The sequence below is a fragment of the Mesocricetus auratus genome, unplaced genomic scaffold, assembly GCF_017639785.1.
Source record: "Mesocricetus auratus isolate SY011 unplaced genomic scaffold, BCM_Maur_2.0 Super-Scaffold_100007, whole genome shotgun sequence".
Taxonomy (NCBI): domain Eukaryota; kingdom Metazoa; phylum Chordata; class Mammalia; order Rodentia; family Cricetidae; genus Mesocricetus; species Mesocricetus auratus.
The window spans coordinates 80,326,713-80,387,660 of NW_024429191.1; the positions used below are offsets into that span (position 1 = coordinate 80,326,713).

The 60,948-nt window shown below is 51.2% G+C and overlaps 2 protein-coding genes and 1 non-coding gene across 3 annotated transcripts in view; 1 reads left to right on the forward strand and 2 right to left on the reverse strand.

Annotated features, from left to right (window-relative positions):
* Hrob (homologous recombination factor with OB-fold) overlaps positions 1–4,751 on the reverse strand; it is a 16,096-nt gene extending 11,345 nt beyond the window's left edge. Inside the window, exons 1-2 of the mRNA XM_005070250.4 lie at positions 4,493–4,751; positions 3,208–3,258 (exon numbers count right to left, since the gene is read on the reverse strand). Coding sequence (XP_005070307.1) covers positions 3,208–3,258; positions 4,493–4,696 — 255 coding nt within the window. The 5' untranslated portion in view covers positions 4,697–4,751. The remainder of the gene's footprint in view (positions 1–3,207; positions 3,259–4,492) is intronic.
* Positions 4,752–22,264: 17,513 nt separating this feature from the next.
* Positions 22,265–22,392, reverse strand: LOC121141667. Its single transcript, XR_005878631.1, has one exon. It is a non-coding gene; the product is annotated as a small nucleolar RNA SNORA33 (small nucleolar RNA).
* Positions 22,393–23,267: 875 nt separating this feature from the next.
* On the forward strand, positions 23,268–60,189 carry Hdac5 (histone deacetylase 5). Its single transcript, XM_005070088.3, is given in 28 exon segments — positions 23,268–23,406; positions 29,329–29,539; positions 36,263–36,334; positions 48,261–48,520; positions 48,643–48,787; positions 48,870–48,984; positions 49,476–49,606; positions 49,757–49,903; positions 49,992–50,104; positions 50,437–50,568; positions 50,752–50,974; positions 52,978–53,189; positions 53,435–53,713; positions 54,567–54,732; positions 55,314–55,447; positions 55,767–55,887; positions 56,234–56,283; positions 56,438–56,545; positions 56,921–56,976; positions 57,079–57,166; positions 58,115–58,234; positions 58,471–58,530; positions 58,532–58,569; positions 58,731–58,849; positions 59,205–59,338; positions 59,599–59,683; positions 59,820–59,985; positions 60,068–60,189. Coding segments are annotated over 27 exon segments (3,336 nt in total). The 5' UTR covers positions 23,268–23,406; positions 29,329–29,517; the 3' UTR covers positions 60,108–60,189.
* The last annotated feature ends 759 nt before the right edge of the window (positions 60,190–60,948 follow it).

Sequence of the window (60,948 nt, forward strand, 5' to 3'; positions counted from 1 at the left end):
GGAAGGTGCTATCCACCCCCAGCCCCTCCTGCTGCTCTGGAGTGTCTGGACTAGAAAGAGATTTTTCCTGCTTTAGACATTCATCCAGAATGCTGCACTCTAGCCACACAATGAGCAGAAGGGCAGGATCTGATCATCCTGAGGACTGATGGTCCTCTTTCCTCCCACAGAGTTGACACTTGCTGTAACATCACTTGCCTTGGGAATCGAGAAAGGGACTGGTCTGCCATTTTCAAGGAACAAAAATGTGAGCAGTCTGAACCCTTCGTCCTAATTCCATTACTGCCCAGCAGGTCTACTGTCACCTGCTAAGACCCAAGAGGATCACTTTCACAGCTCCTTTTCAGCCTCTCATGACACATCTCCATAACTGAAAGTTAAAGGCAGGGACAGATTTTGATAAAGCTGGTAGTACTGAGCAAAAACCCACAAAGAAGATGAGTATGATGGCACACTCTTACAATGCCAGCGATGAAGAAGGAGGAAGAAGGACCAGGAGTTCAACGTCATCCTTACATACACCGCAATCTGGGGTCAGTCCAAACTGAGACTGTCTCATTAAAAACAAAACAGAAGCTGGGTGGTGGTGCATGCCTTTAATCCCAGTACTTGGGAGGCAGAGGTAAGCAGACCTCTGAGTTCGTGGCCAGCCTGGTCTACAGAGTGAATTCTAAGATAGCCAGGGCCACACAGTGATATCCCCTTGAAAAGAAAGAAAGCTGGGTGGTGGTGGTGGTGCATGCCTTTAATCTCAGCCCTAGGGAGGCAGAGGCAGGTGGATCTCTGTGAGTTTGAGAACAGCCTGGTCTACAAGAACTAGTTCCAAAACCACAGAGAAACCCTGTCTTGAAAAACCAAAAAAAAAAAAAAAAAAAGGAAAAGAAAGAAAGGAGGGAGGAAGGTAGGGAGAAAAACTAACTGGATAACTTGCAAATATAAAGCTCAATTTACCATGACACAAACAACAAACACTTGTAACTTCATTGGGTAGCAGGTATCTTACTAGAATCCTCAGTGAATTCTCACAATAGCCTATGGATAGGTATTGATAATTCTCATCTTATGGATGCAGAAACTGAGAATTGTTGAGGCTGGAAGATGCTCAGTGGTTAAGAGCACTCATTACTCTTCCAGAGTTCAGATCCCAGCATTCAGGTCCAGTGACTCACAACTATCTGTTACTCCAGCTCCAGGGGATCCAATGCCCTCTTCTGACTTCCATGGGCATCTACATGAACATGTAGTGGGCACACATGTGCGCGCATACACACACACACTACATACATACAATTTAAAAGAAAAAAAGAAAAAAAAAAAGAAGAAGAAGAACCCAAGACTTGGATTGGTCCAGAGCCAGGGCTAGAACCCTCTTGGTTTAGGACAGGAACTGAGAAGCACAAAGGAGCTCCTGCCGCATGCAGCACTGTGAGCTTTAACCCCAGAGTGCAGAAGCAGAGGCAGGAACATCAGTATAGAAACCCACGCCTTAGCTCTAGACAAAACTACATCCATTGGCTCTGAGCATGAAGACAGTTATAGAGACTAGTCTGGTAGTCTCTGATTGTACTTTAAAATACCTCTATAGTCAGGCATAGTGGCACATGCCTGTAATCCCAGCATTCCAGAGGTTGAGGCAAGATGGTTTCAAATTCAAGGCAAGCCTTTACTACACAAAGGGACCCTGTCTCCAAACAAACCACAGACTCAGCGATACCTCTTCAGGAAGGACTAGGGATGTGGCCAGTTTGATCACTAGCACTACCAATGAAAAGGCAAGACTCCTGTTGGAAATGGCCCAGGAAGGTCAGAGAACAAATGGATTTTCCCAGGTTCACATGGCCAGTAAGGGACTTAGTGAAATGCCCCGGCCAGAACTCTCATTTAATTGGCATGGGTAAAGCTTACACAGGAGTCTGATATGCTGACTTTGTATCTCATTTAATTTCTTATCTTTTGAGAAGAAAATGTGAGGCACAGCAATGTCCTTCATAGTAGAGACGAGACAGTAGGAGGCTGGAAAATAATCTGCCATGGTCCACATGCTAGTTGGTGCCTTCAGGTCTGGAGTCATCCAGCTAACTGTTGCCTCCTCCCGATTCTGGCTCCCCATGAACTCTTTCCACCTCAGGAATGCTATTCTAAAAGTGGATGCTATTCTAAAACTGGATGAAATCACCCTTGAGATAGCTCCCAGAAAGGTCCTTATAATTAAAGGCATGACAGTTACAGTTAGGGAGCTAATTTGTTTTTTGCTTTCTTGAGACAGGATCTCATGTGGCCCAGAATAGCTTTGAATTCTCTATGTACTAGAGGTGACCTTCAACTTCTGGTCCTTTTGCCTCACCTCTCAAATGCTGGAATTGTGAGAGCACTGGTTTTCTTCAGAGCATGGGGACTCAGGTCAGGGCTTCAAGATGAACAGGCACTGTACCCACTTGCCAAACCCCAGCCCTTTTGTTTTGTTTTGTTTGTTTGTTGGAGGCAGGGCCCTGCTTGTCCTGCAACTCACTCTGTAGACCAGGCTGACCCAATACAGATCCTCCTGCCTCTGGCTCCCAAGTGCTGGGATTACCATGTGCATTACCGCATCTAGTTTTTTGTTTTTTTCCAAGACAGAGTTTCTCTGTATTGCTTTGGAGGCTGTCGTGGAACTCACTCTGTAGACCAGGCTGGCCTCGAACTCATAGAGATCCACCTGCCTCTGCCTCCCGAGTGCTGGGATTAAAGCTGTGCGCCACCAACGCCTGGCACTTGTTTTGTTTTTAAGATAGTTAAATTTAGCGGGGCCATGGTGTCAGACATCTTTAATGCCAGCACTCGGGAGGCAGAGGCAGGCGCATCTCTGTGAGTTTGAGGCCAGCCTTATCTACAGAGTGAGTTCCAGAATAGCCAGAGCTACACAGAGAAACCCTGTCTTGAGAAAACAAAACAAATTAAATATGCTGTTGTTGTGCAGTCTATTTATATAGTCCAGGCTGGCCTTGGGTTTATTATCTTCTTGCATGAGCCTCCTGAGTACTGAAACTACAAGCATATAGCACCAATTTTGGTGGTTGCTTGTATTTATTTACATCCCCAGGCTCTTATAGATAAAAAAAAAAAAAAGAATAAGACACATATGATGGGACTGCTCCAAATGCTCTGAGCCTGGGTGTTTCCATCCGGGCGGGGCCTCCTTGCAATCTCTGATCATCAACATTTCCCTACCTCATCTTCAAACTCCTCTTCCACAGCAAACAGCTTCTGAAAACTACACATCTGAAAAGAAAAACAAAGCAATTGAGGCTGGAGGAGAAACGCTGTAAGAACACTCTGTGTTCATTATCTTCTCCCTGCTCTAACAAGACTATCAAGTGTACTGTTTTTCTGGGTTCTGTTTGGTTAGTACTGGATAAGGAAAGAAAGAAGAAATCCAATTTAGGTAAAGACTTAAAAATGTTTTTGTGTAAAAGAAAACATAATCATCTATCTGAATTACAGTTAGAGAGAGGGGATGGGAAAAGATCGAGAAATACCAAGGGAAGCAAAGACAGATCTTCAGGGTCAGCACTGTGCACAATCGATTGAGGGTTTTTGTTGTTGAGACAGAGGGTCTCAAGCAGCCCAGGATGGCCTTAAACCCATTATGTTGATGAAGGTAATTTTCAACTCTTGTAAAAAAAAATATATATACATATATTCATTTAGTGGGGTCGGGCATCACTCTGTGGGTGTAGAGCTCAGAAGACAATTTGAGGGAGTCAGTTCCGCTCTTCCCTCCCTGATCCAGAGATGGAGCTCAGGCCATCAGAGGTGATCACCTTTACCTGCTTAGCCGTCTCCCCAGGCCCTGACCTTGAACTTGAGTCTCTTTTCCCAAGGGATGGGATTACATGCCTGTACCACTTCTGGATGTCAGGCCTGAGGATTTTGCAACAACATCCCAAAGGTTTGTCCAACACAAGAAACTACCATAAATTCTGGCATGGAGTCCTGTTTCTGAGAACCAAACCAATGGTTTCTTTCTACAGAAGTTCAAAGCCCAAAGGCTAAATTACCAAGAGGGTGGGATGTCCCGCTCTATGGTTTCTTTCTGGACAATAGGTTCAGAGGAGTGTCAACCCCACAGCCAGGGGAGGGGGTGGGGGCGAGATGTTCAAGGGTCGCGAGGGTTGGGAGGGGGTGATTCCAAAAGGCGGTGGGTGATGTCTGGGGACACAGGGATTGATGACTATTTCTCCTAAGAGAGACGGGAAGTAGAGGGGAAGGAGGTGCGTGCGCGAGTGTGTCTGTAGGTAGGCCTGTCTGTCTGTCTGTCTGTCTGTCTGTCAGTCTGTCGGGGGAGGTCCTTTCGCAAGGTCTCCGGCGCGTGCGTGCCTAGAACCCAGCTCTGCACCCACACCCCATCCCGGCAGATTCACCGAGCGTCCAGCCGAAACCCGGAGTCTGGCATCCCTGCAGCTGTGACCCCCGCCCCCACTCCCACCCGGAGGCGGCGTGGGCGCGGCATTACCATAACGACGGTCGCGCTCGGGCGGGTGGACTGGCCCGGTCGTACCAGACCCAAGGGTCCACCTCCAACTCGACCCAGATGTAAGTGGGGCACTGTGGCCGGCCGTACACCCGAAGCAGGGCCTGAGAGAAGCGTCTCTAAGACCACAGCGGAAGTTGAGAGGAAGTCGCCAAGAGGCTTAAGAGTGTGTGTCCAGGGCGGCATTCGAAGCCGCCGCCATAACCGTGGCTCCGCCCTCTTAAAGGGGAGGCCTCATGTTTTTATCCTGCCGACACAAAGGCCTTCTCCCTCTGGTCTTCCGCCTCAGCCTTAAAGGGGAAACTGTGGGCTCTCGGTCGCCCCCAAGCGGTTTCTTGAGCCCACTCCACTGCAGCGTTGAAGTGAATACGAGGTTGACAAAACCTTGGACAACCAATCTTATTTCCCACTTCTTTTATGCTGAACACACTAATGACTGGTGATTTGAGAGTGACTTCATCCTCACCAGAACCCAGCCGACCGTACACAGGAGCTCAAACTCACTTTGTAGCTAAAAGTAACCATAACTCTTAATTGTCCTTCCTCTACCTCCCAATGGAACCCAGGCCCCCCCCCCCAGCGTTGATGGAACATTTTAGGGAGGGCTAGCAAGTTTCGGTGAGGAGGCTGTGTGTGACTCTAAAGTTGGCAAGGGTCCTTCCTGTCTGTCCTCCAAAGTATCCATATCTAATGTGTTCATTTTCCTAACATTGCCGCCTCAACAGAAAAAACAGGGTCTTCATAGTAAAGAAGCCTACGTCGTCTTCCTTCTTCTAGAAAAGGGGCCTTAGTTGGGCATGAAGATGTATGCATGTGATTCCAGCACTCAGGAGGTTGAGTGAGAAGAGAGTGTTCTAGGCTAGCCTTAGCCGTTAGACCTTTTCAAAGAAGGAAGTGAAGGAGGGAGGGAAGAGAGAGAAACAAGAAGAATGCTAAACTCTTTTTTGTTGTTTTTTATTTTGTTTCTCAGGACAGGGTTTCTCTGTGTAGTCTTGGGTATCCTGGAACTGGCTCTGTAGACAAGCTAGCCCTGAACTCACAGAGATCCGCCTGTCTCTGCCTTCTGAGTGCTGGGATCAAAGGTGTGTACCACCATGCCCAATGCATGTTAAACTCCTTAATAGCTGGGTCTCAGAAGAGTGGAAACTCAGACCAAAAAGGAATTAGTAAGTTTATAAATGGAAAAAGTGGGTGCTGGGGCTTCACCTGGAAGACCAAAACCAAAGACCCTCGATGGAGTGGGGTGAAGAGTTAAGTAGTTGGAAGGGTCTCGGCACTGTTGTAATTTAGAAAAGGAGTGCACAAGAGAGAAAGACACCATTCAGCAGAGCTTGGGAAAGTGAATGGGAAAAGGGGAGAGGGGAGACCAGACTCTGGGGACAGAAGAAGAGAAGGGAAGGGAAGGGAGGGGAGGGGAGGGAAGGGAAGGGGAGGGAAGAGAAGGGAAGGGAAGAGAAGAGGAGAGGCAGAGACAGAGGGGAGGGGACAAGAAGAGACAGACAGGCAGAGAAGGAGAGAGGGAAGGAGGAAGGGAGCGAGAGAACTAGAGACAGAGGGAGAAATGGGAAGTGAGCAGGGCCATTCCTTTTAAAAGGGAAAGTAGTGAATGTGCACAGGTGGTGTTCTTAGTGGCTGCAGCTGAGGGGGTATCCTGTCAGAACCCTAAGGGCAGGCCAGTATAGATACCTGAGTAGTGACAAGCACTCTGATTTAACATGTGTTGATAACAGCCAAAATTCCTGGAAGTCTATGTGTGTTCCAGGTACAGTTTTAGGGTCAAGTGGTCAAGTTCACATAGCTAAGAGGAGGTGGAGTTGAGAGACCAGAACCCAGGCAGGCATACTTCAGCATCTACAACTTAACTGCTATGTCATTTTGCTTCTTAGAATTCCAGGGAACTGAGTTTTTTTAACCCGAGGCTCCAGGGAAGACAATGCCCTATAATTATGTGCAAAACATCATGTGCGTGTGCACATGTGCCTTGTTCCAAGGAAGAATTTGTCTCTTTAGTCATATTTCTGCCTGTCAGGAGGCTATAGTTCTCTGAGGAACAGGACACACCCTCTCTCCCCTGACCTTTGGTCTTCTCTAGATGCCTTATATGCTTAAGCCAGGACTTACCTTACAGTTCCTGAGAGGCTTATTGCGGTAACTCCGGAGCAGTCCCCCTAGTTTCCAAGGTTTTGGTTGTTTTGTTAATCTGGTTTTTTGTTTATCTGCAGTGTATGAATGGATGGAGCCCAGGACCTTGCTCCTGCGTGTACAGTGTACTAACCATTGAACTACACTTGCAGCACTCAGGCCTACCTTTAACATACGCAGGACACCCAGATTCTTCTGCTGTAGAAATTCTTAGGGCTGGGCGTATAGCTCAGTGCTGAGTATTTGCTTAGCAGGTACAAGGCCCAAAATTGTTTTGTTTGGTTTGGTTTGGTTTTTCGAGACAGGGTTTCTCTGTGTAGCTTTGGAGGCTGTCCTGGAACTAGCTCTTGTATATCAGGCTGGTCTCAAACTCACAGAGATCCGCCTGCCTCTGCCTCCGAGTGCTGGGATTAAAGGCGTGTGCCACCAATGCCCGGCGCAGAAGTAATTTTTAACTGCCTGGAGAGACCCATGTTTTCTTGTCCTCAGCTATCTGCATTCAAGACCTACTTCCATTGTAACTGATGCCTCCTTTGTGTCCTGTATTCTCTGTGGGGTCTCCTCCACTCCTTGATGGACTGCGTGCTTCTTTTGGTCAGGTCTTGTCGCTTTCTTTTGGGGGGTTGAAACAGGGTGCCAAAATCTGGCCTAGGCTGGCCTTGCAGCATCCACGTTCCTCCGCCTGAGTGCTGGGACTGTGTGTGCCACCAGGCCTGGCTTTTGCAGCTTCTTCATCTTTTGTGAATGAGTACCTAGTATGCGGAAGACACTGCACACGCATTTGTCGAATGATGTAATGGCCTTTGCCAGAAAAAAGAGTGGATGAGCTGGGCAAGTCCAGGCCCACATCTGTGAATAGCTGCTGTTGGTTGTGAAGGAGTTTTACTTAAGTACAAAGGGAGCTCACACACACACACACACACACACACACACACACACACACACCACACACACACACACACACCACACACACACACCACACACACACACACCACACACACACACACACCACACACACACACACACACACACACACACACACACACACACACACACCACACACACACACACACCACACACACACACACACACACACACACACACACACACACACACACACACGTGCGCCCCCGGTAGGGAGTGGGGTTAAAGACAGTGCTATGGAGTTAGAAGAACATGTTTGAGTTTCCTGCTAATTGGCATGCGATCTCAAGTAAGTTACTTTACCTCTCAGAACCTTTGTTGCTTTGTGCATGAAAACCGAGTTCTGCAGAGTTTCTGTGAGATTAAATGAATTGCATTGAAGTGGCTAACTTCATGCCATGCCTGGCCTGTAGGCGAGGCTTCCGCAAATATGGAATCCCTCCCCCCCTCCTTGAGCTTGCAAACTTATGTGAGGAATAGTTATGGGAACCACATGGTTTGGGTTTGTATCTATTTCAGCATGTTTGCACATGCGCTTCACCCTAATTCATGTTTTTATCATAAGAACAACCGAATGGGAACCAGTTTGATGCATGCGTTTGTGTGCCTTGTAAGGACAGTGGCAGACTGGAGAGTCAGTGTGTATATACAGAGTTTTGTGTTGTGTTTGCGGGTAGGTGTCGCATGTTAAGCGTGTGTGGCATTTGATGTGTTTTGTGGGCCACATATGGGAGTCGGGGGAAGGGCTGCTCTGTTTGTGTGGCTGTGTGAGAAAATGGTGGATTGTTAGTGTGCTCTCCATGTATATAAACCAGCTGTGCAATAGAACTTCTGATGCCAATGGAAATGTACACTGCATAAACGCACTGTCCTTTGGAGTTGCCACTAGCCCCTCGTGGCTATTGAGCACATGAAATGTGGCTAGTTTGACTAAGAAACTAAGGATGCGATGGAAATAGCCTCAGGGATATTAATAGAAATCCCAAACTTGTTCCCTAATGTACCAGGTGATGCAGATTGCCTTCCTATCATCATGGTGGAGTCCTAACCCCGGCATGTAAGAAGCCCTGCTGGAGTCCCACCTGCGTACATATGCGTGTGAGTGCGTACGCGGAAGACGTACAGAGAGGGCTGCAGCCCCCCTCTACAAGTCCCTAGCGGAGCAGTGAATCAGCCTGACAATGTGGTGAGTCATTCATGAACCGCTTGCAGCCGGCCCAGCAGGCGGGAAGCAAACGTCAGCCAGCCTCACAGCGCTACCCCCACTCTGGGATGGGATCACTCAGCCCCACGCACTGCAGATGCTGGGAAGAAATTGACGCGGGCCAATTGAGGCACTGGAGCGCCTCTCCTCCGCCCCCCCCCTTTGACTCGCAATCCATTCATCCCCTAGTCCCTCTTTCCCTTTCCCTTCGGGTGGCATGTGAGTCATCACAGATGCATCTACCTCAATCCTCTGAGCCCCATCCAACACCCACCTCCCCAATCCAAGTTCAGTGGGTCCTCGTAGGCGGGGGCAGGAAGGGAAACTGGATGTTTGGGGTGGTAAGGTTCCCTTTGGCCTTGAAGCCAACCAGTCAGGGGTGTGCAGGTAAGACTAGGCTTGGGGTGGATTGCAGCTGGCTGCTCCCAGGGACTGGTATGTAGCTAGCTTAGGAAGATCATCAAGACAAAGACTGCGGGAAGGAAAGAGGTGCTTGAAGGATGCTGCCTGTAGCATCTGTGGCTGGTGGGGAGTAGGGCATAGGGACAGAACTAGCTATGCTCCTCCATTTTCCTGGGAAGTCCCACATGACGTCTCCCCATTGCCTGACCATCTTCAGGACTTAGTGGCCTCTCTCCTTGGCAAAACAAAACAAACAAACAAACAAAAAACCAAGGAGGGGAGATGGGTGGGGTTGGAGAAGCAGCTTGGTGGTTAAGAGCATCTGCTGCTCTTGGAGAGGACTGGGGTGCAGGGCTCAGCTCCCACGTGGCTCACGGCTATCTGTAATTCCAGTTCTATGGGATCCTCTTTTGACCTGCATGGCACCAGGCTTTCATGTGGTCACATACAAGCAAAGATGCAGACAGAACACACAGATGAAAAATAAAAAACAGAACAAATAATATATGCAATACAATTTTATGTTTAAAAATGAGTAGAGAGCAAGATTAGAAAGGTAACTATTAACAATTTTTCTTTTGAATTATGGGTTTAGGCATGACTATTTCCCTTTATAACTCCTTTTCTTTTTAAAAAAAATTTTTTTTGGTTTTTTTTGAAGACAGGGTTCTCTGTAACAGCTCTGGCTGTCCTGGAACTAGCTCTGTAAACCAGGCTGGCCTTGAACTCACAGAGATTCGCCTACCTCTGCCTCCTGAATGCTGGGATTAAAGGCATGCACCACCACTGCCAGACTCCTTTGTACCTTCTTGGCTCCCCTTCCCCAGGAGTTTTTTTTTTTTTTTTTTTGGTTTTTCGAGACAGGGTTTCTCTGTGGCTTTGGAGGCTGTCCTGGAACTAGCTCTTGTAGACAGGCTGGCCTCGAACTCACAGAGATCCACCTGCCTCTGCCTCCTGAGTGCTGGGGTTAAAGGCGTGCGCCACCAACACCCGGCTCCCCAGGAGTTTTTTTTTTACAGTAGGAGTTCATGACTTTTTATAGAAAAAAAATCAACTTATTAAGCATTTGAGAAGCCATCTGTGGGGGTGGTAATGAGAATTAACTGTAAAGGGACATTTTCTGTGATGATGAAAATGTTCTAAAACTGGATTGTGGTAATGGTTGTGCAATTTGGAGAACTTACTAAAAACTATTAAACTGTATACTTGAAATGGTAAATTTCATGTTATGTATATTATACATGAAGCTTAACTTTATGTTTAACTTTTTCATAAACATCTGAGTGAGACTTTTTTATGTGCATGTATATGTGTCTGTGTGAGGGTATGTACACAGGTTGGCTCCCTTGGAGCTGGAGTCGCAGGCAGTTGTAAGCCACCAAATGTGAGTGCTGGGAACTGGCAGCAACTGGCTGGAAAGCAAAACTTTCCTTTGAAAGGCTCTGCAATATAGATGACGTCTCATGGCAACCCTAGAAGGTAGATAGCATGTACTGCATCTTACAGATATGGAGATGGAGCCTCAGAAAAGTTTAGTGAGGCCGGGCAGTTGTGGTGCACGCCTTTAATCCCAGCACTGGGGAGGCAGAGGCAGGTGGATCTCTGTGAGTTCCAGGCCAGCCTGGTTTGCAGAGCAAGTGCCAGGATAGGTCTAAAGCTACACAGAGAAACCCTGTCTTGAAAAACAAAAAACAAAAAACAAAAAGAAAGAAAGAAAAGAAAAGTTTAGTGATCAGTGACAGTTCAAAGCAGAGCCTGGGCCCACAAAAATCTTCCCTAAGATTGAAGGGGCTCTCTTCAAGAGCCAAGATCACCATATCCTCTTCTTCCAGCAATTCACAACCACCTAGGACTCCCCAAACAAAAATCTTCCCTAAGATTGAAGGGGCTCTCTTCAAGAGCCAAGATCACCATATCCTCTTCTTCCAGCAATTCACAACCGCCTAGGACTCCCCAAACAAAAATCTTCCCTAAGATTGAAGGGGCTCTCTTCAAGAGCCAAGATCACCATATCCTCTTCTTCCAGCAATTCACAACCACCTAGGACTCCCCAAACAAAAATCTTCCCTAAGATTGAAGGGGCTCTCTTCAAGAGCCAAGGTCACCATATCCTCTTCTTCCAGCAATTCACAACCACCTAGGACTCCCCAAACCAAAGTCCTCTGTTCATAGAATCCAGAATATGTTCCTTCATCCTCAAGCAACAGGGCCCTAACACATCTGTGAACATCCGTGTGCCCAGCAACAGAGACAAAGAGCAACAGCTAACATACACTTTGCCTGCACCATTGTGTTTACTCTTTCCAACAGCTCCTCAGGGTGGGCAAAGTTATTGTTATTATTATTATCATTATTATTTTGAGACAGGGTTTCTCTGTGTAACAGTCCTGCCTGTCCTAAAACTCACTCTGTAGACCAGGCTGACCTTGAACTCAGAGATCCACCTGCCTCTGTCTCCCAAGTGCTGGGATCAAAGGCATTCGTCACCATGGCTGGCTTGGGCATAGTTTTGTCATTGCCATTTTTATTTTTGTTTTTTGAGACAGGATCTCAGGCAAGTTGGGGTAGCCTCAAACTGTCAATTTTCTTTCCTCTCCCAGTACTTGGATTAAATCATGTGTTATCATACCTAGTTTCCCACTTTAAAGCCATTTAAAATTTTAAAAAATTTGGAAATTATTTAACTTTTTTAAAAAATGTGCATTGGCAGCAGATCCCTTGGAAGAGGAGTTACAGACAGTTGTGAGCTGCCATGTGGTGGGTGCTGGCAACTGAACACAGGTCCTCTGGAAGAGCAGTCAACACTCTTAACCACTGGGCCATCTCTCCAGTCCCTAAAATTTTAACTTTTATTTTATGCGTTTGAGTGTTTTGCCTGCTTGTATGTATGTGCACTATATGCATGCAGTGCTGATAGAGGCCAGAAGAGGGCACCAACTCCCTAGAACATACTGCTATGTATGGGGATGGAATAAAGACACGGTCCTCTGGAAGAACAGCAAGTGGTGCTCTTAACTGCTGAGCCATCTCTCCAGACCCCCTTCCTCCTGATTTGTTTCGTTTTGTTTTTGAGACAGAGTTTCTCTGTGTAGCTCTGGCTGTCCTGGAACTCATTTTGTAGACCAGACTGGCCTTGAATTCACAGACATCTGCCTGCTTCTGCTTCCCTAGTGCTGGGTATTAAAGCTGTGTGTCACTACTGCCCAGCTCCTCCTCTCCTTCATAAATGATCAAGCCTAGGGTCAAGGCTGTACCACTGAGCTGCACCTTCAGACTCATCCTTCCCTTTAGAATGAATTTAAAGCTACGGAGATTTCAGGAACTTGCCAGAAACCCAAACCTAGGGAGTAAAGATGTAGGGTCTGAATTCTAGTTATTGGAGCTAAAAGCGCAGCTCAAGCACTGGTTTAATTGATGGACTACATTCCCTTTGTGGAAACATCTGAACAAGAAGATAGTGGTCTCAGCACTGGGCGTTCCTGTAATTCCAGCACTTGGAAGGTGGAGGCAGGAGAATTAGACACTGGAGGCCAGCCTCTGATACATAGTGAGTATGAGGTCAGACTGGGTTACACCTGACTCTGAGGTCTGGCACTTTGCAGGTATATTAGACTTTTGTAATGTCTCTTTCCTCTCCAGTGAAAGTAGCCCAGGATACTCTCCTTATTGGCTTAAAGGACCTGTGTAGAGGGATGGCTTTGGATAAGGCCAATGGTAAATCACAGCCTCTTTTCCAGGCTGCTTTTCCAGTTTTAGCCAATATTCACTCCCTGCCACCCTGAAAATGATATTTACCTCCTCAATGTTTGCAGCACTGGGCTCCCCATCCACTCTTCTGCTTTGTAGAATCAACCTGCGAGAGGTTCGGTTCTGAGGGAGTCAGATACTCATCTTCAAGTCTGTTTCCTGTTCCAAGGACCCTGCAGGGGTAAGGATCCTGGCCTGACTGGGTTTACTGAAATTAGCAAGTGATTTTTTTTTTAAGGGCTTATCTCTAGACCTTAGAGTTGTTTCAGGATCCTAGCAGCACATCAGGTTGGAAGACTGATCTAATTAGCAGACAGTCTGGCAAATGATTTTTGTTGTTGTTGGAACTTTTGTTTTAATTTGTAAGACTGGGTCCTACTATGTAGCCTAGGCTGATCTTGAACTTGCAATTCTCTCTGCAATGCTTGGATTGTTTGTCAACATGAAAGTTGACAAATCACTTTTGTTTCATCATCATTACTATTATTATAATTATTATTATTATTATTTCTCCCTGTAGCACTGGCTGTCCTGGAACTCATTCTGTAGACCAGGCTAGGCTCAAACTAAGAGATTCACCTGTCTCTGCCTCTCCAGTGCTGGGATTAAAGGCTTGAGCCGCCACCACCACCAGGCTAATTTTTATTGTATTTTATTTTTGTAATTTAAATAATTCATTTGTGTTTGTGCATGCTTATGCCAGAGTGCACATGTAGAGGTCAGAGGTCAAACTGCAGGGTTAGTGCTGTTCTTTTATCCAGTGGGTCCTGAGGTCATCAGACTTGGTGGGGAGTGCCTTTACCCCAAATGCCATCACACTGGAACTGTTTAAAAACAAGACAGGGTCTCTCTGTGTAACAGCTCTGGCTGTCTTGGAACTCTGGCTGAGTTACACAGAGAAACACTGTCTCAGAGTGACTTTGGGCCATTTTTGTGTGTCAAAAGTCCCTGATTCTCCATAGTCCCAGCATGGTGGGACACACTTTTTTTTTTTTTTTTTGAGACAGGGTTTCTCTGTATTGTTTTGTTTTGGAGGCTGTCCTGGAACTCGCTCTGTAGACCAGGCTGGCCTCGAACTCACAGAGATCCGCTTGCCTCTGCCTCCTGAGTGCCAGGATTAAAGGCATGTGCCACCAACGCCCGGCTGGTGGGACACACTTTTAATCTCAGTACTCAGGAGACAGAGGCAGGAGGATCTCTGTGAGTCTGAGGCCAGCCTGGTCTGCATATCGAGCTCTAGGACAGGCAAGACTGCATATAAAGACCATTTCTCACCCACCCCCACCCTGCCACACACGAAATAGTCCATACATCTCCTATAGGATGTTCAGTCCACTAAGTTTAATTATTCATTGTTTTATGACGTCAAGATTCCAAAATCTCAGGGTCTAACCCTCTAATTATCGAAGAAAAATTGAGGGCAAAAAGAGAGGGAAAATGATTTGTCTGAACTTCTATAGTCAGAGGTGACCTTTGTCATGCAGGGGACATGCCTTCTTGTTTCCACAGAATGTCAAGTCCCTCAAGAGCAGGTGCTTTTACACTCTCTTCCCTCTCCCAACATTCTTGGGGCATGCTCTACCCAGAGAAGATACTGTGTAAGAAACTACAAATGACGTGGGGACACATTTGACAATAGCTGCTACTTATGTTGTTGAATTCATTGGCTTGGACTCCTGAGCAGTTAGGAGGGACCCTAGACACTCCAGGAGTTTCTTGGTCCCAGTTCCAGGTACCAGCAGAGGGATGGAGGAAAGCAGGTTTTCTTCTCAGCCAGCTGGACGTCTGCTCTCCTTGCTGTTGGAGGGGTAAGAAGACCCCCTGTAAGCCATTCCAGATAGCTGGAGAGCACTGGATGCTGAACCCTTATCCCAGGGAACCCTTGCAGCAGGCTTCTGATCCCCCGCTATCCTTTAGCCCCTACCCAGTAGCAGGCAGCTGAGAAAGGGTCTCCATCAATGTGAAGCCCACAGACCAGGGGATTGTCAGCCCTTCTCTGTCCTCTTTCTGGACATACATTAAACATCATTATGTTTTTGAGATGCTATGACAAATGGGTGGCAGCTGTGCCTGGAGTAGTCTTTATTTTTAAACAAATCCCAGCTTCTTATAGGAGTCGTGGTACTGGTTTTCCCTAGGCGTTGTCATTACTGAGTGTAGCAACAGTGACCTGCTCTTCAGTCTCCAGATCAGTAAGGTAAGAGGCAGGAGGCCTGGGGAAGTACACAGGTGTCAAGAGCTAGGTAATGCTGTCAGCAAGGAGTGACTCAGACAGGCACACACCACTAGTCAGTCCTTCCTATGTTGTTGTTGTTTGATTGTTTTCAATTGCAACTCCCAACTAGAGCTAGCTGGAAGAGCCAGAAACATCCTCAGACACCACCAACATCATCTCTGGAACCATCAAGCCCCTCCCTCCTGCTTTATTTCTGAGTCTCACTCTTTAGTCCAGGCTGGCCTCAAAAGCATTATCGCCCTGCCTCAGCTAGGACTATGCCCTTTTATAGACAAAGAGAATGAGGCCCAGCAGGGTGGTAATTTACCCAAGGCTCTGGTCTGTTACTATTCTCCCAACACTGCAGAGTCAAGTGTGACTGTGTGCTGGATGCTAGGCTTCTCTCTGCCTAATATCCAGAGTTAAAGGCCCTAGGGATGAGGAGGAAAGGGAAAGGTCTTGGGTTCCATCTTAGCACCATATAAAGTGGGCAAAATTATGCATTTCTGTAATCCCAGCACTCAGCCAGTGGGGGTCAAAGGATCAGAAGTTCAAGGTCATTCCTGGGATATATGAGCTCTATCTCTAGCAAATGGGAGTAACAGGAGAGTCATCCTGCAGCTCACGGGCTAACTAGCCTGGAATACAGTGCAAAGAGTCAGAAACTCAGAAAAAACAGGGCAAAGAGCAAAAACCAGTTTCCAGAAATTGTCTTCTGATCACTAAACACACATATACCTGCACTTGCGAATACATCCTAGGCACAGCCCCCCCCCACTCTAGTCTAGCTTTTTCATCAAATAGATAGATGGATGGATTGATAGACAAACAGATGGTCTCATTCATATTCCATTGGTGGTGCACACCTTTAGTCCCAGCACTAGGGAAGCAGAGGCAGGCAGATCTCTGTGAGTTCCACTCCAGTTTGGTCTACAGAGTGAGTTCCAGGACAACCAAGGCTACAAGGCTACACAGAGAGACCTTGGGGGGGGGGAGAGAGAGAGAGAGAGAGAGAGAGAGAGAGGTGAGATAAAAAGGGTGGAGCTGGGCGTTGGTGGAATCCCAGCACTTGGGAGGCAGAGGCAGGCGGATCTCTGTGAGTTCGAGGCCAGCCTGGTCTACAGAGCGAGTTCCAGGACGGCCTCCAAAGCCACAGAGAAACCCTGTCTCGAAAAAACAAAACAAAACAAAACAAAACAAAAAAAAAGGGGGAGGGTGAAAGGAAACTTCCTCACTCTTGTATGACAGAACCCACAACTTTCCTGGGAAGATGCAACACATCTATTCATCCCAGATGGGAACCTATCACAGATTAAAGTACAGATATCACCCAAGTCCAACTTGATGAGTCAATGAGTTTTTTGTTCTTTTGGTTTTTCGAGACAGGGTTTCTCTGTATTGTTTTGGAGGCTGTCCTGGAACTCACAGAGTTCCACCTGCCTCTGCCTCCCTAGTGCTGGGATTAAAGGCGTGCGCCACCAACGCCCGGGTGAGTCAATGAGTTTTACTGGGGTGACTTACAGGAATATGGGTGAGGGGTTACTTACAGGAGCAGAAATGGCTCAAAGACAACCCCATCAGCAAAGCCCACCCCAGCATGGGTGACAGCTCCCAAAGCCGGGAAATGAGAGCTCACTGCACAGTTTGTAGGCGACTTAACAGGTTGGCAAATGTCCTTCCCAGGTGCCTCAGTTGCTGTAAACCTCCTCCAGGAAGCTCTTCTCTGAGAGTCTTTGCAGCTGGGCTCTGCTTACTCTGCCAGGGAGGAGCCTTCTGAATCTGGTCAATTTCAGAGAGTTCCCGAAGCTCCTGTGCAGGAGAGAATGTTTTGATCTCGGAGGAAGGAAACTGTTACACAACATTCACCTCCCCAAGAAAGAAACCAAGAGGGAGGTCTAATGGAGAGAGGGCTCAGAGATCTTAAAGGATTTGTGAAGGGCCACACAGTGAGAGAGACCTATGCCAAACCTAGGCTTCCTATTGTACTCTGCAGCTCTTAACCAGGAATAATAACACTGCTTCTATCCTTCCTTCTTAAATCGAGTCTCATATGGGCCAGGCTCCCAAACTCAATATGCAGGCAAGAGAATGACCTTGAATTTCTGCTGCTCCTGCTTCCACCCCTCATGCTGAAGATCAGACTCAGACTTTGTGCGTGTTAGGCAAACACGTCACCAACTGAGCCACATCCTGGCCCCTGACATAAACTTTCGTCTAGCTCCAGAGCTTATTGTAAATAGTCCTGAGGCAAGACTGGCCTTAAGCAACCTGAGATGAAGGTATGCCATAAATTTCAAAGCCTATGACTGTGCTGGATATTGTCATATCTGCCAACATATCTAATTTTGTACTTACTGAGTGTCCAGACTGAAAGAGACCTCAGAACAGAAGCCCAAAGTCCTGTTTCCCAGATAAGGAAGCCCCTGAGGGGACGTTCTAACTTCTTATCCTGATGTGATTCAAAGGCCCTAGGTTCCCTTACCTCCTAGCCTGGCCTGTCAGGAGATCTTCTCTACTGTCCCCATAGTATTTAGCATCATGGTGGCCTTGGGACTTTTCAATATTCTCAATGAAGTCTTGCTGAATGGAATATGTACAAGATACCTTTGTGTGCAAGATGCTTTTGGCAGTTGGTGAAAACTTTGGGTTGTCTTTGATAAATCTCTAATAAGTGACCACTGCTTGGGTTAATCAGCTCAGTTCTTCCTCATTCTTTATTATTTTCTGCCTGAGGCTGTATTCAGCAGAACAATACTGTTTCTACTCAGGATACAGTTACTCTTTGGAGACCCAGGGGACCACTTAAATATGGCCCCACCAAGGACCAGAACCATGGACTAGAACTCTCTACCCTCTGAAATCCTGAGTGTGGATCTAGAGATTTTTTTTTAACCCAAGAAAAATTCTGAGCGAAAGTTTTTTTTTTTTTTTTTATTCTTCGAAACAGGGTTTTTCTGTGGCTTTGGAGGCTGTCCTGGAACTCGCTCTGTAGACCAGGCTGGCCTCGAACTCACAGAGATCCGCCTGCCTCTGCCTCCCGAGTGCTGGGATTAAAGGGGTGTGCCACCAATGCCCGGCTCTGAGCGGAAAGTTTAAAGATGAGGGTACATTGAAGCTGGGTACCGTTTCCAGGTGTTACTAGCCCTACAGGACACAGACCCAGGGCATCTGAGGGGCACAGATAATATGGATGCTGCTAGCTTTCAATTACAAAGGAAGATGGCTTTGCCTCCTGCCCCAAGTCATGGCCAGAACATTTTCTTGATTACCAAGTAGGAGAGTAGCAACTGTAGGGCCCCCAGCAGTGACAGTTAAGGGCTCCCCATTCCTCTCCTAGCCCCCGTCCAAAGTCCAGTTGTGCCACCACCTGTTACCTGTAGGACTCTACAGTAAGTGTGTGGCTCTCCACTGGGGCATATTTTTTTTTCTACCTAGAAGCCAAATCCACCACTGGTTCCCACAATTGATTGGAAGTTCCCCAGTCAGCTGCTGGGTTCCATTTGCAGGCTCCCTCTACCTGGGGAAACTGAGTGAATGGTTAAAGAGATTGCTCACTCTATCCCAGTTTCTATGGTGAACAATCCTGGCAAGAGTTCCTGCCTACCCTAGGGAACTTATAACGGCAGGCAGATCTGTTTTCTGTAAGAGCCAGAAAAGACGCAGTTCTGTTTCCCCAGAAAGGGCATGCGTAGAAGGGATGCTAGGTTATTCAGTATTGACTTACATGAGAAGAAGAGATCTGAAGATTTATCTTCGGTATGGTAAGTTCTCTTTAAAAAACAAACAAACAAAAACATTACTAATGTTGTTGTTATTTTTTCGATGGGCTCTAAGTCACAAAGCTCTACCTACCCTCTGCCTCCTTAGTGCTAGGAATGAAGGTGTGTACAGCCAAACCCATCTTATATTCTTCTAAGACAGTTTTATGTAGGGCAGGCAGCCTTGAGCCTGCTATGGGAGAGACTGACTTTGAACTTCTGATCCTCCTGTCATCACCTCTCAAGAATTACAGGCACACACCATCATGCTTGCTATTTTTTTTTTGAGCCTGAGAATTGAAAATTGAACCCCCAGGGTCTTATATAAAATAAACATATGTTCTGCCGCTGAGCTTGCTCCTTGACCTCCCATATTGCAAGTTCTTGTGACTTCTGTCTGGACCATTTGGCTTCTGAGAGTCAGAGATGATGCTCTCAGAGACATCCAAAGGAGAGGGCTGGAATTATGGGCTTGAGGACCCTGCTTTCCACCAATCCTGGCTCCCTGTGTGTAGAGAATAGAGATCTGGGTTTGAATCATTACTTCTATTTAGTTTTGGCAGCTATTTAACCCTGTTTTAGTTGTGGTTCTTTCTTTTTTAATTTAATTTATTTTATTTTATGTGCATTGGTACTTTGCCATGGGTATCAGGTCTCCTGGAACTGGAGTTACAGACAGTCGTGAACTGCCATATGGGTGCTGGGAATTGAACCCAGGTCCTCTGGGAGAGCAGTCAGTGCTCTTAACTGCCAATCCATCGCTCCATCTCCTTTTGGTTCTTTCATGTATAGAATGATATGTGGCTGGCTAAGCTGTTCCTTGAGATAGTTATTGGCCACCATCTGTCACACAATGTTCTCAACCTGTATTTAGTCCCTAGGATTGTGTGAGGTGAGAGGCTAGCTGATGGAAAGGCAGAAGGGTGTAGGGTCTTGTCATCTCCCTTTTTCCAAACAGCCCATTATCAACTTAGGGAAGTATAAAACATAAGCAACTGAGAAATCCCAACCCACGTCCGTGAGACATCTTGAGGGTGCTGGGGAGATGGCTCAGTGGTTTAGAACACTGACGGCTCTTACAGAGAACCCAGGTTCAATTCTCAACACGTGTATGGTGGCTCACAACCGTCTTTCGTCCTGAGGACCCTCTTCTGATCTCCAGGGGCACCAGCTATCTACATGGTGCTCTTGTATACGTGCAATGCAGGTAAAACATTCATATACATAAATAGAATAAAATACATTTTTAAAAATTAAAAAGAGGTATCTTAGATTTTGAGTAGGATATCTTAATTAGAGTTACTTTTTGTTTGTTTGTTTGTTTTTTCATGGAGGTTTCTCTGTGTAGCTTTGGAACTTGCTCAGTAGACCAGGCTATTCTTGAACTCACAGAGCTCTGCCTGTCTCTGCCTCCCAAGTTCTGAGACTAAAGGCATGCTCCACCATCGCCTGGCTTGGTTGGTTTATTCTTTTTTTTTTTTTTTCTGTTTTTTGTTTTTTCAAGACAGGGTGGTTTTGGAGGCTGTCCTGGAACTAGCTCTTGTAGACCAGGCTGGTCTCTACTTCACAGAGATCCGCCTGCCTCTGCCTCCTGAGTGCTGGGATTGAAGGTGTGCGCCACCAACACCCAGCTGGTTTATTCTTTTAACACTCGTTCAGCTCAGTCAACAAAGTTCATCAAGTCTCTCTAGCCACCATTCAAGTAGATGTGCAGATTCTTAGTTTTCTTAGATTCTCCTGGTTTTCTTAGTGCTTGGAGGGTGAAACTCAGTAGCAGAACTTGTGTTTCATACCTAACATTCTCCTTACAAAGAATTAATATTAGAGAAGGAGACAGATAGTGAACCAGTGCTACAAAGAGATACATGTTTACCGATTATTATCAGAGTCAGTGAAAGCATGTATAATGAGGTGATCTAGTTTAATTAAAAGACAAAGAACGGCCTCTTTCAGGAAGTAATATTTAATTGAACTCTGGCAGATGCATTTAGGGAAAGAGAAGGGAGGAGGGGCATTCCTCAAACATGGGAAGAAACTTGTGCAAAGGCCGGGAAGGGCAAGGGACACATTCTTCAAGAACCGGAGAGAGACAGGTGCAGGGCTGGACTACAGAAAGCTAAGCTTGGGCCGGGAGGCTGGGGAGGCAGGGGTCATGTCATCCTTAAGCTTCGGGCTGATATTTTTCCAAGATCCAGGAGAGGACCAGATGCAGCTAAATCTCCTGGGTTTGTATTAAAAATGAAGATTTGTGGGCCTCTTCCCCACTCCGAACAACAAGCTTTGATGGCGTGGGGGGGGAGGGTGTCGTCCAAGAACGAACATCTCTGAACAAGTTTCTCTAGAAAGTTCTTATACATATTCGTGGACCAGTTTTAGTGACAAAATCAGAATTGTTTTCAAAACTGTTCTTTAATAGATTTGTTTTCCAAATTGTCACTCTGACTTTTGGAGGAGATGGAAAAGGATGCAGGGAGGGAATTAGTTGCCCAGAGGCAGTTACGGTATTTCAGGTAAGGTGCCATTTGGCTAAGAACAAGGTGTGAAGATGGAGATGGATGGGCATGGTCCTTTCATGAGTACTTTATAAGAAAAAACTTACTATTTATTTTATTTGCATTTAGCTTCAGATACATGGCCTTAGTACGCTTTTGCATATACTCCTGGTACCATTGGAGCAAATCAGTATTCTTGTTGGGTCTTGCTTTGCCTTTTTCCGTCTCATATGCTTTTTAAATATTTATTTATTTATTTATTTGATTTCTCAAGACAGGGTTTCTCTGTGTAGCTTAGGGGCCTGTCCTGGAATTCACTCTGTAGACCAGGCTGGCCTCGAACTCACAGAGATCCGCCTGCTGCCTCTGCCTCTAGCATTAAAGGTGTGCACCATCACTGCCTGGCTTCCTTTTTTATTTTTGAGATAGGATCTCAAGTAACTCAGGCTGATACTGAACTCAAATTCACTGTAGTGAAGAATGTTCTCTCTCTCTCTCTCTCTCTCTCTCTCTCTCTCTCTCTCTCTCTCTCTCTCTGAAACAAATTCTCTCTATGTAGCTGTGTAGCCCTGGCTGTCCTGGAATTTGCTAAGTAGACCAGGCTGGCCTTGAACTTGCAGAGATCCTCCTGCCTTTACCTCCCAAGTACAGAGATTAGAGGCATTAGAGGCTTTCAGCAGCACCCTCTGCTTTAAAGTGTGATGTGTGTGTGTGTGTGTGTGTGTGTGTGTGTGTATAAAATGAACATGTCAGTATAACCATGTTGTTTTGTTTTTGATGCTGTGTATTGAACACAGGCCTCAGATGCCCAGCACATGTTCTATTTCTAAGCTATGCTCCAAGCTGTAGACCTATATAGTTTTTTTTTTCCGATATAGTCTTTTTTAGGGATCTTAAAGACAGCCACTTGGCCTCAAGGCTCATTACTTGACAACATTACTGCCAGCTCTTTCTAGATTTTTGCAGAAACATATACAGATAAGCAGATTAATTGGCTTTCTGTATAATTTTTAGTGTCTGGATGATAACTCACTGATTGGATGTCCCCTAGCTTATTTGCAGAAACCTACCTGATATTTAGGTTGTTTCCAACATTTCAGATTATTATAAACAATCTTCTTCTAAGTTCATTTTGAAGCACAATATTTCCTTAGAAAACATTTTTGCAAGGGGAATTGCTAGGTCATTGACAAAACTATGTAGGTTCCCCCCCCCAAACTATGTAGGTTTAATAACACATTCATGTTGTGTTCCACTATGGATGGCACCAAAGTTGGAGATCAGTAGTCTTTTAGGTTCTTGGTTTGCTCTTTTGAAGGCCAGGGACAGCAACAATCTATGCTGGCTTTCTCCAAGGAGTCTATAAGATGCAACGTTGTGCGGGGTTAGGCATGGTGGGTTAAAGACCAGTCCAAGCTAAGCTTCCAGTTTCGCTGCCCCTGCAGGGTCCGACAGTCTCTAGGATTCCATCCCCGGATACCCTCCCCCTAGCCCGGGAAGGGCGTGTTAGGGAACAGCTCAGGCGGGCAAAGATTGCACCATACACTGTTGGAAAAGGAAGTCGAAAAAAGCGCAAAGAACAAAATCGTAGATCCTACACATCCAGGCCCTGCAGCAGCCGGTATCTGGGTTGCACTCATTTCATTACTTGGCGCAAAGATCGGATCCTTTCTCAACCACCTCTGCCCCATCCTAACCTTGGGCTGGCTATCGGCCCTTTAAGAAGCTGTCACGGTGGCGCTATTGGCCCCGCCCATCTGGGGGGAGGGCCAGTTGAGAGGGGAGGGGTTCTCGGCTGAAGCCCGAAAGTGGGGGGGTCTGGATCTATTTTTAGCTCGGGGTCGGGTCACGTGACGGGAGTGACGTCTCCGAATGTTGTTGTTGGTGGCGGCGGCGAGCGGAGCCGGAGGAGCCGCCGCAAAGATGGAGGAGCCGTCGAGGAGGCGCTGCCGCCGCTGCTGCCGCCGCTGCTGCCGCTGTCGCCCGCGAAGCCGGAGCTCGAGCCGCAGCGGGTGAGCGCGTCGCACCCGCCAGGACCCTACCTCCTGCGGCCCCGGGACGCCCAGCAGCGCCCGGTCTTCCCGCCGTCGCTGCCCGCGGGCTCCCTGCGCCCCTGTCCTTCCTCCCGGCGCGCGCGCCGAGCCAGCCCGCACCCCCAGGGAGCGTCGCGGGGCCGGGGAGTGTCGCCTCTGGCTCGCCGCACGCACCCCTTCCCACCCCTCCCTTGCAGGGCTCCTTCTCTGCAGGTAAGGGAGGGGCCGATCTTCCCGCACCCCGCGCCCCCAAATGGCCCGCAGACCAGCCGGGGATGTCTGATTTGTCTCCTCCCTGGCGGCTCATAATCCGTTGCAACAGCTATTTGAGCCTTGCACCTGGGTTCTGGGCAAACCCTCTTTTCACGGACACCCCTTTCTTATTACTCTGAGGTGAGGGGCGCAGCCCACCCACAGTGCTTCTCCAAGTGGTGAAGAACATACCCTTGATTTTATGTCCTTGACGTCCATGCAGGTGGAAGGGGACTGCGGGGCCACCTTACTTCTCTGTGCTATTATTCTCACCCCCCTCGCCTCACAGGCGTTACTGCGTTTATTACCACCCTCTTCTGTCTGACACCCTCGAGCTCGAGAAAAAACTGGGAGATGAATTGGTGATCTTCCTTAGCTAGGGTAGATTACCCGTCGTCGTCCAGTTCTCCCTCCCCCCCCCCCCGTGCGCGCCCAGTTTTCATCTTGGGTTTGTTTCTCATGGGGCAGGGGTTCTAATAGTGCCTTGTTAACTTGGGGGAGTCGGCTTCCCCACCCCACCCATCCCTGAGGCCCTCAGGAAGATGAGACCTCGCTGGGTGATAAGTAATTAATCTAGGAGCTGGGGGCGGGGGAGTAGGGTGTGCTTCTTTTCGGGGAGAAGGTGACCACTCGATGTCCCTGTGTTTGGCCTTCTGAGATGAGCTTTGTCCCCAAAGAGGAAGGGTAGCAGCTGCAGTTGCTTTTGGGGTGTGTGGAGGGGACTCAGCACTCTGACAGTGACCACTCTGCTCCTGGGAACTGGAATTAGCTTAGTATCATGGGGATGGGAATAGAGAGAGGGGTTTAGGGTTCAAAGGGAGGGAAAGATAGAGCCAGATCCTAGAAACAAAAGGGGGCAGGGGACGGGAGATTGAGGACTTCGGGCCAGAAGACTGGCTGTTCCTGTCATTGGGTCCTGTTGACTCTCCACTTAGCTTCTAAGGGTGTAGGCAGGGAGGACCCTCGGTCTCTGAAGCTCTGGCTACACACTGGGAGTCAGGAGCCCATGCAGGCTGTTGAGATGGGTTTATGGATGGGCCGTGTTGGGGGCTGCCTGCTTTTACATTCCAACCCTCCCTTTTCTTTCCCTCCTTAAACAACAGCGCTTGGGGAGAACTTGGTTTGCTTCCTTCTTCTTTCTTAAATCTTCCCTTTCCCTCTTTCCACTTGGACTTGGATCTGGACTAGGTCTGGTCAAAGATGAGAGCCTGAATTAAAGGAGTAGGTTCCTAGCATCTGGTGACACACCAGGGGCCAGAGAGGTCCCAGATGCCCGTTCCGTGGGGGGCAGGCATGTCGGAAATGACTGCTCTGGGCCAGTGCCTCCTCTTCCTCAGTGTATCTTCCAAGGAGCATGTAATCCAGAGTGGGGGTAACCGTGTCACATGCACCACCCACCCCAAGTAGCTGCAGAGATAAGAGCTTTGCTTTCCGATTCTTAGGGGTGATGTCTTAGCTTTGTGCTTAGATATGGAACTTGGGGATGGGGGTCATTGTTGTTTCTGTATGGTCCAGGAGACTTAGGAGCTGGGGGCAATGCAGTTGGTGCTGAGGTACCAGCTGCTCTTTAATAATTAATTCTTCCTACTCACATCCCTTTTAGGAGGGATGTCTGGGACACAGGATCAGGCTCAGGCAGCCAGCTAGAGGACTCACTCCTGTTGGGGGCTGGTGTGAGGAAGAGACAGTGGGGGGGGCAATTCTTGGCACTTTGGAACACTGTCGCTTGCTCATGAATGAAAACCTGATGCAGCCAGTGAGGGGGCCTATTGTAGCTGACTTTGGCTAATTAAACTTTCTCTCCCTTTCTTCTCCCCTGCCCACCTCACCCCAGCCCCAGCCCTTTCTTGAATGGGAGCCCTGTCTGGTAGTGCTGGGGAGGGGGTATCATCATTTTGTCTGAGGTTTTAGGGCAAACAGACCCTGTCTAATGCCCTCTGTCTCCACCTCCTCCCTCCCCCATCTTTTTTTTTTTTTTTTTTTTTCTAGAAATAGCAGCCTCCTCCATCTGGCTTGTGCAGATGCCTGGAGCTGCGTCTGAGCAGACAAACAGAAATGGGCCTATTGCAAAAATGAATTTGTCAGCCTGGTGCCTTTTTTCCCTCCCCTGTCGCCTTCCCCCTTTCCCTAGTTTGGGGCCTGCATGGCTTCCATCCTCCTGGACTTCTGTTGGCTCAGCTTGGGGGGAGGCACGCGGCGGTGGAAGCTCTGGGAGGAGGCTGGGAACAGTTGTCTGCTGTGGCCAGGGGCCGGGAGGAGCTGAGCTGAGAAACCGCCGGGGCCTTTGGGTGGGATATGTCTGGGCTCTGAGCTCTGCCAGGCAGTGAGAGTTGGGACAAGTGAAGCCCATCTCAGATGCAGAGGATGTGGTTCAAATTGCTAGGCCCTGTTCTCTGTGACTGACGTAGGGTGTGGCCCCTGACCTGAGAGTGGCCCTGCGCTGGGAGCTCAAGACTTGGACCTGCCTCTCTCATGCTCAGAGTCGGCGTGGTGGGAGTGGGAGGCATGGTGATTCTGGAGGGGAGTCTGAAGAAGCTGTGTGAAGGCGTAGTGAACTTGTGGCCCTCGGGACATTGCAAGGCTCTGGTCACCTTTTCCTGTGTGCTCTTCCTCCCACCCCCTGCTAGAGTTTTTATTGCTGGTGAGTGGAGGAGGGCTGCCTCCCCACCCCATTTTCTGCCTTCGCCACCTTAGCAGGTGGAGGCTCTGCCCTTCCCTGCGCTCTTCCTTGCCCCGACACCCGGATGGAGGTAGAAGGTAGGTTCAGACCCTGGAGTAGTCTGGAAGGACAGTTGACTGTCAGAGTGAGGGGAGCAGGGCTTTGGGAGTCCTGGAGTTTTACACTGGGTTGTTATCCATGTGGTGGGTAGTTCATCAGTTACGCCATTCCTGGCCCCTAGCTACCTATACAGACCTTCATGTGACAGTGGCGGGCCACGTCTCTGCTGAAGAGGTGCGTAGAACACAGGCTGCCCGCTCTTCCCTTGCCCTGTCCTAGACAAGAAGCTAAGCCTGTCCTGACCAGGCTGTAAAGGCTTCTTTGTTTCCCAGGAAGCCCTGCTGTGGTTCTTGTTCACTTGGAAGACCCGTGAACGGGGTAGATGCCCTTTGCAGGTGGATAGGGCTCCTGGGTCCCACACTGAGGGGAGCAATAGAACATAACTATATCCTGAACCCCCTGTGTGAGTTCAAGGAGCTGTTCCCTTCCAGAGAGGTGCTAGGTGAGGATAAGGGGGTTAAGGGCTGAGCATCACCAATTTGGGGCCCCTTGGGATCTATTCCTCTTGAGTGTCCTGCTTTGGAGGTTTTCCTCATTAAATAGATGGGCTGGGCTACTTAGGCTGCTGGTAGTCGTGGGAATTTCAGAACCTGTGTTCCTCAACCCACGGAAAAGGGTGTGAGCAAGACTGGGCGCCAGCCCTGGTGTGGGCCTGGGCTGAGCTGGCCTGCCTACGCCGGCCCTGCTAGGACACCAACAGCCCCACCTGCTGCATTCCTGAACTTGGTCCCAGACCTGTGCAGGTTCTTCTGTCTTCAGTCACCATCTTTCAGCCCTGAACCCTGATCTGAATATTCCTTTCTTTAGCCACAGAGTCCAAAGCAGTGGGGACTAGCAACCCTGAGTCTGCGTGTGTTCCTGTGGCCATGCCAAGGAAGGCTTAGGGGCTTCTAGACTACAACTGGACATCACCCCCTGGGCATCTCTGATGAGAATGGAGGGTTTTCAGAGATTTAATACCACCAGGAGATATGGCTGTCTGGGAGGGAGAGCTGATTGCCTGCTTGGGGTTGGGGAGCAGAGTTAGGGCTTTAATGTTGGCAGCTCTGATTGCTTCCTGACACTTGCTCTCATAGGGCATTGGAGAGCCTGGCTTCTTTTGGAAGCAAATGAATGAGATCATGTCTGGGTGGATCTAGGGCTGTTTAGGGATTGGTGCAGGTGGGTGCTGCCTAGTGTCTAAGGATTGAAGACTATGGGGCCAGGGTGTGGACTCTGGCAAACCCACGGTCCTTTAATACATTCTCCATTACTCCATTGACTTTGGTTACTGTTGGCCGTTTTGGTGCCTTTGTATAAACTGGGAAAAAGTGTCCCTTGTTCTGGGAGATTCGGTATGTGACAGGTCATTGCTTGACAGGCAGTGTACAGGCTGAACTTCATAGTTGTTTCCACAGAACACAACCTGAACACCACACAAAGCCCTGGGTTGGGGCCCAGTAATTTCAGCACACTTACAGGGAGTGCTGGGTCTGTTTGACTTTCTTAATTCATGAAACACACTCTTGTGCCCTGACTCATTGTGATGTTGGGAAAACAAGAAATCGTGTTTCATTTCCAGAGGCTTAGAACACAGGGAGAAAGAAGATGCTGGGGTGGGTGTCAGTTCCTCCCTGAACTTAAAATTTTTGTTTGTTTGTTTGTTTGTTTTGTTCTTCGAGACAGAGTTCTTTGTGTAGCCTTGGTTGTCCTGGAACTCACCCTGTAGACCAAGCTGGTCTCAAACTCATAGAGATCTGCATGCCTCTGTCTCCTGAGTGCTGGGATTAAAGGCATGTGCCATTACCAGCCAGCTGAATTTTGAAACATTATCATCATCATCATCATTATTATTATTTGTTTTGTTTTTTGAGACAACGGTTCTCTGTGTAACAGTCCTGGCTGGCCTGGAACTTGCTTTTATAGATCAGGCTGGCCTCGAACTCACTGATACCCACTTGCCTCTGCCTCCCAAGTGCTGGGATTAAAGGTGTGTACCACCACCACCACCAATTATTTTTTTTAAAGATTTATTTATTATATATACACTGTTCTGTCTGCATGTCAGAAGAGGGCGCCAGGTCTCATTATAGATGGTTGTGAGCCATCATGTGGTTGCTGGGAATTGAACTCAGGACCTCTGGAAGAGCAGTCAGTGCTCTTAACCTCTGAGCCATCTCTCCAGCCCCCCACCAATTATTTTTTAATTGCATTTATTTGTGTGTGTTTATGTATGTGTGTGGGTGTATATATGGCACAGTGAATACATGGGGTCAGAGGACGATGTTTTATGAGTTGAGTCTTTCTTTCTACCATGTGACTAGGATTGAACTCTGGTCATCAGGTTTGGCTGTAAGCACTTTTACCTGCTGAACCCTCTTTCTGGCCCTGGTGATTTTTGGAGGCAGGATCTCCCATAACCCTGGCTAACATTAAATTTCTGTAGTCAAGTTTGACCTTTAACTTCTGATCCTCCCAAGTTCTGGGACCAAAGGCATTTGCCAAGGTACCCAGTAGCTCTCTCCCTGAACCTCTGTCAGGGATCCCAGGTCAGCTCAGCCTTTCCCATAGCCACAAGTTGTGGCCAGAAACTTCCTGTACATCATTGGTGACAACTAGTCCCACATTAAGTACCTTTCAGAGTCTGTAAGGGCTCCGCACCTGGTACTGGACACTGATGTCTGCAGAGGCTGATGTAGCCATTTCCTGTCCTATGGACATCAATTAGGAAGAGAAAAAATAAGAGTCTGGTCCAGTTCTGTTTGTTTCCTATGTGCCCCGGGCAAGTGGCCCTCCCTCTCTTCCCAGGTACAAGCTGACCACTCCAAGGTCTCCCTTGGCTCTCAGAGTTCTGAGTTAGGGACCGCTAACCCTGCTCCGTCTCTCCCCAGGGATGCCGTTCTGAGTGCCTGACTGCCTCACCCCGAAGGATGGCCTTGGATGGGCATTAGAGGCATTGCGGCCCCGGGCTCCTGGCCCATCCGTCTGTCTGTTATCGTCTGTCTCTCTTGACATCACCGCAGCTCCACCCCCTCCTGTCCCAGCCCCCAACGCCAGCTTCCTGCAGGCCCAGAGCCGGCATGAACTCTCCCAACGAGTCGGGTAAGAGCTAGGAGGTTGGAGAGGAGCCTCCTGGGGCAGTTTTGGATACAATGGGCTGTGTGGGTTTCCTGCCCAGACCAGCTGACTGCCAGTGTCTGAGCTGTCAGGGAATGAAGGGGTCAAGAGTTGAGAACATCTCTTTCTCTCTCTCCCTCTCTCTCTTTCCCTCTCTGTCTCTCTCTCTCTTTCTCTCTCTCTCTCTCTCTCTCTCTTTCCCTCTCTCTCTCTCTCTCTCTCAGACACACACACACAAGACAGAGGCCAGCTGTGAGGCAGACCTGGTATGAAGCTGACCTGGGAACCATCTGGGAGGGCTTGGGTCTCCCTCTGCCCCCATGCCTGCCTTCAACACGAGAGCTTTGGGTACCTGAGATGGTGGTGTGAATCTCTCTGGGTAGCCTGGGACAGTGTCGGGAGCATTCTCTTGGATACAACTGAATGCTCATGTTTCTTGTGGTGGTGACTGTTTGCCTTGCTGGAGTGTGTCTCTTGTTCCATAACTCTTTCCTGGTGGGGGTTTACAGGGCCCTGTGCCTTAGGCTTGGATATAGGCTAGGATAGGAGTGGAGTTTTGTGTTTGGAGAAGAGTCTTGGCCCTCTGCTGAGTGCCCTCTTCCTCTTGGTGGACTCAAGTTCTCATTGCTCTCTTCGAGGATCTGCTCAGTGTTGCCAGGAATAGTGTGTGGGTGGGACTCTAGGTAGCTTTCTGTTTGGGTTTGTCCCAACATGTGCCCATGAGGGTGTGTCCAGTTGCCTTGAGCTGGACCCTCAAGAGTTTCCCAGGAGGCCACAGGTTAGTGTGGTCAGAGTAATAACTGCCTTTTGTCCTCAGCTATCTCCTTCTGCAGTCTGAAAAGTTCAGCATCTATCCTGTCCCTGTAAGCATGGAGGGATGAATATTTTCCCCCTTAGAGAAAGGGAAGTTGAAGGCATCGGATAAAAATTGAACTGCAAGAAGGGAGGAATCCAGCCTCCAACTCCGTCCCCTAGCTACCTTCTTACTGGGTTTATGGTTCTTCCTGGGGTCGTCCTATCCTTGCCTTCATTCAATCCTTAAGGGTTGTTCCAGGTAGGCTCTAGAGTTCTGGCTTCCTGTCTCATCCATCCCATCCTCTTTGACTGGGTCATGCGAGGGACGGTCACAGTCCCTTAGTTCATCAGTTGTGACTGGCAATAATGCTGCTTGCTTCCTTTCTCTGAGACATCTTCATTCTCTGTTTCACATGGGGATTGGGAGCTGACCTTTGGCCAGGGGCACAGAGGCTTCCCAGAGACAACTGTTGGTGGCTTGGGATGGACATTTCCCAGCTGTAGGGTTTCATTCTCTTGCAATGAAAGGTTATCATAATCCACCCAGGGCGAGTGAGTTACTGGGCTGTGTTCTAGACACCGATGGTCCAAGTTCTCACAGCCGTCCTGTCAGAGCTGGCAGGAGCGTGCTGTAGCTGGAGGTGTGCACCGGTATGGCCGTGCCTGAACTCTGTCAGGATAGGTATCCCTGGTGACCTGCCTCCTGGCTGGCTTTCCAGCTGCCCCCAGCAGGGGGAGATGCTGTCTTTTCCATGTGTGGGAGGGAGGGAGAGAAAGAGGGGGACACAGGATATAGAACTGTATTTTAGGACCATGGAGAGGCTTCCTAACAGGGGTCTTCGCTTATGGCAAGAGGGAAGCTGCCCTGGTCCTTTGTTGCGGTTCCTGGGCTGGCTACATTGGTGGGCTCCAGCTACCCTCTGCCACGGAGCCAGCCAGTCTGCACACAGCTTTTCCTTTTGAGGGGCTCAGCATCTGTTCTCTGAGTTCAGCTGGCATCTGGGTTGGGGCTGCTGATGCCCAGAGCCTGGCAGAAGCTGGGAACCACATCCATTGGGATTCCACAGAAATAAAGTGAAACCACAGTTGTAACCAGAGCACGTAGGTGTTCATGTCCCTGTGGATACCTGGCAGAAGAAAGAGAGATTTGGAGTGCTGGGACCGGCAACAGAGAGGAGGGAGTGATGAGTGTGGCTGATCTCTCCCACATCCTGGCCATTTGCTCCTTTCTCTCTGGGGCATCCAGCCACAGGGTGGGTACAGCGGGGTGCTTTCTCCCGTCCTCTGGTTCCTCTCACCATAAGAACTCTTTGGTTTAACCAGTCCTTGCTTGGCATCACCAACGAGGCTGGCCTGTGGTGGAGCAGAAAGACAGGAAATGGTCCATCCCTGCTGTCCCAGCCTGAAAGACAGCATGCAAGTTCCTGCCAAGGGGTGGCAGATGGAGATTAAGTGATTTGCTTCTGGGCCCACCACTCTGGGCAGTGGACACTCAATTTGTGTACCTCTGGGCTGGGCTGCGTGCCAGCACTTGACCTCATCTGCCTCTCTGGCCATCTGAGTTGCCCTGCCTCCCTGAAGAGGCCAGTCTGCTCCCCTCTACTCTCCTCCTTAGGCAGAGGAGGGCGCTAAAGGGGGTGTTCTTGTTTGTTTGTTTTTGTTTTTTGAGACAGGGTTTCTCTGTAGTCCTGGCTGTCCTGGAACTCACTTTGTAGACCAGGCTGGCCTCAAACTCACTGAGATCCACCTGCTTCTACCTCCCAAGTGCTGGAATTAAAGGTGTGAACCATCACTGCCCAGCTTTTTTAAGGGGAGGGCGGTGAGACAGCTGGAACTTGCTTTATAGACCAGGATGGCTTCTAACTCACGGAAATCTGCCTGCCTCTGCTTCTTGAGTGATGGGATTAAAGGTGTGAACCACCACTACTGCTTCTCTTCTTTTTCCCTCCCTCCCTCCCTCCCTCCCTCCCTCCCTCCCTCCCTCCCTCCCTCCCTCCCTCCCCCTCCCTCCCTCCCTCCCTCCCTCCCTCCCTCCCTTCTTTCTTTCTGTGGTGAGGCACTCTTTATTTTTCTGGAACTGTCCTGCCTGTACCTTTGTTCTCCTCCATGGGTTAAAGACTTCGTAGCAGCAACTTTGGCTTGGCACTACCCTCTTGAAGAAGCCTCCCTGAGACCTAGGACCTCAACTGCCCTGGTCATACCCTGTTGTCAGTGCCATTGCTTGGAGAGGGACAAGAATGTGGCCTGCCATGTGATCCTGTCTGGAGGAGGCATCCAGGTTCCCCATCCCCAGCATGGGAGGGAGATGAGCTTCATGATAGCACCTGTCTGCCCAGCACCTCCTAGCACCCTCTACACTTTCTCTCCTTCCCTTTCCTGGGAGGGAGGGTGGCCTCCCCCTCCCTTTAGGGTGACCAGAGAAACTGGGGCACGGGTGTGGGGTGGAGCCAGGAACCTTGGCGTCCTGTCTCCCTGCCTCGGGCTCTGCTTCTGAGCCCCTGGGAGGGCAGGCAGCCAGCCACAGAAGGAGAAAGTGGGTCACTGCTGGCATGGGCAGGGGTCTGGGGAAAAGACCCTCAGGCCTCCCTTCTCTACTGAGATGCCCCGACAGGTTGGAATCTCTTCTCGCCTTCTCTCCCTCGCTTCATCATCCCAGAGGTATTGAAGGCTTAGGACCGGATAGTGAGAGGAGGCAGGGTCGACCAGAGGGGAGTTGGAAGATGCCAAAGTAGGTGTCCACGTTTTTCCTGCAATTGGTTTTAAGTGAGAAGATTCAGCCAGTATGTAACCGTGGACCTGGCTCGAGGTAGTCCTGGGCGATACTGACTTGTCCCAGCATGACAAGTCAGTTCAAAGGAAAGAACTAGAGGGTGGTAGGCAGGGTTGATGTTTTCAGGGCATCTAGCAGTCCAGGGTCTTAGGGCCAGCCTTGGGCTTTTCGACTACATAAAGCAGTATTTCTCCCCCAGTTCAGTCAGAACCCACTACCAGTCTTTGGGCAGAGGAAATGAGAGCTGGAAGAAATCAAGGAGGCAGCATTGGGCTCTCCTTCTGCCCCAGCTTTAGAGGATTTGAAGGCCCAGAGTGTAGAGGGAGGGGTGGAGGTAACCCTGCTGGGGAAGATAGAGCCGGTTCTGTAGCGCAAGCTGGGCTTGAACCTGCTGGTGCTGGGTGTGCGTGTGTTTCATGGACCACATCTTTAGTGAGTACTTGGAGAGATCTGTGGGACTGTAGCAGGGAAGGTTAGGGTTAAATATCAGGAAGACCTTGTTTCATCATCTTTATCTTGGAAGGAGAAGAAAGATGCCTGTCTTTCCTCCCCCTAGACCTGTCCCCTCATATTTCCTTGGAGGATTTCAGGGATTTCATTGAAGACAGACATTTCTCTTCCTAATGCATAGAAGTTGTGATGGTGCTGGCTGTTGTCCCTGAGCCCATACTGGTAAAGACTCCTCTTTACCAAGTTTGATAGCTTAAGCCTGTAGTCCCAGCAGGTTTTAAGGCTAAGTCAGGAGGATCGTTGTATGTTTGAGGCTAGTCTTGGTTACAGACCCTCAAAAAAAAAGAAAAAAAAGAAAAGAAAAGAAAGGGAGCCCTCTTTGATTTTTTGACATCAGGCTAATCTAGGGTTTAAAGAGCCTTGCTAACCTCCCCAGAGCAGGACTCCCTAGCTTCTCTCCTGTGCCTGGGGCAGGCCTACTGAGCCAGGACAGGGCTAGCCAGCCCTTCTGGTTGTTCCCAGCGTGGGTGGGTGGAGCCCAGGCTGGGAGGGGCTGCTGCCCCCGGCTTTCTGGGCTCCCTTGTGTCTGCTGCCTGTGACTCTCGTTGGTGGAGCCCCTGGTCTTCCCTCTTGTTCTTGAGAGGTCCTAGTTGGGCAGGACACAATTGGGGGAAGGGTGGTACACAGGTGATGTTCTCCAGCACCAAGCTCCTGGGTTACACAGTTCCACTGCCTTTTCTGCTAGAATCAGCCATGGCTGTAGCTTCAGACCCCTCCCAGTTTGGTTCCCATCTACCACCGGGAAACAAACCCCAGCAGCATCTGGATCTCACCATGCTTGGAGAAGCTTGTCTCTACCATCCTCATGTATGTGCCTTGCTACCTGTGGGAGGAGGCCCTTGCTGTCCTGGCAGAAGCTTGGGAGGACAACAGGCTGCTGTGAGCCATAGCCACCATGTCCTTGGTTAGACAGCTTCTCCCGGGCTCCTGACAGGAGGGTGAGGTCATCCAGTCCGGAGAGAGGACAGGTGTCCCTGGCCCTGTGCCTGGAGTGGGGGGCAAGGAGGGGCCAGGAGGGGTCCAAAATAGCAACTGTGACGTCAGGAAAGGGGAGGAGGGTATAGACACAGGAATAACCCAGTCTATTAAAAGGCTCCAGGGAGGTCAGAGGGCCAAGTGGGATCTCTTTATCAGTAGGAGGCACAACCTGGGGAGAAGGGGCAGGTGGCACCAGCCTTGATGGTTCAGTGGCTCCATCGCCCGTGAAGGCCCAAGAGCTGGGGCTACTCCACCAGGCCAGGATGCCGACAGCTTTGTGACTAACTGGAAGACCTCCAGCCCCAAGGCTTCCTATTTGGGCACTGGATAGCCTTGTCCCTGGGCAGACTTGTGTGTGTATCCCTTTGCCTGTCAGGTGTGGTGGTCAGAACCTGAGATCTCCGTCCCTCTCATGTGAGCAGCTCTGTGACTGCAGTGACTTTAGCCTTGCTGTACCTCAGTTTCCCCATCTTGGCCTCTTCCTGGAGGCCATTGCTACCATAAAGGCAATGGTGTCCGTGACGCCCTCAGGACAGCACTGGGTATATCGGTTGAGCTGAGAATGGGCAGGTGTTGTCCAGCCCCTGCCTGCCCAGAAAGTCTTTCTGCTCCCTGGAAAGAACTGACTGCCAGAGGTGGTACTCTAGACCGGGTGGGAGAGAGCTGCCACCCTACTGCTATTTAGGGTCTCCCTGATAGTAAGAGTGTAGGGAGGCATCTCCCAGTTCTGTGGGAAGGCAGAAGTTAAACAAACTCCACAGGCTGTTAGGAGGAGGTGTGAGGTTAGACCAGGTGGTTGGGTGTCTGTCACCTCTCCCTAGTCTTTTTGATTCCTTTCCTTGCTCTGCACGGAAAGGGGGAAGGTAGCAGATCCAGGCTAGCTTCTTGGTGTCCGGTCCATTGTTTGCCCACAGCAGTAGCCAAGCTGATCCCAGATACTGGGTCCCCTGCCTGAGCTCTTCTCCAGTCCAGCCACTGGCCACCCAGGCCTGTGGCCTTGGCCCTGAGTGCAGGCCTCCCCAATCCCCCCTCCCCCTTGACTGGCGCTTCCTCCTGGGGTGGAACGCGCGCCTTCTCCCCCCCCCCCCCCCCCATGGGGCCTCCGCCAGGCCTGGGCTCCTGGCAGCCAGCCGGCGGCTCCCTGAGCATGCTCCACCTATTTATAGACAGGGCCCTCCCCCAACTGCTATTTCAGTCTCCTGCCAGCTGCCGGCGGCTCATTCGGGGAGGAGGAGCAGGGAGCCAGGCCCAGAGCTGTCACCGGTGGCGCTGGGAGGGAACACAGAGAGCCTGCCTGCCCACTGAGCTCCCCTTCCTGTCCCCTGAGCACGCAGCCGTAGCCCAACTCCTGGAACCTTTGGACAGGCCTTGGTCCATGTTCCTGGAGTAGAGAGTGGGCCTACAGCCTCATTAGCCTCCCTGCCTCTGCTGCCTCCAGAGCGCCCAGGCCGGATGAGGCGCCTCCTTGCCTTGCGGGTCCCAGCAGCAGTGGCCCGAGGGAGTCCTTGAGCAGCCTGCTGGCCCTGCTGACCACCTTCCCCTCACCGGCTTCCGCCTCGGGCGGCTCCTCCCTGGCATGCTGCTGGTGCCCAAGGCACAGGGGCTCGTGGAGATGCTGCAAACCATCTATGAGACTGAGTCCTGTTTCTCAGCAGATGGCATGCCAGGCCGGGAACCATCCTTGGAAATCCTGCCCCGGACTCCTCTGCACGGCATCCCTGTGGCAGGTAAGTGGTTCTGTGTCCCCACCTGCCCTCAGCTGTTTGGCGTCCTTCTACCTGGATTGAGCACCTTACTGTGATGTGAGTCTTGCCCCGTTGGGGTCTTGCTTCAGCTTTCTCGAGAGCTCTGTTGAACGCCCATGGATTGGAAGAGCCAAGCTGCTAGTGTAGTCTTCCTGCCTCCTGGCCCGGAACTGCCCCTTCACCCTGCCTCCTAGCCACCCTTTGCTGTATCCTCCAGTACCTCTGCCTTGAGTCGGATCAGCTCAGCTGTGAGGGGCTGGGGCTTCCTAGAGGGTTCTAGCCTAGTTGGCACCATGGCCAAAGGGACAGAAGTGGGTCAGTGACCTGTCTCCAGGCTGCCTGCTCCCCACAGCTGAGCAGAGGAAGAAGGTGTACCTGGCGTGCCTACAGGAATCAGAAATGTCCTAGCTTTTGTGGCTTGGTTTTGACCTGGTCAGGGTGTAGTGACTTTGGCAAGTTTTTGGTCAGGAGACTTTTGAGAATGGACACTTAGGGAGGAGGCTCATTGGGATAGGGTTGAGCAGAGACTAGCAGTTGGGATGTTGAAGTTATTTTGGTTGCCTTAGTTCCTAGCTACCTCCTATGTCTTCCACTTCCTGAGGATGGGCAAGTGTTACTTTGACTCAGGTGGGTGTCTTACCTAAGCTTGAGGGTTCCTAGCCCTGCCACCTTTTCCGGCGGAACTTATTTGGTCCTTGGTGGGGGGTGGAGTCCCCCCAGAGCTGGCCACTCCTCTCACTCTCAGGAACCTGTTGGCAGCATCAGGCCCTTCTGGTACAACCTCCCCACCAGGCTGGCACCACAAGATGCTTCTTTCAGGGAGGGGCCAGCTGGACCCATGCCCACTTGGCCCCTCCTGGCAGTGGCTGGCTTGGTACTTGTGTGTGAGAGAGAATATATGTGTCTGTGTGCTAGAGTCCTTGACTCTGGATATGTGGGTGTGGACCTGAAGGTTCCAATTAGAAGGTGGGAGCTGTATGCCTCTCTGGGTACCTGTGATTTGGTTCTCAGCTGTCCAGGGATAAGGTTGCAGTAGGATTGGGAGGTTTCAGAAGAATGTTTTGGGAAGGTTCAGAAACTCTTTGGGACACGACTTGCTGTCTGTCTGGACATGAACTGGGATGTCCACTCAGTGTCCTCTTATAGGGCATAGTCTAATAGGAGACCAGCCCTGCAGGGTGCCCACCAGGCCTCTGGGATGGAACCCAAAAGACTGCTTCTTGCCCAGGGCTAATTGAGCTACAGCTCCTGTGTTGGGCCCCTAAACCCTGCCCTGTGGGTGTTAAGGTGGGCTCCTCAGAAGTGCAGGAATGTCTGTGGAGCATCACCTAGTGTGGATACTAACTGCCAATTGGTTCTACACCGAGCCACCAGTTGGCCCCAAGTTCCCTCTTATTTACTCCTCCTTTTTGAACTAGACTGCAGAAATCCTGAAAGTTTAGGACTATGTTCTTCTGTCCCCATGTATACCCCAGCCAATCTCTTTCTCCAACCTGGCCTTCTGAGCCACAGCGCATGCAGTCCCTGCTGGCAGGAGGGAGGTGTGAGTCACCCGAGCAGCTCAGGGAGGGGGCAAAGAATGTTCCCCCCTGAGCAGCTCTGATGCTGTGTCTGTGACGCTGTTGGGGACAGATATAGGCCTGGAGCTTGGCTGCCTTTTTTTTTTTTTTTTTTGGACTCTGGAATGTAAATAGACGTTTCAAATAGAAACGCTTTAACCTTTGGGTTAAGAAAAAAAAATCCACCCTAGATAAACATGGTCATGAGGGCCCAGAAGCCTGGTGTTTCCCTCCTGTCCCTTTTCCCTTCATGCTCCCTCTCCTTCCAATTTCTTGAGCAGCCTCTAGACAAGATGTAAAAGCCTACAACCGAAAAAGACAGTTTCCAGACAGTTTCTTGGATGGTGTTGCTGGTTTCTCCAGCCCAAGGGACTGGAGAAGACGCTGCCTCTCTGTCCTTTGTAGCAGCAAGTCCTGGGAACTTATTTGGGGGGCAGCTTTTGCTCCCTATGCCATCTTCTTGGCTGCCAACACCCAGCACCTAGCACAGTGGGTGGCACTTAGATGAATGAGTGTTGCATGAGGGGGCGGAGGCCCAGCCTTTTTGGCAGATTGCCTGGCCTGGGCGCTATTCTGGGGTTTGACCTGGTGGCTGAGTACAGACAGCTATGGTGGGCACCTACGGGTGAGTGACCTCAAGAGAGACAGAAGCTCTTCCTGCTTAAGGAAGGGACAGGGGGCAATTTCTGCTTGCACTGCTGGTGACTGGTGGCTTCTCCTGACAGATGGGTGTCTCTGTCTAGTCAACATGTCACTGCCCAGTTCACAGTGGGCATCTCTCCTTGGCCCTGGCTTGAGGACCCTGGGATCTTTAACTCCACGGTGGGATTCCCAATGACCCCTGAGCTGGGCTCTGATTTCCCTGTCTGTTTCTGGTTGAGCTGAGTCCTGGACATTATGAGAAGGGATGGCAGAGGAGGAGGCTTCTCTGCCCACTGAGGGAGGTATGGATCTGGTGTGTGCCAGGAAGGAATGCTCTGGATGTTGGGAAGTCCCATGGGAAACTGGGGCTTTCCCTGGCTGTTCTTATTTAGGTTCTTGAGGCCATTCCGAGCATGGCTGTGTGTCAGGAATGTGTAGGTGTGGGGATGCCAGGAAGGTAGGAAGGGCAGGACTTGAGTGGAAACAATATTGTAATACACGAGGTGGCATGGATACCCGGGACTTTCCTTGTTGGTCTCTTTTAGGAAGGATGTTAATAATCCACATTCCATAATTGAGAAGGATCAGAGAAGACAAATAATTTAGCCAGGCCTGGGCAGTGGTGCACACACCTTTAATCCCAGCACCTGGTGGGAGGTTGGGTGGGCAGAGCTGGGCAGAGGCAGGTGGAGCTCTGTGAGTTCGAGGCCAACTTGGTCTACAGAGTAAGTTTCAGAACAGCCAAGGATACATGGCAAAGCCCTGTTTGAAAAACAAAACAAAAAATAAACAAACACAGAATAACAGAATAAGTAAGAGCTAAGATTTGAACTTGGGTCTGCCTGTGTGGGGACTATTGTAAATCCATACAAAAACTCTTATATTTCTCTAAAAAATGGTCCTTTGGGTGGGTGTGTCCTTGTACCTCATGCCTATGGTTTAGCAACCAGAGCATGGGCTGGATTTAATTCCAGTTCATTCCTTCAGTTGGTTGCCCATCTGCAGTATGCAGTATACATACAACCTTATGTGGTAGGCCTATCTGTGTGCCTCCAGAGTTTGTGCTCCTAGAGAGTAGGGCCCATTTCGTCCCACTCCTGGGGTGTCTAAGAGTAGTCTTCCCCTCCCCCCATAAATACTTGGAACCACTTAGCCCTGTCCCTGCAGGCACTTTGGCTCAAAGGAAGGTGAGGGCTCAGCACAGTAAAACACCCACCCAGACAGACAGCCTCTCCTGCCCCCATGCCCTCCTACCTCATCTTGTTTTTGAGACCCTCAGCTGTCCCTTTCCCTCTGCACAGCTGCCAGAGAGGAAATCAGATTAACCGTGTCCACACACAACTGTAACAGCTGTCAGATTGTCAACAGGGGAGAAAGTGCGGGTAGGCCAGGGAAGTTGGGGGAGACAGTGGATCTCTGGCTTTGAATTGCAACAGAATTGCCAAGGGGATGTATTCAGATGCTGGTTCTGAGTCTGTAGCAGCTCAGGAGGAAACATTTAAACTCCTCTGGCGGTTCTGACGTAAGGTGAGTTAGAGTCTGAGCTGTCTCTCATGTTTCATGGAAGGCCCCGGTGCAAGACCCGCCTATGTAGAGGGCGGGTGGCTGTTACCCTAGACAGTCAAATACAATTCCCAGCAGCCTGGCAGTCTGGAGAGAGGATGTTTTGAGATGCCAGGAGCAGGTGTCTAAACTTGAGCAGAGTTGGGGGATTATGGTAAGCAGCCAGGTCGACCGGGTGCCTTGCTGGACACGCAAGCCTGAGTTGTGCATGGAGAATGGAGGCAGGCCTGCGCTGGGGCCCCTGCTACCACCACTCCCTGCAGGTAGGAGCCAACATTCCCAGCAACAGCTGCAGGTTTTGCATGGTTACTTTCCTTTTTAATTGCCTGCGGCTTCTGTGCCCAGATAATTTTTGGGGGATGGTGGGGAGATGGGAATCCTCATTTCTAGATAGCCTCCTAAGATCACGCTGACTCCAGGGATACCTTGTGTCCTCCACCTGGATCCCACATCTCTGTAAGGTCTTTCAGAGTCTCAGCCTGCCTCCAGTTTTCCCTCATTTGTCCTCCAACCCCTTCTACCTTTGGGCTCTGGTAACCTTCATCTAGGTTGCTGGATCCTTAGGGCTCCTTGTTGTATCTCTCACTAAATTTGGCACCAGCCTCCAGGCTTTTCCCGTTTTGCTTTGTAGGGAGCGGGGCAGAGAGAGCCAGGAGAGTCTAGATTAAGCACTGGCTCCTCTGCCTCCTTTTCAGGTGACCTTGGACAAGCCTGTTCCCTCTGTGGCCTCACTTTCCTCCTCCTGCAGCTGGGGGCGTTGAGTTGCCGAGCTCCTGGGCCTTTTCCTTACTGACATTCTGAGGGTCTCTGAGGTCAGTTTCACGTTGCTTCTGCCTTGCTGGAGGAAGGGCTGAGGGTCTCCCAGGACCTTGCCCCAGGAGGATAGAGAATAGCCTTGGGGAGAGGTGACACCTCTAATGGGTTGGAGTGAGGTCAAGGATGGGAGGATCTCAGACTGCTTAGGGTGGTGGTGGGGCTTGAAAGTAGGGTCCAGAGCTTGCACCCCAGGTGATGTTTGGGGGGATGGATGGGATCACACTGCTGAGATTTGAGCTGCAAAAAGCAGGCACTGAAGCCAGGCAAATGGCCTTGAAGTGCTAGAGTTGATAGGAGGAAGCTCCCAGAATCTCATCTCTCCAGTGGCACCTAGCTGCTAGTTCATAGGAAGGGACAGGACCACAGAGTGACCTTCAGACAACCTGGATGAGAGCAATGGCTTTACTGTGGCCAGAGTCTGAGCCTAGCATTTGTACAGCCTAAGTGGTCTGTAAAAGTTGGCCTTACATATATATATGTAAGAGAGGGTTTCTCTGTGGAGCTTTGGAGCCTGTCCTGGCACTCGCTCTGTAGATCTGGCTGACCTCGAACTCATAGAGATCCATCTGCTTCTGCCTCTCAAGTGCTGGGATTAAGGGCATGAGCCAGCACTGCCCAGCTTGGCCTTACATAATTCTAAGCATTTTATTTTGTGTGCTTTTACCTTTTGTTTAAAAAATCAAAACAAAATGCCAAACATATTTTATTTATTTTTATTTATGTGCATATTGTTTTGCCTGCTTCATATGTCTGTGTGCCATGTACATGCCTGGTGCCTGAGGAGGCCAGAAGAGGGCATTGGATCTCTCAGGACTGGAATTACAGGTTATGTGAACTGAGTGCCGGGAATTGAACCTGGGTCCTCTAGAAAAGCAGCCAGTGATCCTAACCAGTGAGCAATCTCTCCAGTCCTCTGTGTGTGAGAGAGAGACAGAGAGACAGAGAGACAGAGACAGAGGCAGGGAGAAAGACAGAGACACAGAGAGAGTGAGACAGGGAGAGAGACAAAGACACACAGAGAAACAGGAAGAATGTCTATGTAGTCCCAGCTGACCTTGAACTTACCTTGTTTAGGAATTTTCCTGCCTCAGCCTTCTAAGTTGGTATATGCTGGCATATTTTACTGGGTTTTTTTAAATCATTTTATTTCTCAGACAGGGTCTGACTGTGTAGTTCTGTTTGGTCTAGAACTTGCTGTGTAGACAAGGCTGCCTTTGAACTCAGAGAGATGTTTTTGATCTTTTGAGACAGGGTCTGGCAATATAGCTCAGGTTGACCCTACTCCTACCAAGAATACTAAGATTAGACATATACCACCACACCTGCTATTTTGTGAGCTTTAGAAATTTATTATTATGATCATTATTATTTTGGTGTTGGTGTTCATACACAGAGCTTCATGTATTAGGCAAGCACTTTATGAGTGTGAAACATTCTGAGCCCATAGAAACATTTCAAGTAGTACTCTATAGGCTTTGCTAGATTGCTAAGCCAGGTCTCACACACACACAAAACCAGCAGCCATTAGTATTAATATCCCTGACTAGTTCTTCTGAGATCTTCTGTGGCCCTGTGCCAAGCTCCCCAGCATTCTCTTGGGCTTGGCAACCTGGGAGGTAGGTGCTCTGCTGCCATTTTACAGATGCTTGCATGAAGCATGGGGAGGCACCTAGAGCCTCGACTAACGAGTGGCGCAGCCTTGAGCCTGTGCTGCCTTTTCCAAAGCCCTCTCTCTTAACCATTACGTGATTGTGTATTCGATTGCGTTGCCCGACGAGTTGTGCAAATTGCTAGGTGAGAGTCATGCCGGGCCTGCACATGTGGAAATGCTGTCTGAATTGTGGTAGGACCTGTTGAGCCTCAATTGGCCTCTCTAGTCACGTAAGAGCACAGAAATAGATCATGGGAAACCGTCCTGGGTGGGGAGGGTCATGGGCAGAGGAGTGTGAAGTGTGTTCCCCGCCTCCTTTCCAATTCTCTCAAGGCCAAGACAGGGACAAGAGACTTTTTTTCCATTCTCCAAGGGATAGGCAAGGTAATTAGACATTTAAAGAAGCTGCTGATTGTTGGCAAAGGAGGCTACCTGGATACTGGTGGGGTGCTCAGTCTTCTTGGGTGCTGTCCGGAATGACACCCCACACTGGAGCCAGACTGAGCACACTTGTGCTTAGTAACAGCCTGCCCGTGCTGGGAGCCAGGCCACCTGGATTTGGACCCCTGCTCTGCTGCTGCTTAGCCTGTGGGGTCTTCTGCACCAACATCTTTCTGTCAAGCTTAGCTTCCAAAGCCCGTCACCAAGGGCTGAAAACAGATGATCTCAAAAGACCCTTTCACCCTGTCCCCCTCCAGGCAAAGTGACTCCACAGAGTCAGGGATTGTCTGCATAGGCCTTGCTTCAGTCCTGAGTGTCACATCGCTTAATTCTCCCCTGTGTTAGATTCCCTCCTTCCTCAGTGGCTCCTTGGAGAAGGGTCTTTCAGAGATAGACACAGAGCTTCTTGGGTCTTTTGGGTGGGTCTGAACCCTGATCTGCCCAGGGTCCCCCAATGGAGTAGAAGGCACCCATTCCCTGCTGGCCAGGTTTGTCTGACTTGTAATGCTTCCAAGGGGGTGGAGTATGGCTTATAGAATGTTCCTAACAGGAACAGGCCTTGTCCCTTGTCCTAGGGTAGCTAGATCTGTTTACTTTGAGCCCTAGTTCCCAAAGGTACTGTCAAAACCTGTTTCTTGTGACCCACAGCCCCTTATTTACCTAGAGACTGTATCCCTTTGCCTGGGACTTGATGTTATAGCTTTAAATTTGATGGTTTGGTTGTTAGTTGAGATAGGGTTTTACTCTGTAGCCCAGCCTGGCCTAGAACTCTGCAGTCTTCCCGCTTCAGCTTTGTGAATACAGCCACCATGGCTGGCTGCGGTTATTATTTTGTTTTTGAAGCAGGATCTCACTGAGCTACTCATTCTGGCTTTCACCTCACAATTCCTTGGCCTCAGCCTCCTGTGTATCTAGGATTACAACCTCCAGTTCACCCTTATTCTCAGGCTAAGGCCATGCTGGCAGTAGATACAGAGTTGCCCCATCAGTCCCTCCTTCTGAGGACCTGGGCATCTCTTGTGCTGTAGAACCTCCTGGGCTGATGGAATCCATGGGCAGAAGAGGCCCACTGGATGAAAAGGAAATATCAGTAGGTGTCATCTCTGCCCAGTTGTACCCATGAGCTAGGCAGGTCTGTACCTTCTGAGCCAGAGCTTGGTATGGGCAGAGCCACGCTGATAGCTGGACACAGATGGCACTGCCCGCCCCACTGCTTGAGCTGGGGGGGGGGGGGCTTCTGTATGGAGGCAGCATGAGTCAGTTTGCTGCTAAGGCTGCTACTCCCTGGAAAAAGCTAGGGTTTGAGACCTTAGGGTAGGTAGCCAGTGCCTGTCCCTGGAGCCCTGGCGCTTCTCTTCGCAGGAAGTTCCTGGCATTGATTCTGTTCTGTTCTATGCAGGTCAGCATGAGTCCTGGGGTGGGGGTGGGGTAGGTGAAATAAGGACCCGAGGTCTTCCTGTCCCCTGTGATGTTGGCCTTTCAGGGGGGTTCTTTGCTAGTTAGCCTGAGTTCTCACACAGTTATCTTATTGGGTGGAACACGCCCCTCTGCCCACCCTTTCCTCTTTCCCAACGTTCTCCGACCTTCCTAGGTCCACCAGGAGGCAACCAAGAGCCTCTTCCTGTCCTGACACACCCACTTCCCCTTCCAAGTGCTTGGCTTGAATGGCAGCTGCTGTCACCTGCTCTGTTCTTGCCAAGCTGGCAGAGGGCACAGGTCCTTAAGGGGATGCCAGGCCAGTTAGGTTCTAGGTTCTGTGCTAGGCAGACTACATTTTGGGGACCCCATTCTCTTTCTTCCCTTTTTCCCATCCCGAAAGGAGTCACATTGCTACCCAGCAGAGCCTGGTGTGTCGAATGTTGCCACAAATTAGCATTCTTCTCCTGATTTCCTGCTTGCACAGGAGGTGTGTGGTAGAACCCTCTGGCTATCCTGCCATCTGCATACCAGCGGGGCTGGCCGTGGTGCCCACTGCAGCACAGAGTCAGACGTCTCAGCAGTGCTAGCTGTGGGAGGGTCTCCCCTATGTGAGCCCCTAAGCCTTCTTCAGGGCTCCTGCAAGAAAAAGTAGCCCTGCCCACCACTATTCCAACCTGGGCTATCTGCTGGGAGCCAGGGTGTTTCCCGGGCTGATGGGCTAACATCTACTGCTAACGGCCCTAGCCCTGCAAAGAGCAGTAGGTTGAAGCTAGTTCACTTCTTGGTGAAGTCATCAGTGTCAAGACCAAGCCAGCTTTGGGTCCGGACTGGACTGATAGCCCTCCAGCCAACTTAGGGCTTTGCTGAATGCCGAGGAGGAAGCGGGGGACTGAGGGAGGGGGGCTGGGTAGACTAGAGGCTGGTCACCAGCTCCTTTGCTGCTACCCTGCTTTTTACCCTGATGTAGAGCTGGTCCTCTTCAGAAGGTCCCAAGAGTTTTCAGGCATCTTTCATCTGGGTGCTGGGGCAGGGCATGGAATAGAGGGAAAGGGAGAGTGCATGCGGTGGGGAGTGGGGGCCTTGTGTGTGTGTGTGTGTGTGTGTGTGTGTGTGTGACTCCACCCCTAGTGGGGGGGTTGTGTGTGTCTGTGTGTGAGACTCCACCCCTAGTGGGGGGGTTGTGTGTGTCTGTGTGTGTGAGACTCCACCCCTAGTGGGGGCCTTGTGTGTGTCTGTGTGTGTGTGAGACTCCACCCCTAGTGGGGGGGTTGTGTGTGTGTGTGTGTGAGACTCCACCCCTAGTGGGGGGGTTGTGTGTGTGTGTGTGAGACTCCACCCCTAGTGGGGGCCTTGTGTGTGTGTGTGTGTGAGACTCCACCCCTAGTGGGGGCCTTGTGTGTGTGTGTGTGAGACTCCACCCCTAGTGGGGAGGTTGTGTGTGTCTGTGTGTGTGTGTGTGACTCCACCCCTAGTGGGGGGGTTGTGTGTGTCTGTGTGTGTGTGAGACTCCACCCCTAGTGGGGGCTTGTGTGTGTCTGTGTGTGTGAGACTCCACCCCTAGTTGGGGCCTTTGGTGTGTCTGTGTGTGAGACTCCACCCCTAGTGGGGGGTTGTGTGTGTCTGTGTGTGTGAGACTCCACCCCTAGTGGGGGCCTTGTGTGTGTCTGTGTGTGTGTGAGACTCCACCCCTAGTGGGGGGTTGTGTATGTCTGTGTGTGAGACTCCACCCCTAGTGGGGGTGTGTGTGTGTGTGTGAGACTCCACCCCTAGTGGGGGGATTGTGTGTGTCTGTGTATGTGAGACTCCAACCTTAGTGGGGGGTTGTGAGTGTGTCTGTGTGTGTGTGAGACTCCACCCCTAGTGGGGGGGTTGTGTGTGTCTGTGTGTTTGTGAGACTCCACCCCTAGTGGGGGCCTTGTGTATGTCTGTGTGTGAGACTCCACCTCTAGTGGGGGGTTGTGTGTGTGTGCGCGACTCCACCCTTAGTGGGGGGTTGTATGTGTCTGTATGTGTGTGTGTGTGTGTGTGACTCCACCCTTATGGCCTCATCTGGCCACTCCTGCAGATGTGGCTCTGGCCTGGTGGCCACAGAGTCGTCAGTGTGGCTGACAGAGGAACCACAGAGGAATGTGGTCAGCTTATGTTGAGGGAAGAGGGGTACTCAGAGACATCCTGCTGAGGCTCCCCTTCCCCACCCCACCCCCCATCTCTAGAGGGTCTCCCAGGCATATTAGGCATAAGGCTGGCATGGCTTGCCCCAGGCCTGGAGGTGGCCTTCAGTGCTGTGTTCCCTGAGGACATATGCAGGGCTCTTTTTAGTCCCTGCCACACCACACACCCTTCCCACTCTGGATGTAGGATCAGGTGTAGGGGGTGGGGGTGAGGAGAGGCCTGGACACTGGCCACATCAGGACATCAGGGTTGTGTCTTCTCTCTGCCTGGGCTGCAGTGAGCCACTGGCTGGTGGAACATCTTCTTAGCCCTGTGTGGCCTCCCCGGTGAGCAGCGTAGGATTTTTCTTTAGAGAAGTGGAGAGAGAAGGGGAGGAGTTGGTGTCCCTTTCTCGCTTCCTTCTTCCCAGGCAGTGGTATCCTGCCTTCCCCTTCCTGGTAGCTTCAGAAGGCTTGATGGGGTGTGGGTTGGGCTTGGGGCTCCCCACTGGTGTGGTGTTTGCCTGGTCGCCCTGGCAACTATTGAGGAGTGATGTGGAATGACATTCGGTGACCAGAGGACAGTGCACAGGCATCAGGAGGTCAGGACCCAATCTTCCCATAAGTCAGTTGGAACCTTTCCCGCTCTGTGGCCCATTGTCCGTGCGGACCTCAGAACCACCCTGTGGATCCCTGCACCGCTGTGCCCTTCCCAGGGATCCTCCCCTGCTTGGAGACTGAGGTCCTCGACACAGCCATCACTCTTCTTCCTGTCTGATTCCCTTTCCTTTCCTGTCTCCTCCTCCCACCTCCTCCCTGCACTCCATTTTCTCAGCCCCCTCCCCCCAACACAGCTGCTGTTTGGCTCACTCTATATATAGCGGCATTTTCAGGGTAATTACAATAAAACTGTTGAAAGGAGATAATCCAGCAAAGGAAGCCGGGCTGACTCCCAGCCCTCTCTTGTCCCTGGCTTGGTGCAGCCCTGCACCCCTTTTCCCTGAGGCCTCCTGTTCCCACCCTGCCCCCCAACCCCGTGCCTCACTCCCCCTCATCTGCCTCAGCTGGGACTATACTGAAAGACCCACAGAGAGCAAGCTATCTGGAAGGTCTTCACAGGCCCAATCCCTGCCTCAGTTCCTCTTCAAGTGTAGTCTTAGGTGGGGAGAAGGGACAGTACGTGAAAGTGTAGGATTTAGATTCATTTGGTTCTTTAGTCACCTGGCTATGTCTGGTCAAGTTACTCAGAACTCTGTCTGCCTCGGTTGCCTTACCTGTGAAAGGAGGTAATAACAATGATAGACTCAAACTTGTATATCACTGTGCAGTTTAAATGAGCCATGCACATAAAATGCCTAGTGTTACCTGTCAGTGACGCTATCATGTGTTGAATACTGTCACTCCCTGACTGCTACTTTTCACACTCGTGTTTTTCCCTCGAACCCAAGGCCTCGTGCATGCCAGGCCGACCCTTCCCGCAGCCCTGTTGCATAGTTTCTTACTGACGTTCATGACTTCAGACCCATTTAAAGAAAGTGGAAGGCAGCATCCATGGGTGGAGAGGTTTGTGTCAGTCAGTCTCTGGCGGAGCTGTCTGGTAGTCTCCTGGGCCCTGGGAGCTGTCTGGGGCTGGAGCCACTGACGGCTTGTATGTCTCTTGCCCACAGTGGAGGTGAAGCCGGTGCTGCCAGGAGCCATGCCCAGCTCCATGGGGGGTGGAGGTGGAGGTAGCCCCAGCCCCGTGGAGCTCCGGGCAGCTCTGGCAGGCCCCATGGACCCTGCGCTACGGGAGCAGCAACTGCAGCAGGAGCTCCTGGTGCTTAAGCAGCAGCAGCAGCTTCAGAAGCAGCTCCTGTTCGCCGAGTTTCAGAAGCAGCATGACCACCTGACGAGGCAGCATGAAGTCCAACTGCAGAAGCACCTGAAGGTAGGTGGGGGGGGGGGCCCTCAGGGCGCACGGGCGGGGGAGGGCTGGGGCGCACCCGAGGAGGCGCGGCCCCGCCTGGGCCTGGCTCACCTCCGCCTCTGGCCTCCTGCACCCCACCGCAGCAGCAGCAGGAGATGCTGGCCGCTAAGAGGCAGCAAGAGCTGGAGCAGCAGCGGCAGCGGGAGCAGCAGCGGCAGGAGGAGCTGGAGAAGCAGCGGCTGGAGCAGCAGCTGCTCATCCTGCGCAACAAGGAGAAGAGCAAAGAGAGTAAGGCCCGGGGGCAGCCCTGGGCCCTACCACACCGCAGCCTGGCTCCAGGCACCCAGCTCAGCTGTGCCCTGTCCCGTAGGTGCCATCGCCAGCACCGAGGTAAAACTGAGGCTCCAGGAATTCCTCTTGTCGAAGTCAAAGGAGCCCACGCCAGGCAGCCTCAACCATTCCCTCCCACAGCACCCCAAATGCTGGTAATGGCTCTGGGGGTCAAGGGTCGGCAGAGGGGCCCTGCTCAGGGGCTGCCTTGTTACAGGATGGCTTAGGGCTCCCTGCCTTGCAAACCATTCTCGAGTTCTGTAGTCTGTCTCCATCCTATTTCTCTCCTCCCCTTCCCAGGATCCATTTTTTTTTCTTCTGTAATGTATACTCCTAGCTCCATGAGGGGTCGGGGTGGAGGTAGCCACCCCCCATGTGGCCTTTCCAAGGTTCTTATTTGCTATGCTGTGTGTGGTAGCATATGCCTATATTTGTAGCACTCAGGAGGTAAAGGCAGAAAGAATAGGGGTTCAAGTTCATCCTCGACTACATAGCAATCTGAGGCCAGCCTGGGCTATATGAGACCCTCTTTCAAAACATATATAAAAACAAGCAAAACAAAATCTTCCAAATCAAACAACTAGCCTAGCGGTGGTGTGTGCAGTGGGTAGCTGGTAATCTAGATGTGCTTCCACCCCACCCTCAGGGGAGCCCACCATGCTTCTTTGGACCAGAGTTCCCCTCCCCAGAGCGGCCCTCCTGGGACGCCTCCCTCCTACAAACTGCCTTTGCTTGGGCCCTATGACAGCCGTGATGACTTCCCCCTCCGCAAAACAGGTGCGTGCGTCCTGGCTTCCAGGAAGGTGACTCTTAGGGTAGAGGTGGGCATGTGCCAAGGGCAGTGCTCTGCTCTGAGTTGCCCTGACTGGTGGGCTGGGCTTCAGGTTGGTGTATAGGTCAGTCTGACTCCAGCTACTTTCTCTCCAGCCTCTGAACCCAACTTAAAAGTCCGTTCGAGGCTAAAACAGAAGGTGGCAGAGAGGAGAAGCAGTCCCCTCCTGCGTCGAAAGGATGGCACTGTTATTAGTACTTTTAAGAAGAGAGCTGTTGAAATCACAGGCACAGGGCCTGGGGGTAAGGCCTCCTCTCCTGTCCTAATTGTGAAGGTCTGGGAGGAGGGGTGACTCAAAGCAGGCCCAGGTGACAGCCACTTCTCCTGTAGTGTCGTCCGTGTGTAACAGTGCGCCCGGCTCTGGCCCCAGCTCTCCCAACAGTTCCCACAGCACCATCGCTGAGAACGGCTTTACTGGCTCAGTCCCCAACATCCCCACTGAGGTACAGCACTGAGGCCGGGGAAGGGGGAGGGGACACAGAGGTGCTCTTTCTTTTGCAAGGAGGAGTTTGGCTCTTTCTGGTCTAGCTGAGTGCTCAGCCAAGATGCCTCTGTGTACATTTGGAGGGATCTTGCCTGGATAGGTTGCCTTGAAAAGAGATTTATTTGTCCCACAGGCCCCTGAAGGGCTCTGATCTCTCTGTCACCCCCGCTTGGGGTTCCGGGTTGGGGGAGTGAGAGACCATTCGGAGCCCTTGGCCTTGGTCCAGGTTGTCCCCCTTGGCTGTCTCTCCTTTGCCTGCTTTCATGTCTGTCTCTCCCAACTGCTCCCCAGATGCTTCCCCAGCACCGGGCCCTCCCTCTGGACAGCTCCCCAAGCCAGTTTAGCCTCTACACGTCTCCTTCTCTGCCCAACATCTCCCTAGGGCTGCAGGCCACAGTCACTGTCACCAACTCACACCTCACTGTAAGTACAGGACGCATAGCCTAGCTAGGACTTTTACCTTCCCCAAGGTCCTGAGGGAGCTGAGAGGGCACGGGCTGATCCGGTGGGTGGGCAGAGAATACGTGAGGGTTGCTGGTCTGAGCTGGCGAGACGGGGGCCGTATCAGTCTATGCCTTATCTACCATCACCCTCCAACTTCACCAGGCCTCCCCGAAGCTGTCAACGCAGCAGGAGGCTGAGAGGCAGGCCCTTCAGTCCCTGAGGCAGGGCGGCACACTGACTGGCAAGTTCATGAGCACATCGTCCATCCCTGGCTGCCTGTTGGGAGTGACATTGGAGGGTGACGCGAGTCCCCATGGCCATGCTTCCCTGCTGCAGCATGTTTTGCTGCTAGAACAGGCCCGGCAACAGAGCACGCTTATAGCTGGTGAGTAGATGAACCGTGTGCCCGAGAAGGGGTTTGTCTCTCATGGGAGCTCAAGGCAAGGCTATCTCTTAGGGAAAGTAGCCAAGGATACTCTTTAGTCCTGCCACAACTGTTAGCAACATCATTGGTTTCTTCCATATTCAGAAGGTATCAGGTACCAATGTTTGATATGCCAGGCACGCGACAGAACCTGCCACTCTCACCAGGTTCACGTTCCATAGCAGAGCTGGCCAGCAGGAATAATGCAGATCACACTCTGTTGCTTTAGGTGTTATTTTGGGGGGCGGGGCAGGGCTCACTCTGCCACTATGTAGTCCAGGTTGGCCTCAGACTTAATGGCACTCCTCTTTTCTCAGCCTCCAGAACGCTAGGATTTCAGACATGACATACTGCATTAAGCTACAAGCCATACACTTGACTTAAAACTTTCACCATGTTTAAAAACCTTAGGGCTGAGAAGACAGCTCACTGGGTCAAGTGATAGCCATGCCAATGTGAGGACTCGAGTTCAGATCCTCAGTTCCCAAAGAAAGCCAGACTCAGTAGCACAAGTTTGTATTCCCAGCACTCCTACATGAGATGGAGGCAGAGGCAGGGGAGCCCTTGAAAGCTCACAGGCCAGCTGGCCTGGTATACACAGCAGTAAACAGTAAGAATGTGTTAGATAAGGCAGAAGGCAAGGACTGACATGCAGGCCGTCCTCTGCCTTCCACATGCATGCATGCTTCACTCATACACGTGAACTGCATACACACACATCAAACAAACACTTCTTTTTTTTTTTTGAGTCAAGAGTCTCACTATGTAGCTCTGGCTGGCTTCAAACTCACTGTGTAGATCAGACTAGCCTCTAACTCAATGATTTACCAGCACTTTGCTAGGATTAAAGGTGAGTGCCACAAAGCCCAGCAGTATTTCTTTTCTTTTTCTAGTTAGGGTTTCTCTGTGTAGTTTTTTTAAAATTCATTTATTATATATACAGTGTTCTGTCTGCATGTAGACCTGCACTGCAGGCCAGAAGAGAGCGCCAGATCTCATTACAGATGGCCGTGAGCCACTATGTATGTGGTTATTGGGAATTGAACTCAGGACCTCTGGAAGAGCAGCCAGTGCTCTTAACCTCTGAGCCATCTCTTCAACCCCTCTCTGTGTAGTTTTGGCTGTCCTAAAACTTGATATGTAGATCAGGCTGGCCTTGAACTCACAGAGATTCACCCGCCTCTGCTTCCTGAGTACTGGGATTAAAGGTGTGCACCACCAATGCCCAGCTTTTTTTTGGTTTTGATTTTTCGAGATGGGTCCAGCTTTTTTTTTTCATAATCTAATATGAATAACTCTCTCTCTTTTCCCGTGTGTCTTTCTTCTTTCTCTCTTTCTTTCCTTTTTTGAGACAGGGTTTCTCTGTGTAGCCTTGGCTGTCCTGGAGCTCATTCTGTAGACCAGGTTGTCCTCGAAGTCAGAGACTTCTGCCTCCCAAGTGCTGGGATTAAAGGCATGTGCTACTGTTGCCTGGCTTATGTATTTACCTTCTATCTAGAATATTATTATCCTTTCAATTTTTGTTTCATGTGAGCCTTGGAATCCCATGTTATGTTTCATACTGGTAGCTCATGTCAACTTAGGCCATGTTTCAAGGGCCCACTCACTGCCCATAGCAATGACATTGGACAGTATTAGACAGTCAGCCCTTAGTACCTGCCAACATTCTTAGGGGCTCTGCTAGAAATACTTGTGGCCTTGTCCCAGAACTTCTCAGCCTGGCAGGGAGATCTTGTTGCAGCTGGTGAGAACTAGTCATTGTTCCTACATGCAGTGGGTCCGGGACTACTTGTGTACACTCAGGCAAACCAAAGGGACAGAAAAGTGACCCTAGGAAGGCTTGCTGGTACCAGTGGCGCAGAGTTCACTGTTAAGGTATAGGGATGAGAGAGAATGGGGCTCAGCCTCGGGGACAGGGTGCCCCCCCTTCCAATAGTACTTACTCCCCCTCTCCACCTCCACAGTGCCACTCCACGGGCAGTCCCCATTGGTGACGGGTGAACGTGTGGCCACCAGCATGAGGACAGTGGGCAAGCTCCCGAGGCACCGACCTCTGAGCCGCACCCAGTCCTCCCCACTGCCGCAGAGTCCCCAGGCCCTGCAGCAGCTGGTTATGCAGCAGCAGCACCAGCAGTTCCTAGAGAAGCAGAAGCAGCAGCAGATGCAGCTGGGCAAGGTACATCCAGACAGGCAATGTCCTGGGCTACCCAAGAGTGACCCAGGCTGGCAAGACACACGGGGGCTGAACCCGGGAGCTGAGTGTTTGGAGGAGCCACCTTCGCATTTTCCAATTCGAATAGAATCAATCGTGTGGATCGGTGCCTGCCCCGCTGGGAGAGGGAGAGAAGGGTAGTAGACCGACTTGGGCTAAAGGTTGCCACAGCCGCACCCACTCCCAGGCAATTTGCTTTCTTCTCCCAGATCCTTACCAAGACTGGGGAACTGCCAAGGCAGCCCACCACCCACCCTGAGGAGACAGAGGAGGAGCTGACAGAGCAGCAGGAGGCCTTGCTGGGGGAGGGGGCCCTGACCATGCCACGGGAAGGCTCCACAGAGAGCGAGAGCACCCAAGAAGATCTAGAAGAAGAGGAGGATGAAGAGGAGGAAGACGAAGACTGCATTCAGGTCAAGGATGAGGAAGGCGAGAGTGGTCCTGATGAGGGCCCTGACTTAGAGGAGTCCAGTGCTGGTTATAAAAAGGTACCTCCCACACACTCATCTCCACTGGCTGCCCTCCCCCATTTCCTTTTTTTTTTTTTTTTTTCTGGTGTTTTGAGGCAGGGTCTCTCTGTGTAGCTTTGGAGGCTGTCCTGGCACTCATTCTGTAGACCAGGCTGGCCTTGAACTCACAGAGCTCCACCTGCCTCTCGAGTGCTGTGATTAAAAGCGTGTGCCACCACTGCCCAGCCCCAATTTCCACTCTTAATTGTCAGTCTCCAGTGGTGCAGTTGCTGGGCCTCGAGCAGTTTTCTAAAGAACAGGAAGGGGAGAAGAGACCAACTCCTGTGTGGTTCTGAGCTGTACCTGCCCGCCTGTCCCCCTTTGTGACCACCCTTGTCTCTTAACTGTGCAGTGTACTTGTGTGTGTGCAAACACATGGCTTGTGTGTATCTGAGTTCGTGACTGCGTCGGCTGGTTGTGCGTTGGTCTCTGAGTTCATGCGTGCTTGTGTGTATACACACACACACACACACACACACACACACACACACACACACACCCACTGTTACTACAGTGTGCCTTGAGCCTAGTGCACTCCATTCATTGCGGACACAGCCCCAAGCCCTTAGGCCTGACTCATCCCGCCCCCACCCACCCCCGTCCCTCTCAGCCGCTTACCTCAATGCTACTATTTGGAGTGACTCATCACATCCCCCATCTTCCCCATCTTGCAGGAGATGGCAAGACTGGAGTGTCTCCTGTCCCTGGAGGGAGCAAGTGGGAGGAGGTGGGGGAAGGAGGAGTCTTGGGGGCCCTCTGCAGGCTGAAAGGACCCAGTACTCAGTCCCATCCAGACTTCGCCTTACACAGGCTTTTTCCTACTCCTTTCCAGTTGTTCACAGATGCCCAGCAGCTACAGCCCCTGCAGGTGTACCAGGCACCCCTCAGCCTGGCCACTGTGCCTCATCAGGCCCTGGGCCGCACCCAGTCTTCACCTGCTGCCCCTGGGAGCATGAAGAGCCCCCCAGACCAGCCCACTAAGCACCTCTTCACCACAGGTGAGCCCCACCACTGCCCATTCCATCTTTTCACCACGCACAGGGGCTTGGATGTATAGCATCCATGGTCCTGCATACACACTGCGTGGAGGGGAAAGGGGGCCTCATCCCTCCGTGTGTACCACAGCTATTCATGGGAGCAGCAGCAGGTTCTTTCTAAGCTGGAGGGTGGGCAGCATTGTCTTCTCAGTGCCCCCTGCCCCCTACCGCGAGCCTTGGGTAGAGAGTCCACTGTCCCTTTAATTCTTGCCCTGCTAGCCTCCTGGTCTCCTTCCTCCCTGTGGGGTTGACAGTGAGGCCTCAGTAGAACCCAGAAGGCTTTTGCCCATAAGGCTGCCACATGCTTGGTTCTGACTCCATCTCACCAGTGGGGGACAGTATGTGGGCAGACATGATGGGGAAAAGGAGGAAGGAACCATGGGGCCGGTATAGGGGATGCAGAGGACAGAGATTGGGACCAGCAGCAGCCAGGCTGGGTTTGAAGAGAGGAGAGAGGGTATGTAGGTGAGTGTTGGTGGATAGGACAGGATGTGCAGCAGGGTTCAGAACAGTTCTGGCTGACACAAGGGTCTGTGGCCCAGGTGTGGTCTATGACACGTTCATGCTGAAGCACCAGTGCATGTGCGGGAACACACATGTACACCCAGAGCACGCCGGCCGCATCCAGAGCATCTGGTCCCGGCTGCAGGAAACTGGCCTGCTCAGCAAGTGTGAGGTGAGGGAGCCCCCTACCTTTAGCTGGGACTTCCAGCTGAGTGATGCCTTCACTGCCCTCCTAGTAAAGCCTCTCCCATGCCCTAGCCCTCCAGTCAGTTCTGAGACTTCCCCAGTTCCATCCCTTGTGATCTGCTTCCCTCAGGGTCCCCAGATAACCTGGGAAAAAGTTCTGGAGTGGGGTCTCTCAAGGGCCAAGGCATAGTTACTCCAAATCCTTTAGCTCTCTTGGAGGTTGGCTCTGTGAGCATTGGGCTGTAGCTGTCAAGCGAGTTGAGCCTTGTCAATGCTCTCTGGCCTCTCTTGACCTCCCCTGGCAGCGGATCCGGGGTCGTAAAGCCACACTGGATGAAATCCAGACAGTGCACTCTGAGTACCACACCCTGCTCTATGGGACCAGCCCCCTCAACCGGCAGAAGCTGGACAGCAAGAAACTGCTTGGTGAGCTGCAGGGCATGGTCCCACGTGTGTCCTCAGTCTGAGTGTGATGGGGCTGTCATGAAGACCACCAAGCCAGAGTAGATAGCAGTTCTAGTGGGTCACACCCCAAGAGGGTGCCTTTAGCCCAGATGCAGATTGAGCATACTAGGCATCAGGCATAAAGGTGGACTTGGTGGTGGTGGTCTGTGTTTCTTCCCAACCTGTCATGTCCCTACTGTTTGCCTCTAGAGATAGGTCATCTCCCCAGAACAGAAGAGAGAGGCTCTCAGTTGGCATGGGCTGCATAGGCCATGCCAACTGGCAACTGGGACACCTTTCAGAGCATCTCTGTCCCTCTTCCCTTCAGGGCCCATCAGCCAGAAGATGTATGCCATGCTGCCTTGTGGGGGCATTGGGGTGAGTTTGATACGTGGGAGTGGGCAAGTGGCTCCCCCAGCTTGGTCCCTTCCTCCCTGCCCCCATGGCTGCTGGCCTGCTCTCTGGTGCCCACTCCCGTTCCTCCCCTCCCCCTGCAGAGGGCACACTGAAGCCCGATCTCCTGCCCCTGCAGGTGGACAGTGACACTGTGTGGAATGAGATACACTCCTCCAGTGCCGTGCGGATGGCAGTGGGCTGCCTGGTAGAGCTGGCCTTCAAGGTGGCTTCAGGAGAGCTCAAGGTAAGGATGTACTTGTGGCCTCCGTGCCCCGTGGCTGGGTCCCGTGTCTTCAGGAGCAGGTGTTCGGGGGCAGCGCTGACTTCCCTTCATCGAGACAGTGTCTTTGCAATTTTGAAGTCTTAGTGCTAGGATGGGAAGAAGCTCGCGGGTCAGTCATGGTTTGAGGGTCATGGGGGACCAAGGAGGCACGAAAGCCTGAGGCTGTCGTGTGTATCCGCTAGGGAGAGACAGCTGTTCCCTGGGGGCCTGCTGTTGGCGTTCATAAAAGGGCGTTTCTGTGCTCCCAGCCCTGCCTGGCTTGTGCTTCTCTCCTGTGCCTACCCTAACCCTGGCCACATGGCTTTCCTGACAGTTGTCCTTCTGCTTGTGCTTCAGAATGGGTTTGCCATCATCCGGCCCCCAGGACATCATGCTGAGGAGTCCACAGCCATGTGAGTACCACTCTGCCATCAGCTCTTCCTGGCTTTTACTTGAAGCAAACCTCTTGTCACTCAAGCTGACCTCCTTGCCCTCCTCCTCCCCACACCCCTCAGGGGATTCTGCTTCTTCAACTCCGTAGCCATCACAGCTAAACTCCTGCAGCAGAAGTTGAATGTGGGCAAGGTCCTCATCGTGGACTGGGTAGGCAGTGGGCTGGGTTGCCTGGGCAGGGATGGGTCAAGCTGTGCCAGGGAAGGCCTTCAGAAAGAAGTGCCTCCAGGCGGCTCGCTCCACCTCTGGGCGGCAGGCACTGGGGCTCACCCGTTGGCCTCACATGTCGATAAGTTTATATCCTTCCTGCTTCATCATCAGGTGGGTGCTCTCATCCCTGGGGACCCCAATGTGTTTTTAGCCTCCTTTACCTTATCTTTCCCCTAGCAGCATCCAACATCCAGATGATTTCCTACTCTGAGCAGCAGGGACAGGGTGCTGCCATTACCGTCAGACCCATTTTCCTCCTTGCCCTTACCATAGGGGCTGCTGTGCGCCAGGGAGCTGCACTCTGCTGCACTCACCGCCACCTCTAGCAGTGCAAAGTAGCCCTCCATCTTTTTAAGTGAGGACACTGTTGGGTTACGTAGCTAGGATGCCACAGCTCTGTTCCTGAGGCTGTGGGTGTTCTCAGTCTTCTGCTGTCACGGTGGGGAAAGTGCACACACCACTCACGGTGCTCGAGGAATCACTGGGCAATTTATCAGCAAGGGTAGAATTTTGAAATCCAATTTTGGCCTTAAAAACCTGAATTCAGGTATGGTACACAACTATAATCCCAGCACTTAGGAGGGTTGAGAGATCAAGGCTAGCCTGGACTACCTAGTGAGACCCTGGATCCTTCTTCAGAATCTATTTGCCTGTGTTAAATTCCTTGGCAGCCTGGGTTTCCCTGGCACTTCAGTGGAATGGGTTCTGCAGGGAGATAAACCATACTCATCCCATGGCTGTAGCGCCTGCACTCAGTGTCACAGCCCCGGGCCACTGGTGGCTCATCTCCAGAGCTAATGGTAGGGTGGGTGGGGAACAGGTGGCACGTGAGCCTTTGGATTAGAGCTTAGACTGGTGCCCAAAGCACCCTCCACTTCCCCTCATCAGGACATTCACCATGGCAATGGCACCCAGCAAGCGTTCTATGATGACCCCTCTGTGCTCTACATCTCCCTGCATCGCTATGACAATGGGAACTTCTTTCCGGGCTCCGGGGCTCCTGAAGAGGTACAACCACTGGGCCTTCTTGTGAGCCCTTCTGGGAGGTAGCATGCTGGTACCTGGCAGGAAGCCACAGAAGTCCATTCATAGTGATGGCCCCTGTGGCATTCAGTGGGAGGCCCACACAGGCCTGACTGCTAGTTGGACAAAACAGAGGCAGGGGTGGGGAGGGGGGAGGGGGGAGGGTGGGGCAGCGTTTGGGATCCAGGGCAGTGATAGTAACCTCTCGTACCTTATGCCAGGTTGGTGGAGGGCCAGGTGTGGGGTACAATGTTAATGTGGCATGGACAGGAGGTGTGGATCCCCCCCATTGGAGACGTGGAATACCTGACAGCCTTCAGGTGGGGACTGAGGAGAGCCAAAGGAGGGGTGGGACCCTGGGCTGGCAAGGGCAGCAGGCACTCAGTTGGGGTGGTGGAGGGGCATGGCCTCAATGGAGAGCAGAGCGTGGCAAGGCTCAGCCTGGCCTCTGCTGGCGTTAGCTTGGGCCATCCTTTTACAGGACAGTGGTGATGCCCATTGCCCACGAGTTCTCACCTGACGTCGTCCTAGTCTCCGCTGGGTTTGATGCTGTTGAAGGACATCTATCTCCACTGGGTGGCTACTCTGTCACCGCCAGATGTGAGCCTACTAGGGGTCTGGAGGGTGGGGAACACTGAGGCACATGGGACAGGGAATAAGTTGACACCGCAGGGAACAAGTCTAAGACTTGGTAGCTCTGTGCACTCTTCTCCCACCCCTGCCATGGGGCCAGCAGGTAGAAGTGGAATAGCAAACAAAGTATCTTCCACGGGAGCTCACTGGCCTTGACCTGCCAGAAACACAACTCATCTTAGCCTGTCCTCCATTAAGTTCATGGACATTTCATTTCATTGTATATGTATAGGGGCTTAAGTCTGCTGTCCTACCTTTTTTTTTCCTTCTTCTCCTTGATACAATTTATCATTTATCCTTCTCTCTTTACTCCCATGCAAAGGCTTTGGCCACTTGACCAGGCAGCTCATGACACTGGCAGGGGGCCGGGTGGTGCTGGCCCTGGAGGGAGGCCATGACTTGACCGCCATCTGTGATGCCTCTGAGGCCTGTGTCTCGGCTCTGCTCAGTGTAGAGGTGAGTGGGCGCCACAGATGTGGTCCAGCAGGTGGGGGCTGATGGGCCAGCAGGGGTATCCACTCCACTGGGGCAAGCGGCCGTAAGGGCTTCCTGAGGTCTGCCTAGGTCTGAGAATGGTTGGCCAAGGAAGGCTTTCTGATTAGGGCTTCCTCCCAAAAGCCTGTACTTGCCAGTACAGGACTGTCTGGGCTGAACGGGGATAGTGGAGAGCTAGGCAATTGCCCCTCACCCACTCTCTGCTCTTCCTTCCTCTGCAGCTGCAGCCCTTGGACGAAGCAGTCTTACAGCAAAAACCCAGCATCAATGCAGTTGCCACGCTAGAGAAAGTCATCGAGATCCAGAGTGCGTGGGGACAGGCAGAGGGGCTCATACCTCAGCCTGCCAGGCAGGCAGGGCATATGGGGAGCGGGATACCAGGGCGAGCTGGTACCCCAAGACCAGTCTGTTCTCCCTGAACCTGTCTGTCCCCTTTGCACAGGCAAACACTGGAGCTGTGTACAGAGGTTTGCCACTGGTCTGGGCTGCTCTCTGCGGGAGGCTCAGGCAGGTGAGACGGAGGAGGCCGAGACTGTGAGCGCCATGGCCCTGCTTTCTGTGGGCGCCGAGCAGGCCCAAGCTGTTGCCACTCAAGAGCACAGCCCTAGGTGAGCATCTCACCTCCCATCTCCCTGCCCTGAGGTAATGAGTGCTCTCTACTCAGTTCTCTCCCTGTGCTTGTCCCCACAGGCCAGCAGAGGAGCCCATGGAGCAGGAGCCTACCCTGTGACACCCTGGCCCCCATTCCTCTGGGCTTCATCATTGTGATTTTGTTTATTTTTTCTATTAAAAACAAAAAGTCACACATTCAACAACGTGTGCTGTGTGGGTTTCTCAGCCTTGCTCTTCCGAGCTGCTTCAGCCCTGCTGCCACGACCACATGGCCCGTGTCCCAGCTTTAGAGTCCCTTCCTTCTGCGGGTCGGGTGCAGCATTCACTGCTCCCGTTACCTCACACCCGATTCTCCGTACTCTTTTCTACCTTGGACAGTACTGTCAACAGTCCCCAGTTCTGGAGCTACCTGTGATGGGAACAGTAAGCTGGTGCCGTGGCTTGGGCTGGCTTTCGGGGAATACCTTAATTTCACCTCCGCCCCTCCCTGTCCTCAGGAGGGTCCACTGCTTAAGATGCAGACTGGAGCAGGTTAGGCTTCTACCCTGTATTCCTCTCTTCCTCTGTCCTCGGCATCCTGCAGACCCCTCTCCTCTCTGGCTTCATTCAGCACTGCAGACTTGTGCCCAGGATGTGGGCATTACATTTGTGAGCAGATTTCTCGTTTCACACTCCCAGGAGTCCAGAGGGTTACAGGGTGACCTGCAGCTGGGTTAGGAGCGGGCAGGAGGACCTACATACACGGGCAGGTTCTCCAGTTTATTCTGTTGACCTCCCTGCCTTGTGCTGGCTCAGCATAGGGAGGGGAGAAAATAGACTACCTGAGGGCTTCAAGTTCGTGCAAGCAAGCCCCTTTGATGCTCTAGACCAGATTCCCTTAGCCATCAGCCTGCTGCAAGTGCAAAGGTCAAGACTCAATTTCCTCTGGAGTGTTTTTGCTTTGAAGCCTGGGGATGGTG